Genomic DNA, 72,089 nt, shown 5'->3' on the forward strand with positions numbered 1-72,089 from the left:
AAAAACTCGGCGACCGTGCTCGGAGGGCTCCGTACAAGGCCAGCGAAAAGCTGCTCCTTAACTCCCCGCATCAGGTGACGCAACTTCTTTTCTTCTGTCATATTTGGATCGGCCCGTCGGAACAGGCGCGTCATATCTTCCACATAGGTCGTGACAGTTTATTTGGGCATCTGGATGCGGGCCTGGAACGCTCGCTCCGCTCGTTCGTGGCGATCAGCACTTCTGTAAGTGTCCAACAGCCGGCGGCGGGATTCGGGCCACGATGTCATCTGTTCCTCGTGATTCATGTACCAGGTACGTGCTCCATCCTCCAAATAGAAGTACACACGCCGTAGTTTGGCCGCGTCGTTCCAGTCGTTCAAAGCAGCCACGCGTTCGAAGTCGACCAACCAGTCCTCGACGTCTTCGAGCTCGGTGCCATGAAATGGTGTCGGAACCTGTGGACTTTCGAGGGTGTACCGAGTCACCGGAGGGTTTCCCGTTCCTGTTGAAGTGGTTTGAACGGACGTGCTCATCATAATGCTGTGAACTGTAGGGTCAGCTTCGGGTGGCAATCCCCTGATCCTGCGGCTTGTCCGATGAACGGGAGTGTGGACTCGCACTGGGCTTGTGGTGCTGCTTCCAGGAGGGGTCTGAAACATCCGTGAGGGGCTACCCAACACCTCCACCAATTGTCACGCCGCTCCAGGGGGTGTCGACAAGGTCTATTGATGTCCGAGCAACAGTGCTCTAACCAAGCGCGTCGGTTGGGCTTGTTTTCTAGAGCGGGGGTTCACGCGCACTTCTTTCTTCTTCGTGGTGTGTGCCTTCACCTTGCTTGGCATACGACCCACTACTAAAAGTAGGTGGCAATATATATATATATATATATATATATATATATATATATATATATATATATATATATATATATATATATATATATATATATATATATATATATATATATATATATATTGCCACAAGGCAGTAGTGGGATTGGGGCATAAAGCGGTAGAGGGCCCCTGGCTAAAAGAAAAGACTACGAAGTGGATAGAGACTGGTTCCAGCCCGCCAGTGCGCCAGGCATTGTCATCGCGTGTAATCGTTGTAAATATCTGTAAATATACGTTTTCTTGTAAGATTATTGGTGGAGGTGCTGGGTACGCCTACCTGGCTTTTCCGGCAAACCAACACGGAACTTCGGAGTGGTCGCCACCTTCATTTTTCTGCAATGGCTCAACAGGCCCACCCACAAGAGCAACAGCAGCCGCAGCTGCAGCAGCAGCAGCACCAGCACCAGCAGCACCAGCACCAGCAGCACCAGCACCAGCAGCACCAGCAGCACCAACACCAGCAGCAGCAGCTGCCTCCTCTGATTCTCCTGCCTCCACGAGACCCCGGAACCTTCTCGGGCACAGGCAAGGACAAGATGAATGTTGAAGATTGGGTCGCTTTGTACGAGCGCGTGAGCGAATACTATAGGTGGGACCCTACGTTGATGCTGGCCAACGTTGTATTTTACTTGCGGGATACGGCGCTCACCTGGTATGAGACGCATGAGTCGGAGTTGACCAGCTGGGACGTTTGCAAACTGAAGCTTCTCGAGTTATTCAGCAGGCCATTTGGGCGACAGCAGGCCGCGAGGAAAGACCTGGAATGTCGCGTGCAGACATCGACAGAATCGTATGTATCTTACATACAGGACGTATTGGGCCTCTGTCGAAAGGTGGACGAGAACATGAGCGAAACTGACAAAATCGCTCACATATTGAAAGGAATTGCCGATGACGCCTTCAATCTGTTGATCGTTAAAGATTGCGCCACCGTCGACGCGGTTGTGAAGGAGTGTCAGCGCTTCGAGCACGCCAAGAACCGTCGCATAACCCGCCAGTTTGCGCGTCTGCCTAATACTGCAGCCACTTCGACCTGTGAAGACAGCCCCAAGTTCACGCAAGCTACATCGTCCGAAAATGTCACCCGAATCGTTCGTCGCGAACTCGAAGCAATGGCTCCTGCAGCCATCGCCTCTGACGGTCCTCAAGACAACGCATCAACCGTCTCCCTCATCCAAGCCGTCGTTCGCCAAGAAATAGCAAATCTCGGCATCACACCTGTTTGCGCTGTTCGCACCACCGAGAGCTCGGCTTCTGTTAACCAGATTCCGGTGTACCCTTCACGCTACCCTTCCCGCTACCGGAACCCTGCTGAATGGAGAACGTCGGATGATAGACCAATCTGCTTTCACTGCTCTCGCGCCGGCCACATTGCACGCTACTGGCGCAATCGTTGGTCATCCAATTCATCTTGGAACACTGGGACATGGCGTCGCTTTGAAGGCAGTTCTCGCCGCTTTTCTACTCCTTACGATCCACAGCCTGCTCCTACTAACGTTCAGGGCCGAAGGTTCAGCCGGTCGCCATCACCCCAAGGCCGCCGATCTCTCTCGCCGATGATTTCTCGATCCAGGTCCCCTGCACGATCTGGGCCCTCAACCTCGGGAAACTAGACCATGCAGCTCCCGGAGGTGACGCTGCATTAACGACCCATTCTGCAAATCCTCTGTTGACGATTCCTACACGCCGCAATATTTTGGACCTTTTGGTGGATGACGTTACCGTTACAGCCCTGATAGACACTGGTGCACAAATTTCAGTCATGAGCGCTGCTCTCTGTACTAAACTGCGAAAAGTGATCACGCCTCCTATTAAGTGTGCAGTAATGCTTGCCGATGGGAGCACATCTGCCGTTCTCGGTATGTGTACCTCTCGCGTATGTATTGCTGGGCGCCAGACCGTCGTATTGTTCACCGTGCTTGAGCAGTGCCCACATGACGTGATTCTTGGCCTCGACTTTCTCTCTGCGCACTCCGCCCTTATCGACTGCTCGACGGGTCTTCTTCAGTTGGAACTGCCTTTTGACGCCGCTGTTACCCATGACGCTCAAAGTCGCCTTTGTGCCACCGAGTTCCTGCATCTTCCGCCGCAAGCCGCGACTTACGTGCAGCTCGTGTGTGATCCGCCTGTGCGCGATGGTGAATATGTCGTTTCACCTATTACCGACGTTGTGCTAAAGCACTCCATTGCTGTCCCGCACACCGTGGTGAGAGTATGCCACAATCAGACCCATCTGTCTCTTTTGAACTTTGGTTTCTCCACGCATGTGCTGCCTGCTGGTATTAAACTAGGCGTCATGTCGTCGCTGCAAGAGTGTGATATTTCTGAACTGTCGGCTCAGCAACCTACTCCGCATGTCAACTTGCTCACTGCGCCCAACCTGTCAAGCATTGACATTGCCAAAATGATAGCGCCAGATCCTTCGCCCTCCGAAGCACAAGACCTCCACCGTCTGTTGACATCCTATGCGGACATATTCGATCTTGACAACCGCCCTTTAGGCCAGACATCAGTTGTGACCCATCACATCAACACCGGCGATGCCAACCCAATTCATCGCCGCCCTTACCGCGTCTCCGCCGCCGAACGCTCTGTCATCCAGAAAGAGGTCGAGAAAATGCTCGCCAAAGGCGTCGTCGAACACTCATCTAGTCCGTGGGCATCCCCGGTAGTGCTTGTCAAGAAGAAGGACAACACATGGCGGTTTTGCGTCGACTATAGACATCTCAACAAGGTCACTAAGAAGGACGTTTACCCTTTACCAAGAATAGATGACGCCCTTGACTGCCTTCATGGCGCAAAGTTTTTCTCGTCCATTGACCTTCGATCTGGTTATTGGCAGATCGCTGTTGACCCACGGGAGCGAGAAAAAACAGCATTTGTAACCCCCGATGGGTTATATCAATTTAAAGTAATGCCGTTTGGGCTTTGTAATGCGCCGGCCACCTTTGAGCGCATGATGGACTCCCTTCTGCGCGGCTTCAAATGGTCCACTTGTTTATGCTACTTGGATGATATAATTGTTTTTTCACCGACGTTCGCAAGCCATCTAGAGCGACTGTCCAGTATTCTCCAAGTATTTCGCAACGCTGGTCTCCAGCTGAACTCTTCCAAATGCCGTTTCGGCCGTCGCGAAATAACTGTACTTGGTCACCTCGTTAACGCATCTGGGGTACAGCCCGATCCGGACAAAATTCGCGCATTGACTCAATTTCCCGTGCCCTCTTCTCATAAGGATGTCCGGAGCTTCCTTGGTTTGTGCTCCTATTTTCGCCGCTTCATCCGAAATTTCGCCGATATTGCGCGGCCTCTCACCGAGCTTCTTAAAAAAGACGTCCCATTTACTTGGAATTCGCCTCAGAGGGCTGCATTTTCGGCGCTCATTGCAGCCCTCACGACTACGCCAATATTAGCCCACTTCGATCAGACTGCCCCGACAGAAGTTCGTACGGACGCGAGTGGCCACGGAATTGGTGCTGTTTTAGCTCAGCGTCAGCATGGACGTGACTGTGTCATCGCCTACGCCAGCCGCCTTTTATCCCCTGCCGAGAGGAACTATTCCATTACCGAAAGAGAGTGTCTTGCTCTTGTTTGGGCTGTCGCTAAATTTCGCCCGTACCTCTTCGGCCGCAGTTTTACTGTTGTAACTGATCATCATGCACTCTGCTGGCTTTCCTCGCTAAAGGATCCCACGGGACGTCTCGGTCGTTGGTCTCTACGCCTCCAAGAATACACCTTCTCGGTCGTGTATAAATCTGGTCACCTCCATCAAGACGCCGACTGCCTGTCACGGTATCCAGTGGATCCACCAGACGCCACAGAGAGAGCTACGGAGGCTTGCGTCTTATCAATATCAGACTTTCTTGATATCGCTTCTGAGCAACGCCGCGACCCGGATTTACTTCCCATCATAGAAAGCCTGAGTTCCGCTACTCCACCCACTTCTCTGAACTTGTATTTCCTTCATGAAGGAGTTCTCTACCGCCACAACATGCGCCCTAACGGCCCTGACCGCCTTCTCGTCGTGCCTTCACATTTGCGTGTAGATGTTCTCCGACAGCTTCACGATGAACCTGCCGCTGGTCACCTGGGAGTCACTCGCACTTATGATCGCGTCCGGCGCCGTTTTTTCTGGCCACGCCTATATCGCTCTGTGCAAAAGTATGTTACCAGCTGCGACCTTTGTCAACGTCGAAAACGACCAACATCGCTTCCAGCTGGCCTTCTTAACCCTATTGAGATCCCTGCTGAACCATTCTACCGCGTAGGGCTCGACCTTCTCGGGCCATTTCCCACTTCTGCATCCGGGAACAAATGGGTTGCCGTGGCGACCGACTACGCGACACGTTATGCGATCACCCGCGCTCTTCCAACCAGCTGCGCTACCGATGTCGCCGACTTTCTGCTACATGACATCATATTGCATCACGGCGCTCCTCGACAACTCGTTACTGACCAAGGCCGATACTTTTTATCTCGCGTCGTCCAGGATATCGTACGTTCCTGTTCCACGAACCACAAGTTCACAACGGCATACCATCCACAAACTAATGGACTTACAGAGCGCCTGAATCGCACTATCATGGACATGTTGTCAATGTATGTTTCTCCAAACCACCGTCATGGGACGCAACATTACCCTACGTCACCTTCGCTTACAACTCCTCCAGACATGACACCGCAGGCTATTCCCCGTTCTACCTTCTTTATGGACGGGAACCCTCTCTGCCTCTTGATACACTCCTTCCCGCTGGTTCAAGCTCCCCTGTCACATACGTCCGCGATGCCATAGAGCGAGCCGACGCAGCACGACAGATTGCCCGAGAAAGACTCATGCTTTCTCAAGCCTCTCAAAAAGATCGATACGATCGTCACCACCGCGAAGTTTCGTATGCACCATGTTCTCTCGTACTCTTGTGGACCCCATGTCGTCACATCGGCCTCTCAGAAAAACTTTTATTTCGCTATGACGGACCATACAAAGTCCTTCGCAAGATCACCAACCTCACCTACGAGATACAGCGAGTCGTCGACGAAGCGCACTCAATGCCACCACCATCCACTGTTGTGCACGTCGTAAGACTGAAGCCTTATGTGTCACCCAACACTCCCCTTTCGTGACAAGCGCCGGGTCGGCGCTTTAACGCCGCAGGGTAGTGCCACAAGGCAGTAGTGGGATTGGGGCATAAAGCGGTAGAGGGCCCCTGGCTAAAAGAAAAGACTACGAAGTGGATAGAGACTGGTTCCAGCCCGCCAGTGCGCCAGGCATTGTCATCGCGTGTAATCGTTGTAAATATCTGTAAATATACGTTTTCTTGTAAGAATATATATATATATATATATATATATATATATATATATATATATATATATATATATATATATATATATATATATATATATATATATATATATATATATATATATATGTGTGTGTGTGTGTGTGTGTGTGTGTGTGTGTGTGTGTGTGTGTGTGTGTGTGTGTGTGTGTGTGTGTGTGTGTGTGTGTGTGTGCACGTTGCTTCATGAATTAGTGTACATTTTCAGCAATCATTTTTTAACGCACCTGCACATATAGAGCTTGCACAACCCTTCATAAATATACACACAATAAATAGGCAAGTGAGAACACATAATGGAGCAGTGTTTTCAAGATTTGGAAAATAACAAGCAAAGAGGAAGGCAACAGAACCACTGAACATGTTATAGGCCTACAATCACGTGGAAAAGCAGGAGTGCATTGCATCGCTGGAAGAGTATACTGAGGGGTATGAAAAACACGTAAAGAAATGCAAGACTTTCAAAAAGACAGTTCTTTCTACTAACTAGCATGCGTCATTCAAATGCTGAATGTACTGGTAATTTATGTATACAGTGGAATGTGCAACTTCCAAATATAATCCCATTATGATCCCAAGATGTCCTAAGTGCAGGATGTCCTAAGGATCTCGTTTTTCGTCTCATATTTTGGAGCCTTCATGGAGCTTTCCGAAAAATATTTGGGACATCCTTAGAAGTTCCCACACATCTTAAGCAGCGCATCCTAGGGGAATCCAAAGGATGGCTCTATGTTGTCTTGGCAGGAATCTCGGCGTAACGAAAAACATGCTCGATCCTGACCAAGCTATAGGCGTCAACAACCGAAGCGACATTCGAATTAGTGTACACGCTGTGTACCAAGCATGCATATGATTCAAAATGAAACTTATACGCCGCAGCAAACACGCATGGTCGAATGTGAGCATGAAATACTTTTTTTGGGTGTGCGCGCATCATTATGCGCTTTCAAAGAAGCCGTGAAAACCTCAATACGACGTTAACATCCGGTGAAAACCTCAGCAAAAGTGAAACGTCTTACTTATGAAATAACACTAGCTATACGCATTGCAATGATGCCAGCGACTCAATGGGGCAGATGTAAGTTTAGGCTCTTCACACGTTTCCCAATAAATTTAAAGCGGCAGGATGAACATGGCATCCATGAGTGAAAAAATGCACGCGAAAGCGTGGTGGTGGTGGTTTGCTGACAGCTTCGAGAAGACGTGACTGCCGCAACAAATGCGTGTTTTACCAGTGACGCACACATAATTCACCGTCACATCACTTTCAATGTCATAGAAATGCGGCTGTTCACTATCGAGACGCGCAGAGCACTCGCTCAGAAACATATTGTGTTTGACTTGCTTGGTCCCACAAAGCGATCGGTTCTGAAGAGACTCATTCACACCGTGAAAACGTTTTACAGCGAAAGCTGTTATGAGATCAAAACTCGGGTCTGGCGCGGCGCCATAGTTGCCCGCCGCCACCGGTGTCCCTAACCACTATCACGAAATAATAATAAAAACCGATGCGTGCCAGTTCATCACCTAGGCATGCTGGTGCTTGGGACTTGTTCGCTAACCTGGCTTAGGCAGGCTTGATGTCTGGAAAGGAATCGCGTTAATGGAAGTAATAAAGCGTTTTAGAACAGCAAATGAACAATTACGAGGCGTCACACAATGCGAATTGCGTAACAAGTGGGACGTTCAATGCTGCAACCCATTACAAAAACTTGTTTTTGATCCCCTATTCTTTGCAAGTGTTTAGCGCCGGATACAATGGTTCTCAAAAGAATAACGAATAATAGCATGACGAATCGTCATCTACTACCCAGAAATTATTATTATTAATGCCGTAGTGGGTACCAAGCAAGTGTGCTTGCAGCAGTTACTTAAAGAGTGTTTAGAAAAGGTCGGTCTAGGTGTTCTGTGGGCCGCTCTTCTAGCTTTCGCTGTAACTGTGCTACGCCTTCCACGCAGGCCTGGCGTTTTTCAGTCTTTTTAAACCTTCGGAGCAAGTCACAGGTGACACTTCACGTGCAGGACTACCAGACAACAGCACAACAGCGGTAGTATACAGGTGTCCTGTGACAACAGCGCGTGCAAAGCGCATGAACGTGTTGACACAGCCGCTGGTGTTGAGCATGAAGGGGAGGGAGCGGAGCACCGAACTAGCGCCACATGGATGTGCGAGTCCGTTGACGGTTAAATCAGAAATTACAAGTGCTGGCACCTTCTGAAGCACCTCTTGGACGAGCACAGCACTAGAGCCAACCAGAGACACACTTTAGCCCGTGCCCTTCACGAAGCCACCAAAGAATAGGGGGTTGATGAACTCGTTACCCGATTAGTTTCCAAGTACCTGCCGGTCGAACGAGAGGGCGAAGACGGCGTGTTCCCAGGGTATGGCGGCCCTCATCTACCTGAACTAGACGTAGACTTTTCAGAGGCTGAAATCAGGAGAGTGATACAAATGCTCAATCGCAAGTCGGCACCCGGGCCAGGCGGGATCACGAACAGAGCTCTCAGAAACCTCGAAGACGCATCCATAGAACGTCTAACTGGTTTCATCAATGAAGCATGAAAAACGGGAAAGGTTCCTGAGGAATGGAAGCTAGCTGACACCGCACTGATTCCCAAGCCAGAAAAGTCTCCTAGCGTTGAGAATCTTCGCCCCATCGCCCTCACGTCGTGCGTGGGTAAGGTGGCAGAGCACGCAATTCTCAAGAGACTTAACGACTACCTGGAGGGAAGTGAGATTTATACGCACAATATGATCGGGTTTGGTACCGGCCTTTCAACGCAGGATGCAATGCTGCTCTTTAAGCACCAAGTTCTTGATGGATACTCTAGAGATACAAAGGCTCTTCTTGGCCTAGACCTAGAGAAGGCCTTTGACAACATCAAGCACGAATTCATCTTGGAGACTGTGGCGAAACTCGAGCTTGGGCCCAGGCTGTACAACTACATCAAGTCCTTCTTGTCTGGAAGAAAAGCGAGGCTGCGCATCGGGAACTTCTTCTCTGAAGACGTACCACTCGGACATCGAGGCATGCCCCAGGGGTCTGTGATTTCTCCGGTGCTGTTCAATCTCTGCATGGTCGGACTGTCAAAAAAAGTGCCGCCACATCCACGAAGTGAATGATGATGAGTGGGCGAAGCTCCGGAGGTAAACCTGGTAAACCATGAATCCTCCGTACATTTTGCCCACTCGATTTTATTGCAACGCTCCCCCTAGCGTACGTCGCCGCACTATATCGAACGATGACACGCGCCATATGTGGCATCATTCCTATTTTATAACACCTCGCATCTTTCATAATCAACTACACGTACCGCCGTCTAGTTTATAACATCTTGCATCTTTTGGATGGATGGATGGACGGACGGACGGACGGACGGACGGACGGACGGACGGATGGATATGGCTGTACCCTTTAGATCGGGCGGTGGCTAGCGTAATACTTAATGCCGTCAGCTACAAGTACCGCCATCTAGTGAACACTGCAAGAACTGAACGAGAGGTGGCTACATACAGGGGACGCACAGCCCACGCCTTAAGGAGCTTCGCTCCTAAAAGACTGGCTAGCGTGGACGGCATCAACCATATCTAAGCCGACGACATCACAATCTGGTGCGTTGGCGGCAGCGAAGGCCGGGTGCAAGATGCCCTTCAAGAAGCAGTCGCCGAGGTGGAATCGTACTTGCGCCAAACGGGACTCTGATGCTCACCCGCCAAGTCGGAGCTCCTGCTCTATACAAAAGAACGAGGTGGCCGACCTAAGGGATGGAAACCCGTCGAAGAAAGCGATATACACATTTACACGAGTGACGGGGAGGAAATCCCGAGGGTAGACACCATCCGGATCCTCGGCGTGTTTATTGAAGCGAAGGGTGGCAACGGCACCGCTCTGCGGAAGATTGTCGCCAAGACTGACAACGCTTTTCGGCTCGTCAAAAGAGTCTCCGGGAGACATAAAGGCCTTAAGGAAGACAATTTGTTAAGGCTCATCAATGCGTTTGTGCTCTGCCACTTTACCTACACCATTGTCATGCACAACTGGCTTAGGTCGGAGTGGGACAAGTTCGACGTGATTATCAGAAAGATCGTCAAGAAAGCACTGGGGCTTCCCGTACGCACACACACCAAGAACTTGCTCGCGTACGGTGTGCACAACTCTGCTGCCGAGATAGCGGAAGCGCAGCAACGCTCGCGCTTGTTCACTACGACGGCTGGTCGGCGCATACTTGGCGAGCTAGGTTTTAACCCTATGGAGCTGGAAACAAATAGCGTGCGTATATCAAAACATATACAGGAAAACGTCATTGTTGCCCCAATACGCCGAAACACTCACCCTGTACACAACGAGGGATGTTCAACTTTTTGTGGTGATTCTACTGACATGGTGGTTCCACTGACATTTTTCTTGCCAAGATTGACACCATCCTCAATGAAAAACTCGTAGGTGTACAAACCGCCTTCAGATATGTGGACGACTATTTATTTTTTCTGCTGTCTTCCGTAACGAATAAGAAAAAACCCGGCTGAACTTGTATTGAGTGTTTTTAAAACACATGGAGGTGGGCTAGACTTCACTTGCGAAGTTCCCCAACAGGGATCATTGAGGTTCTTAGATATTAATTTTACATTGTTTCCAAATCACGTATGCTGGGAATCCATGTGCTCAGATTTGAGTGCACGTTAAAGAACCCCAGGTGGTCGAAATTTCCGGAGCCCTCCAATACGGCGTCTCTCATAATCATATGGTGGTTTTGGGACGTTAAACCCCACATATCAGTCAATCAATAATGCTGGGAATGCCAACAGCGAAGTGTTAAACCCTTGTTAAACCATGCTTCCTGCCACACAAAACTGGTCAAGAGAGCTATTGCTTCGTCGGCTGTAAGTGCTGGCCTACCTAAGTCCTACACAAGATGACTGATAGTGTAACAATGCAGATTAACAGACTTCTGTCAGCGAGATTTCCAAAATCTGTAATTTCTTCAGTGTGCGAAACTTTGTTGCAGAAAATCAAACAAAAACAAGAAAAGGCAGGAGGAAATAAAGTGCGAAAAAGAGTTGCAGTCATTCCATACTTCCACAATATATCTCATGGTTTGAAAAAGGTAGGCTCGAGATATGATGTGGATGTAGTTTTATCAGCCCCGTGCAAAGTACGCCAGATTTGCAGAATGACGGATGAGAGTCTCAGTGGAATCACCTCAAAAAGTTGGACATGCGCCGTAAAACACATAAATAAATTTATAGATTGCGCAGTTGGTGTTGTCTACATGCTTCCTTTAACGTGCGGTCGTTGTTATATAGGCCAAACTGGGCGGTGCATTAATAAAAGTTTAGGAGAGCATATGAATGATGTACGCAAAGGAATAAGTTCAAACCGCGTTTTGCACTGTAAAAGCTGCGGGTGCCAGCCTCGATTACCGGGCGTGAGTGTGCTGGTACGCCATATGGACAAATCAACCCGTGAAATAGCTGAGGCGTATTATATTAGAAAACATGGTGACGGATGCGTGAGCCAGCCTTCGGTGGCCTTGCATGACAAAGAGTTCGCGCTTTTAGATAAGGGTTAGCCATTTTATCATTGTACCTTCTTTTTATCAGACACTTCCCCAGAATATGTCACGTTGCTCACGTTTGCTTTTAAAAGGTCGCCTGTTGTATATATTATCATGTGTGCTGTGAAAAATAAAATTCAGTTGGTAAACAGCGCTCGTGTTGTCCTCTTTGCTTTCCTTGCCTCGCCTTTCTTTCACGTTTCTTCTAGCACCTTCGTGCTCGCGCAGCAGCCCTTATCACCATGGGTTCTAAGCCCAAATAGCCGTTCTTTTCAAAAGGGCCGCGGATATCAACACAGGCAGCCAGTATCTTGAACAGCTCCACCGGCGATACGATTGTCCCTCACACCATACATAGGTTCCCCGCGCATGGCGGCTCCGTAAACGGTGTTGCACTGAACCCGAACGAGTCGGCCCACACAGCAGCGCGCGCGCTCACTGACCGCGCTGCTCTCGACCTGGGCGACGGCTCCAGTGCCGACGACGTGGGATAAAGACACACCTACTACACACAACGATATTACCAAGTATTACTACATGGTGAGGAGGGCATTCCCAATGCCACATTCAAAACTCAATAGAGCACAGGCCATCTCGTTGCGCTTACTTCAAACCCATTCGTACCCGTGAGTGAGTGAGAAGGAAAGATTCTCACTCACTCACATGAATGGGTGGATGGATGTGGCTGTGCCCTTTAGATTGGGCGGCGGCTAACGCTAACTAGCTGTATACTTAGTGAACTAACCACTAGATTTATCTCTTTTTCCCCTTTAAATAGTGAAGTTGAGGACTGGTACTTTGCAGTGAAGGGTTTTCACTCGTGCCTTGACTTTAGCCACCAATCAGAGAACCTTCTTCTAGTTATTTATACCCGCTTAGTCTATTTTGCCCTCCCTGTCCCTAAATCCCAGTGCTTTGAAAAACTCTGCGTCATCATCCTGAACTATAGGGTGAAGCCCTTTACAGAACATTATCAAGTGTTCGGCAGTTTTCTCCTTGTCTTCACATGCACTGCATACCGTGTCTTACGCTTCGTGTTTGGCCCGATATGTCTTGGTTCGCAATACTCCCGTCTTGGCCTCAAACCACGTCTCAAACAGTACACACAGAACACCTATACACGCACCCTCTGGCCGAGGTTGGGAGGCCTATCATAGAGAAATAAAAAAAAAGGTGGGCCTATCGTCATCGACACCGTTGCAGGTGGCCTCTGCCGACCTGACTGTGACAGTCGTTGACAATCTTGTTATCAGCATTCCAAGATAGAAATGGATGATGATGAAATATGCCAAGACGTGGTAGAAGTCACTGATTACAGTTCTCAGTATGGCAGTTACAACAGCATATCGTACGTTGCGTTAAACGTAATCGGAGCGCCCGAGGTGTTTCCGGAGTACGGAGACTATTCGGAGACGTTTTCGGCGGTACGTTTCTCTTCTTGCTTGTTTGTGGATAATCCCCCTGGAGCGTGTTTTAGCTTGAATGAGATCGGTACTAAGCTTTAACCCGCATCTCTTAAAACCTCGCTGGGAAAGCGTAGGCAGCGGTCAGTTAGTGGAGAGCCCGTGACTGAAATGCGGCATTGATTTTTCACAGCGCACGTACGGGCCGTGGTGGCTGCAGCATTCAATATCTGACAGAAACTTCAATACCATTCTGCCGAAAGAAAGGCACGTCAAGAGCCAAGATTATGTCGGCAAGTACTGTCACCCGCACCTTCTTGTGTTGTGATTGTTGATCACGATCGCTTCGGATAGCGATCCGGCCCGATCCAGATCGAAGTTCTTGATCGCAATGGGCGGCCTCGTCCTATCTGCGGAAGGAGCCCAATAGAGATCGAGAAATTCAATGGCGAGTAAAAGTACACCGTGCGACACACGTAATCCCTAATAGTTTCTGATATCGGTTGTTGGTTTCTGTTATCTGGTTTTCAGAAATACAAACAAAATGAAATAGTGCCGACCAATGAAAAAGTTTTAAAACATTAAAAGCGATGGTTGGGCTCTATTTAATTTCGTTTGTATTTTTTGCTTCGTCTCGACCAGATGATTTTTCATCAAACCATTAATTTTTTCTCTAACAAACGCTACCGTTCTACAGTTGTGGCAATCGGTACTGCATGTGTTTTTCGTTTTTAGTATCCTGTTTCATGTTCATGCATGTGTCGGTGATGTTACTGTTGCCAAAAGCCTTCTAACGACGCACTTAAGCTACTGCGATGAGGGATGAAAAAAACATTTTTTTTTTGTAGACATTCAACCTAGTTCCAGACAAGTGGTGAGTGTTGTAGCTGCACAGTTAGTGTCAAGTTATTAAGCTGAAGAACTGTTCAACAAAACCTGCATAGAAGAATGCTGTGAATAGGGCAATAAAATTAAATTAGAATGTGCATTGCATGTCATGTACTATATATGCTCTCCATACTGTCATCATAAAATGGAGGCTTGTGTGGATGTTTATAAATAAAATTCTACAGCAAGGTCTGTGTGATTCAACTGCACTGCTCTGAACCAGTTCTCGTTGGGGCAAAATAAGTTAAGAATTTGGGATGCTCCACTTCTGTGGCGCAGCAGAAACAAATGGCAGTGTGCCAACACCAGGAAGGTGTTGCATTGTCTGACCAATCTGGACTATCCGCATAAGATAGAAAGGTGGTGAAATAGACACATGGTCGGCTGATGAAGCATTGATGTATCCTGTTATGCATGGACATGGCAGATGTGTAAGTGGGATGCAAACGATGCATGCCCCTTTGTGCTGTGTCATCTGCTCTGCTGCTGATTAACACCCACTTCCAGACTTGGGCTGAGAAGCCATGCAGTGTTTGCACATGTTTTGTGTTTACTTACGTACAGAAGTAAACTTAAAGCTTGAAACCCACGCGCTTGTCCCAAGATGTCGTCATACTGGGAAAGGTGCAGGAAGATTGGGGACAAGCGGTCCACCTCTCCTGCGTGTTTGGAAACAAACAGCATGGTTCAGAGGATGGTGTTGCTGTGCGGTTGAAGTGAATGACAGCGTGTGGCATCTCATGAATCGCTTCATGTGGTGCAGGTTAATCGAACCAACCTGCCCCTGGACTTAGTCAGGGCCAAAGGCTTTATGTTGCACACCTTATCCACCACCGCTTTTGAGAATTTAAGAACTGTTCGAAAATGTGTATGCATAATTTTTCAGTATAATGAAGCAAATCGTTTTATTGTACACTGTGACAGGTGGGTAAATAAGGCAAAACAACAAATAAGGCATGGCAGTTGGATTACGCTGTCCAGAAAGCCCACGATGTGGCGGGGAGGCCAGGCTTCCCCGTTCCCGTCTCCTGTTCCTTTGTCGGAGCGGCCCGCGACGTTGATTTAAAAGAGTAGCATTTCTCAGGACCCAATAAAGTTCTTTGTCTGTCTTTCTGTCTAGCATGAAGTTTTTGGAGCTTCATTCCCTCTCCTTTTTTTAAGATACTTGCAGCATAGGGCTGCCAACCAGATGCTTTTCTTGTTCCTGCCTTTTTTATTTCTTCTTTCCTTTCTGCTTCATTTTGACATGCTGGTGGATGATTCTATAAACAATTGAACATGCATGTTTGATCGATATTTCGCTGGGTCTTTTATATGCTATGTGGGCACATTCAAACTGCACAAAACCAAAAATTTTATTTCCAAAACATCCTCCTAGCACACCTAAAAAAAAAAATTGAAGTGGGAGGTTTGGGGGTTCTATTGTTGCTTACCACGACATTTTCGAACTTTACGGCTGAATTTAATGCAAATTATAAACTTTGCATAGAACACTTTTTCTGCTGGTTTTAATATGCAATGCTATAAATTACATTAGTGCTTTTTTTATGCGATCGTCAAATTGGAGAAAAAAAATGTGAAAAAATGGCAAACATGGCCGAAATAAAAGTTTGCTAAGTTCGATGTGCCTAAGCACGTTTCCCATTTCACAGAGGAACATGAGAACAGTGTCAGTTATAACAAACAGCCTTTGCAGCATTTTTTCGAAAGATCATTTTCTGACAAGCAGGGTAGAAAAAGAAAAGAAATAGTGAAAAAAGCGACTTCTTTTATAAAAGCTCATTTTCGAAACATAAAAGGAACGCCAGTCTCAGTTTTGACGACAATATTTCATTGAAGAGTGCTCATGTCAGTCGAAACAGGGTTTGAATATCATATATTCTCATTGACTTTATTCACAAGATATATGAGCCCAAAATATTACCCAGGCTGTGTGAGCTCACTTCAGTGCTATCAGTGGTGGTTATCAGCTTTCATTGTGCTTAAATATACTCTTTGTATTATTTTGCTGCCGCGACACTTTGCCCTAGTGGCTTGTCTTGAATAAAAATGTATTCTCATATTTGATTTGTCTCTAGTGTTTGTGATGTGTGCAAAAATGGGCAGCTGTCACCCATCTGGTCTCACTTGTTCCCTTTGTTAAAATGCATAAAAAGTGGCATAACATGGGACAAATATGTTGACGAGGGAACAAGTACAAGGGTTTGTACTATATGTCAAATGAAACTCGAACAGCGGCAAACCTTCGTGATGGTATAGTACGTGCCGTCTACTTATCACCATGGACAGGCGCGTATATATGCGCAGAGCTGCCCAACAGGGTGTGCGCACCTGTCAATCGTGATAACTAGACAGCCCACACTATGCCATTTCAAAGTTGTGCTGCTGTGGGGGTTTCATTTGACGATGATAGTACTTGTTTGCTGGTCGACGTTTTTGTTCCGTGTTGCGCCCTTTTCCTATATTTTAATTGTGCACCAACTAGCCCAGCAACAAGTTTTATTTCACTTCCTTTTGACGGGGCGCAGTAATGTGTAGTTACATGTGCATATTGTGTTTTAAAGAAATATTGGATGACTAACTCAGTAACATGATGTAGTGACAAGTTCCACTGGTAACTTATGTATGGCCGTCATTTATGTTGCTTTGATATGGAGTGTTTTCATTGTTGAGTTCTGTGCAGTGTGGTTTGGTGCAGTCACATCTGACGAAAGAGAGAAAGCGCTACTCGAAAGAGGGAAGAGGAGACAGTGTCACAATTAACTTATAACTCATATTGTAAGACTGCCTTTGTGCCGTGGTTTAGATAAACTCTGTAGGCCTAATTTTGCATCTTTTTTAGAGTACTCTATGGTAATGGGCTTTGTCATTGACGTGCCTCTCAGGCTTCACTATAGCTCCTACCCATTGGCTCAGTCATAGTGAGTGAGTGAGTGTAAGAATGCTGTGTTTGCACTTCTCTGGCAGAGCTTCAGTACGAACATCACGTGTACCCAGCCACAGTCACTGTTTTTGAGACTTACAACCCTGGGAGTGTTGTGAGGATTCTGGCCTATGATCGCCTCAAGAACAGGTTGGTGTGCAAGAAAGCTCATGGATCGGTCATTGTTAATTGGCATGTTTAAATCCTGTCTGCTAACCACAGCTCAAACAATACTACTTGCTGACACATTTTTCCGGCATTTAAAAGTACACCTGCCTAATGTCCTGTTCTTTGCAGCTGTACAGAGTGCATCACCGTGCGCATATGCAACTGCAAAAATGAGTGGTAGGGCCAACTAGGGGTGTAACAGGGCCCATCTAATTTTCTATTTGCTGCCTCTTATTTCTGTATTTCTGCTACCACTATTGCTGCCACAAATTTTTTGCTTCCTGCTTTTTATCTTGGAAAGACTGTTGTTGTCACACAATGAAAGAACACAAAATGACAGTTACGTCACCATGCATTCTCCTTGCCTTTTTGTGCACCTTCGTGTCTCCAGCTGTAATTATGTCTATTAGCATTCTACAAATAGATTGTCCTCTAGTACAAATAATGCAGTGATGAGAGAGCAGGGGGAGTGCGAACTACAGGAGGTCTTGGCAAAGACTGTTGCAACACTCCTTTTGTAGCTATGCATAGAGTTTCATACAATAGTACCTAGAGAGGAATCTGGCGCTAGTGTCTGCGCTGGCTCTATCAGCGGCGCTTGTACCCCCATGGGATTTATGGGAAGTACAGGCTTCAGATCCACTTCAAATGAATTACGTTGAGATTTGTGACGCTTCTTTTCAGAGTGCCAAACAAAGTGATATGAACTTAAATTTATTGGAAACTTGCTTCAGTTATTTGTATACAAACTTTATTGTAAAAAGTTTTTGTGACCAGGCGACGAAAGTGAAACCAGGGCAAATTCGACCATCAGGGTAAGCATCGCTCTGCCATCACGTTCCAGATTTTGCATCAAGATTTATTTAATTATTTTTTCAACACTTGAAAATAAACATGCTTGTATTTCTCTCAAAAGTATGGATTATCTATTTATGCAAATAACAGTACAGTATTAAGTGAGAAACACTTATCGTTTTGTCTTCTGCGACGCTAGGTGCATCTGTCCCAGTGGTCTGCCACCAACGCACCTCTGGTTTTGTTGTGAAGTGGAGTCAGCGGAGCGTGACGGTGCATCTACTTAGCTTCGTCATCACTTTGCAGTCGATTTAAAACGAGTATAGGAAAGACGCGCTCGTGAAAAACGAGAACGCGAGGCAACATCCTGCACTGCATGAGACGCTACATCTAGGTGCAGCGGTGAGTGGATCACGCTTCGTTTAAGCTCTCAAATATGACTCACAAAGCTCCAATGTCGCAGCAAATTAGGAGATTTAGTGGTCGTCAGTCTCTTCGAACAAAAGCACTGCTTCAGCCTCTTTCACCGCACCGCACTTACCCACGTTGTGCGAAGAACGAAACTGAAACTGTAGAAAAAGGTCTGTAGAAAGTTCACTAGTTAACCTGATCCAATCAGAAGCCTGTACTTCCCATAATTCCCATAGGGGTACACGATCGCAGCACCAGATTCCTCTCTAGGTATTATTGTATGAAACTCTATATAGCTATGTTAGTCTTGTGCAGGGTGGGCCAGCTTACTCTCGCCAGTGTTTAAAATTATGCCGACACAGTCTATGATGGTGTGACCCAATGCATGTTTCTGACTAATGCGTTGAATAAGTAACACTTTATTCTGTGTCTAGCCTGTTTGCTTTATTCTTCTCTTATCTACTCATTCACCAGATGGAAGGAGTTGTGGGTGGGAAAGCCCACAAAAGGTGCCGAGGCTTGTGCCTGGCCGAGACCACTGTCATTGGAAGACACGTTTGTTACCAGGTCAGTCGTCTCTCCTTTTACTCTATTTAATTCATGGTTTTGTTGCTGAATCTGTAGTCCGCATTTTTAAGGCTTCTTCCTCTTAGACCGTATTCATTTAAGATCATCGCTCATGCTAAGGGTGCAATGTAGCCAATAATTGTGTGTGGTATTATGTTGGATAAAGAGAATGCGATGTGGTAGCAGCCATTACAAAGTATGGTCGTTACAAGTTTTATGAGCTCTGTTTGAATATCTGCAGTGCACTACCTAAACGTTAGCCGACAGAAGCTGTTTACATGTCCTGTGTTCCTTCGTGTGTTTGTGTCTTTTCAGCTGTAATACAAGTGCAACTGTAGTATCAACGAGACTCTAGTTATGTTTGTGAATTGGCATTTCCATATCGGTTCAGGGTTCTGCGACTTGAGTTCCACCATGCCCACCTTGACTACCACGCTCAAATCGATGCGGTGCTGCTTGTGGGGACCTTTAAAAGGCCAGAGTCTGTGGATTCTGAAAGTGATGAACAGAGCATCACAGCGGTCACATCTCGGTCAAGTTGCAAGGAAGAAACATTCCTCCCATCACGGGCTGGATTTCATTCACTACCAGTTAGTATCGACTCTCTGCATCGCCTCTGTACATTGTCCCTGTACATGATGGCATGCTTCTAATGAAAGGTCATAGCACTGACTGTGCAACTTAAATTGAAGGCAGAGTTTTTTATTCAACATCCTAAAGATTTGAATGATATTGATTGATATGTGGGGTTTAACGTCCCAAAACCACTATATGATTATGAGAGACGCCGTAGTCGAGGGCTTCGGAAATTTGGACCACCTGGGGTTCCTTAACGTGCACCCAAATAACATTCTAAAGCAGCTCAGGTGTAAAGAGAAAATAAAGTTGGGTTGAGAGGGAACAGGGGCTTGATGTCAGTTAACGTGCTCTAGTTGCCATAATTTTTTTATCCACATTATCATTAATATGCAGTCTTTTGCTCGCATATCCACACTAACGTAATTGCACAATCTTTTGTTGTTATCTGCATTCATTACTGACAATGTCTAACATTGTTGGGCTGCTGTCCGTTTTGGTTGTCTCATACCTTTTATCTTTAAAGCGGTCTATGATCCTTTATTCATCTTTATTTATTTATTTTTCAGCACGAACTCCTGACCCAAATTTTTCGCTATCTCGATCTTTTGTCGATATGTAGGCTATCTGGCACCTGTAAGTAAGTATTTCATTCTTTCCATGCTCATCAAACCCAGACATATCAGTCTTAAAGGTATCAAAAAAGCAGTTCGATTCAAAATACTAAGTATGCATATCTGAAGCTTAATGAGATACTCCACACACCTGTTCAAATTGTAAACATTGGAATTAATTGATTAGTTGATTTAAGGCTGTGCTGAAGATATGTAGGTTTACTTGTATATTCTCATCTAAGCCTTCTCTGGGGCCCACATACTGGACTGGAAAGGTTGTCGCATTGTTTAAGTGGCATTTGTGGTCCTATTTACAGTAACAGATGGCCTCATGTAGTGCCCTTCACTAAGAAGTAGTCAGTTCTTGCTGCTGTTAGTATTCACTGTATGACATGGCTGTGTTGCAATGAAGGTTAAGCAGCATATTATAGTGCTCTACTTTTGTGTGTAATTTTCAAGGGGACAATACTACTGTTTGTAGGCTAGTACAAATATTTGAGCACTTCAAATTTTCTAATTGTTATTAACATATTTGCTTTTTTTAAATTTTTATTACTGGAAATTTTGAAGTATTTGAAATTATTGAATAGTTGTATAATAAATCGCATGTAATTCCCTCTCTGTAGAGGTGGTTTCACTGTGGTGTAGGGGTGTTGTACCAGAAACACACCTTTCCAGGGAAAATTCACACTGTCGTGAAGTTATAGTTTAAGGTTAAATGAACATATTACCCTAACATAGATTCTTCCTTTTTTAAGTTCAAAAGCTTGTTGTTATGCTGGCTTTTATTATCTTAGTAAATTTTAAAACGTAACATATTTTGCAGGTTAATACTTCCATTCTACCGAAAGTCAAATCTTACTACTATTCAAAGTTACTTCCACTTTCTTTGAACAAAAAAAAAAAAATAGACATTTGCACCTGCTTTGTGCCAATAAAAAAATTATATATATATATATATATATATATATATATATATATATATATATATATATATATATATAATATTATGCAGGTTAGTATGATCGCTTGCATATTTGTTAATAGACAGAGCAAATGTATGAATTTTTTGGACGTTGCAATGATTTATCGCATGTGCAAGTTCAGTTTAGTTTTATCGTCACCTCTTGGCTTAACATAGGGTATGTGTATATCTTTGTTCTTTTTTTCCTCTAGACTGTTTTGGAAAGTCTGCTACGATCATATATTTTACCGATGCCTGGACCTTCAACCATACTGGGAAAAGGTAGTAGCGAAACACATATACTTGTCTCTTATCTGTGCAGCACTAAGGATTTAAACTCTGTGGGTATAACAAGCTAATTATGAAAGATAAAGGAAAAAATTACTAATGTGTTAATAGAAATGTCAGTTTTATTCTAACTTAAATAACTTCTTCAACAGGTACTATCATATGATACCCAACTGCCTTGGAAGGGCTGATGACGATTACTTTCATAACAAATTTTCCGACAGAAAATTAATTTGCTGTCATAATTAAGTTGTAACGCGGTGAAGGTTGCTTGATCGAAAACTTGTCGTAAATTAAGTAAAGTACCACATTTGTCTCTCTGGCCATTCTTCCGTTTATGTGACTGCATACTGCTATCGATTGCATACTGCCTTGATGGCCATACATCTGTTAAAATAGTCACTGTCACATTGCTCCGTGTGTTGTTCAGCTCATGTCACATTTCTCTCAAGCTTACCAACTCTGTTTTTACGAAATGCTTAGAGGATCTCCTGTCGGTCACTTACTTTTGTGAATGCACAGTTGAACAACCCCTTGATGAGAGACACGCGCTAGGAAACAGTTATTGTCGTCTATATGAGGTGTCTCTTTTAATCAGGATACCACGTAAACATTTTCTCATTCGGCCCAATTTTTATCTACGTACGCTGCTGTCTCTTAGACCCATTTGTCTCTTACTTCAGTGTCTCTATTAAAAAGATTTAATTCTATACTACATTCTGGTGTGTATAGGAAAGAGGCGTAAATTCAAGAGCTCATTTTTTTTTTGTTAAGTGCAATACTTATGGGAACTAATAGACAATAAGGCCGAGGAAAGTATACGGGATGTTATTATTAGTATGTAACTGTGATGTAAGTGCGAACAAAGAAAAGTGGTCGAAAAGATTACTTTCCGCCGGCCGGGACCAAGCCTGCGACCTTCAAATAACACATCCTCTGCTTTAACGATTGAGCTATGGTGGCAGGGCGATTCATTTTGTTTCATTTTATTGTTTTTGCATATTCTTCAATGTCACTGTTTTGCAATATATCACTTAATGTACTTGTTGTTTTTTCATCTTTTCAAGCTTGTTTTGTGTTAATTATTTATGCCCCACAACTGCCTAAAGCCTTCATAGAAGGCTGGCAGTATGCAACAAAATAAATAAGTAAATAAATAAGTGAGTACTTCTTATCGTCACAAAACTGAGCCTTCATTCTATAGGTGGGCTTCACACACTGTTGGAAAATGCCACAAGTCTGCGCCACGGAGGCAATCGTCTGTGCCGTGCGCATATTAAAATGCTTGCGCAGTGCTAGAAAAGCTGCTGGATATGATGTGTTTAAGTTAGTGGAGACATTGTTTCACCACGAGGATGCCTAACACATGTTGTGTGCAGGAGTGCTGTTCCAGCTGTAAGGTAACCAAAAAGATGTCGTTCTCTTCATCGTTAGACAAGCAGCAGAAATGTAAGCGGGCCGTATTGTTGAGATGAGAGAAGCTTGCCAGGCCGTGGCGGTTGCATTTGGATGGGGGTGAAATGCAAAAACACCAGTGCACTGTGAATTAGGGGCATGTAAAAGGAGCCTTAGTGGCAAAAATCATTCAGATGTCCCCGGCTACGACATTTGAAATAATCATATCGTGGGATTCACTCATAAACCACCAAAACATATTTTTTTTGCTGATACAGTTGCGAGCTGCATCTTTTGAGCTGCTTCTTTTCCGCTCCAGGGTGCTCATTTTAAAACAGTAAACCTGTCCAGGCAGGTATTTATGCATGCCGAGTGCTAAAAGTGAATGTGGGAAAGCAAAGCGATTGTTGCAGATGCTTAGCAAGCTAAAACACTGAGGCTCTCCTGCACAGAGCCCCAGTGGTAGCAGTGGTCACATCATGTCTCAAGCAACTCTTCGGATCTGGCTATGACCACTGGCTACATATGAAACTGAGGCAGCAGTTTCGTGATCAGAAGCATTGAATGACTCTGGAGGCAGTCATCACTCCAACCACATGAGAGGGCACATACATATATACCCTATAAAGTGGGCAAAGGGATGACCACTGCCATAGCTCAGTTGGTAGAGCTCCAGGTGCATTATTCCAAGGTCGCGGTTTCAATCCCTGCCAATGGCAAGCTTTCTTTTCATCCATGCTTCTTTCTTCATATTTACGTTACAATTACTACCAATAATATCCATGACATTATTGTCAGTTCAGATTAATTTCAGTATACATAAAACATAACGATAGGTGTGCTGCCCTCTACCTGTTTAAGCTTTCTCTTTTCTGTGCTTTTTAATTCTCAAGGGCATTGGCAGGATGCTATCTGCCTCTTGGTATTGTCCATACTGTACATTACTTCCTGCAAGTGTGAGGTACATCTCTGGAGCAATTGATATGAAATTAAGCCCCATTACATTGCTTTGTGGGTGCTACTATAATCTATGTGTCTTGACTTGAGGGCGGACTTGGTGTCTCCAGGAGCAGTCGTTTGTGAAACGCACAGCTATGCGATGTGTGGATTGTAAGCTGCAATGAAAACTTTCTTTGACTCTCACCTGTACTCGTTGTTTCTTCCTTCAAAGATCGACGACAACGCACTCGAGGCCCTTCAGAAGCGATGTGTGACGCTGGAGAAACTCAACCTCTCATGGTGTGGCGCTGCTGGATATCTTTCTGCAGAAGCCTTTGTGAGGTCAGTGTCACCATTCTAATTGTCGTGTGTTTGACGCAGTTTAAGTACACTGCTAGCACTTTGGAACTATGGCCGTTTGTAATGGGTTGAATCAAGTCCCACTGTTTCTGGCGTTCTTTTACAGCACACTAACCGACACTTTGAGTGCCACTCGTGTCAGTCTTCTTGACTATCTATTTTACTTATTCTATAGATTCAGTTGCACTGCTGTCATTATTATAACAGAAAAGAATAATGAGAACTGGAAGGTTTAATTTTTTTTTTTTTTTTTTTTTGTGCGACGCATTTCAAGGGGAAGCATAAGTTTCGCGTACCTATGTATTTTGGGTTAGTGTTAAGAAAAGCACTTTGCAAGTTAAAGTTTGAAACAAAATTCTCTAGAAATAAAAAGGACATGAAATCAATAATATTAAACTACAATTTAGATGAACTACACACTAGAACATGTATTAATTTTAAAATATGTCTGTAGTGTGTGCACAGTGTAAGTATGTATTTGTATTCGCAGTACCTGCAGTGGCAAACATTGGTTGCCCAACCTGGTAACACTCTGATAAAATAATATGTTTGTGCTACTGCGTCTCTGCTTCACTCCATTAAAGTGTCGTGCCTTGCTTTTTTTTTTAATTTTCTGAATCGCCAACATTCTGCGTCACATTAAATTCAAGTTCTGTTCTGTGTTGGTTGCATTTTGTATTAGTTATAAAGTGTTTTGTATCATGCATACATACATTGTTTCCCCATCTGAAAACAAATAAACCGTGTGCATTTGTATATTTAATGCTTGTTGTTGAATGGCTGTACAGCTTTGAAGTATATTAAAATGATAATTATATCATGAGTTTAATAGAAACGGCATGAATTATCTCTCTTAGGACCTGTTTTTGTATGCCAAGTGAGAAAAGATTGCTTTGATGTTCAGTTTCTGTCTTTGATGGCAAACGGAATGAATGCATCGAACAAAATCACTTGGCGTCCCTTGTACAAAATCCTCTAATTGACCTTAAAGGGATGTACAGGGATAGCCAATTTTTGGAATTTCCCAATGAGCTTCATTTTTTTGGCATTCAGCTTTCTGGTCAAATGTAGAGGAAGATGCTGACCAAACATAAAGTAACTTTGAAATAAAATAAATTCTGGTTCTTGTACGGTGCCCTGTTCACAATTATGTACAAGGCCCTCAACATTGGACAAGGTATAGAATTGTGACTAAGACCCTCCCTTACTGGTTCTGAAATGTCTTTCATTTTTAAGGTCTTTTTGTATATTACCGGCACCTTCCTTCATCTTTGACCTTAGGCATTCCTGCTCAAAGGAGTTTTGTTTGAACTATTGTTAATTTCATTTAGCTTTCTCATTTTTTGATATGAGATAGAGACTGAAAATTCTTTGCAAGACAAATTCACAGTTCTTTTCATAAATACTTCCTTGAGATAAAACATTTATTTGATTAGTATAAGAAAAAAAGATGTGTTGAATCTGGCAAGTGGTTTTAAAAAGATTTCACTGATCATTTTATTCACGCGTAACGCGTATCAAATTTGTACTTGTGATATGGCATGGAGAAGATGTGCCATTCTTTAGGACTGTGTTTGTCTGTAGCAGTTTTCTTTTTTTTTCTTCCTATTCCTCTGTGTAGTTTCATGGAAGTGAGAGGAGAGCTTCTGCAGTGCCTCTGCCTGTCTTCTTGCCCATTCGTTGATAACGAATGTCTGAAGGTCATTGCAGATTACTGTCCAAACCTCACAGGTAAGCTATATTTTCTTCAGATGCAAATTATAATCCACCACTTTTATATGTGTGAAATTCACATGAGATAATTCTCATGAGACAAACTATTTCACTTCAATAAAAAAGTAAAAAAAATAATGAAATTAGTTGTGTTATGTGAGTTCCATAATTCATGTTAATTATGATGTAATTATTTATCTAAGTAATCTGCAATCAGTCAGCTTCAATTCTTACATAAAGGGAATAAAGTATTAGGCCCCATATGCATGCACAGTTTGTTTTTTGTTTGCATTCATTTTCAGAAAAGAAAAAAAAATGTTGTTGACATTGGTCCTCATTCATCATAGCAAAAAGAGGGACACGTGTGCTAGTTTACCTTTATTATCTCTATCACGTAAAGAAAAAAGTTTCTTGGATAGGCACATTAAATCCTTTCTGAGATTGTAATGCGCATGTGGTATTGCCACGTTTGTGCACATTGTAAGGTTATCAGTGTGATTTCTCCTTGTCTAAGTTTAATAATGTTGCACCTTTACGAAATAGACACAATTGGAAGTCTGTGCTTCATGTGTGATCGCTCTGTGTGTCGTTGTCTTTGCACAGTTTAAATATGCCACCAGTTGTTGTTTGCCTTTGGTGTCCCTTTAAGGGGGACGCGGGTCTTAGAATGGTCAAAAATGACCAAAAAATCGTTTTTGAGAAAACCGCATTTTTCGAATGTTTGCACCAATAAGCACCTGCCATGCGTGCGCTCGCAAGTCGAGCCCCCTGTCTCGCGCTTCCCATTGGCTAGCGCGGCCAAGGCCACCTGCCGTTTTTTTTTTTTTTCTTGCTCCGCCGGTCCGCCGCAGCGGTTGCTGTTCCGCGCGCGTGTGGTGTTCTGCCTTTCGTGTCAACGCTATGGCCGGTGTGAGCGGAGACCCTCGGCTAAAAAAGAAGACTCGTCAAGCGTACAGCAAGAAAAAACGGCGTGCGTGGAACGCGCAACGGAAGGAAGGCGACGATATCGTGCTGCCAAGAGCTCCTGATGCGACCGAGGGAGTTTTTTCCGACGACGGCACGCTGCCACAACTACCTGTTGTAGCCGAAGCGGTGCCAGCGGTGGTGCTCTCGCCTGGCCCTAGCTGCAGCATTTTCTTGGGTGATCGCATTATCGGGTCACCTGGTACTTCAAGCAATATTCAAGACCGTGTCGACACGATGTTTTTCAGTGCGGAGGAGACAGCCGAGCGCGCTAGAAATGCGGCGGATTTGAAGGAGACCTTGGCATCACAGTGCGCGACGGAACGAAAGTTCAAGCTACTCGACGTTGGACTGGAGGACAACGGCAAAGAAAACAGCACGGAATTCTCAATCGTCGACATAGCCGTGATAAACTCGTTGTTTGGGCTCGTCGTGTGCCCCGAGTGTGGCGCGAAAAGCATGACTTTTTCGAGGAGAAAAAAAGACTACGGCCTGTGCTCAAAGCTTGTGCTCTCGTGCAGTGACTGCGACTTCCGCGAGGACTGTTTTTCGTCCCCAAAAGTAGCCGGCGACAGTGAGGCCAAGATTAGGCCTTTTGAAGTCAATTTGCGTGCAATGAAGGCCATCAGCAGCATCGGTAAGGGGGCAACAGCTCTCTCGGACTTTTTTGCTGCCATGAATGTATCTCATCGAGGCCTGCACCACAAAACCTTCCAAAGCCACATGAAAACAATGCAGAAAGCCTGCAGTGCCACTGCCACCGAGTGTGAAGGTGCTAGTGTTGCTTGCATCAAGGACTTGTATGCGGAGTTGGGCAACGCACCCGGGAACATCGACGTGATTTATGATGGCACCTGGTTGACCCGTGGGCACACTTCACACATATGTGTCGGGTGCATCATCGAGATGTATACAGGTTTAGTGATAGACCATGTTGTCTTGTCAAACTTTTGTTTGGGGTGCACCTTGGGACCTAAAGGAAACGACGAAGGATACGCTGCCTGGCTTGTTGATCATGCACCTGTGTGCCAAAGAAATATCGATTGCAAGGCTGGTCAAATGGAAGTGGAAGCAGCCCTTCTATTATTCCAGCGGTCACTCGAAAAGCATAAGCTTCGATATACGACAATGCTTTCCGATGGGGACAGCAAAACCTACCACGCCTTCACAACAAATGAAGTCTACGGCTATATCAAGGTGGCAAAAAAAGACTGCATAAACCATGTGCATAAACGAATGTTTGCAGCCCTGCGTAACCTCAGCGACAAAAAAAAAAAAAGCTCAAGGTCAAGCACTTGGTGGTAAGGGCAGGCTGACTCAGGATAAAATCAAGAAGATCGCCTCCTACTATGGTTATGCCTTGCGCAGTCACAAGCATGATGTGCCAGGGATGCAGAAGGCTGTGCTGGCCACGCTGAAGCACATGTCATCCACTGACCAGACACCCAGGCATGAGCTTTGTCCTGAAGGCCCCGAGTCATGGTGCAAATTCAACAGGTCTGAGGCCAACAATGAGGAGCTGCCGCCGCACGACCATAGCTTGCCCGACTTTGTGTGCGAGGCACTGGAGCCCGTGTTCACGCGCCTTAGTGAGACAGCCCTTCCGGAAAGGTGCAGCGACGGCCTCACGCAGAACCCCAGTGAAAGCTTGCACTCTGTGATTTGGCAGCAGGTTTTGAAAACGCAGCACGCCTCGTTGCGCAGCGTCGAAAGGGCAGTGGCTGAAGCTGTCAGCCGCTTCAACCAAGGTGTCACGAGGAGCAATGCGGGAATCGCGGAAAAACTAGGGTACAGCCCTGGAGATCGCTCGGTGCTCCGCAGCCTCGAAAAGGACATCAGGCTGGAGAAGTCTAAGAAAAAGCACACTGACAGCTGTTCAACAAAGACCCGCCTTGCAAAGCGACACAAACCAGCGAGAGACTCGGCCTACAGTCCTGGTATGCTGTAGGGCAGTTTCAGTGGACAGCAGTGGCAATTTTCCGACAAAAATTGCATTTTGGACTGGAACATTGTGCGTAGATATGCTGTCTATGGAAGAGCCACTTGATTATACTATTCAAGTGTTTGCTACCATGCTGTTCAAGTGCTATTTTGCTTGCTGTGTACTTAAACAGACACACAGCGTTAAAAATACAGTTTCTCATGCCGTTTCGGTGGCCACTGAACTATTATTTTGAGTCTGCAGTCACACATTTAGTACTGCCATGTTCACAAAACACAGAGCTACAGAACAGTACCATTTGTATTGTGGTAAGTTAATTTCAAGAAAAGCTACTTTGGGTTGAAACTTCAAATGCGTTTTTCTCCGTTCGATATTTTTGCACACCGTACTCAGCCTTACGGGTGTTTTTTCTGTGTAATAATTGAGCAAAAATGGCAAATGTGGTATCATTTTATTCGTATTGAAATGATCTGGGGGGTGATGCTATTTTCATCACTCGTGCACTCCCATGAAATTTACAGTTAGGTGTAGCAGTGGCTGCTAATTAGAAAAAAATGTTCATAGTAATTTCATGATCCTTTTTTTTTTTTCATGTAAAATGCTTCTGAATGAATAAAAATAGCATCACCCCCTACAGTAGATCTTTAGCAACAGTGTCATGCATTCAGATTTTGGTTTAGCAAGACTAAATTTTCATAAAGCCCCGTAACGAGTATGAAACTAATTTGATTTCAGACATCAATATTTTATGAACCATTGCAGCTATAAAAAAACTAATTACAGATTTGAAATCAGCGTAAAAAACTGCTCAACACTGCCCATTTTCATCTAGCTGGCACTAAAAATAAGAAAAGTTGTCTAAAGACCCACCTCCCCCCTATAGGAGGCTCGTGAAAACCAACCAGTATACTCAGCTTGTGATACCATTTGTACATCTTATTTAAAATATACTCAGGGATTTTCGTTGTCATTTAAATGGAGATATATACCACACATGAGCTTCTGTGAGCTGTGTGCGAAACAATGAAAGGCACTAGGCCAAATCGCAATAAACGTTGTAAGACTAGTCTAATTGTTGGATTGAGGAATGATTCTTATTTAGTCATGTCTCACCACTTCCAGGCTCTGCTTCCCCTTGGAAGTTCTGTTTTGTTTGAATGAACCATATTTGGGTTACACATGACCTGTGCATGTATCATTGTGAGACGTAGAATTATGAGAGCCTAACTTGAACTAGGCATCTAGTCGACATTACTCGTAACTTTCACAAGGCTGCAGGAAGACACATTTAACAAACTAATTGGCTGCTTGTTGGGAGAAAATTTAAGATTGGGTGCCAGCCTTTCGAGCCTTTCTTCCTGTCCTCCCCCCCCCTTTTTTGTTGAAAAAAATTACCAGCAATATAACTGTATGCTGCTGGTATGCAAATTTCATCACAGGTGTTGACTGGTCGGAAATCACCCTCTGAAAAAAATTGGATCAGGCTCAAATAGGTACATTTCTCGGTAGCTACCAAAACTTGTGATTAATGACTATTCCCCTTTATTTTCACAAGAAAAGTTTTGATAAGCAAAACATATATTTTTAACTAGTTTTAATGTTGTTGCTTCTGTGAAAGAATGCATATATCTGTGTTGCTCATAAACTTATCTTTATGTGTCTAGTTCCATATTCACAGACAAGCATGACTGAGCCACAGTGCGATATTCAAAAGCAGATCACATTTTTTTTGGCTAGTACGACAGATTCTATAGGGCTAGATATAATGCTGGCGCACGTGGCTGCATGTGGTGTCACACCAGAAGGTTGACAAGCATCGACCTTCTGGTGTGACGTCACAGGCAGACACGTGCGCCAGCATTAGTGACAACAGCTTTGTGCATATGTACACTAAACAAACTGCAATAAAACATCATAGTGGTGGGAACACTGGCCTTCAGCACTGAAGTACTGAAGCCGAGTGCTCTAACCATTATGCCACAGGCGTGTGCTTCATCAGTTGAAATAGAATGTCTTCAAAATTGCCCTGCATCTTTTCTCGGGGCTGATGGTTTATTTAGGGATGCCCTTGATGCAGGCCAGCATGTCGCCGCGCTTGATGTGTTTTCACTGTGCCGACCGAAGTGTCGTCGAGTTGTCTTTATGCTATTCGCTTCGCAATGGATGATTGGCACCAGTGAGTTTAGTTCTGCTGCAAATGGTTTACTTTTTTTTCTCCTACCCTTTCTTTTATTCATTTCCACAGAACTGGAACTGAAAGGTTGTTGCAATCCCCTGCTGAACAGGCTCGGTTTTCTTCAAATATCTCACCTGTCCAAGCTAGTCTGGCTGGATCTGTGCAGGACTGAAATCGAGATGTTTTCTCTTATCTCAATTATCAGGTGAGCTGTTAACACTGAGTCATGCTGAAAGGCTTGTTACACATGTTTCATCGGAAAGCATTGATATTATCAGTGTTTATCGGCACAAACTAGCTGAAAATTACTTGTGGACATTTTTCAGCTACCAGCTATGGCTAAACATTAATGCATTAGTTACAGATTAAATAACATCAGCTACGGCCTAAACATTTCTGATCTGAATGTAGGGAGTTTACCAAAATCTCGGCACATCTGGAAGCTGGACTGAACATTTGCAGAACTTGAAAAAACCGCAGTATGTCTATTGAGCTGAGGTATCTTTACAGTGGACTTACCTTGTTTAAATTCCAACTAAGCAGCATTTCGTGTGTCAATGTATTGTACAATCAATACTTGAATCAGTCATACTTAAATCAGTGGCTTTTCCTGTTGGAGAAACTCGGAGCAATTTAAATAATGACTTGTGGTCATGTGCTTCGCAAGTTTTTTGCGAGCATAAAATAGGCAGCAAATTGAAATTGGTGTACACCTTACTGGTTATCGGTACCGCTGTATTTGCTTACACAGTACTGGGTGTCCGAAAGTAATGTTTGTTTTCTTCAAATATAATCTTAAAATTCCTATTACTGTGGAATCGACACAGCAGAACTGTTGAGGTTGCTTAGTTAGCTTTGCATGTACTAACTAAATATGACCAGGTGTTAAAAATAATCTGAAAGACACCACGACGTATTTTTGACATTTGAATGTGTCTTAAGTTGATTAAATGCTGTCAAATTTAATTATCACTCATTTTTCAATACGAACAGCAAGGCAGATTCTTTCAAGTATCTCTACTGCCATATGTCCGCTTTAGGTGCATCAAAATATTCACATGTTAGTTATCACCATATTGTGAACCACCTTGCTTACTGTATCAATTTTACTAAAAGAATGGGCTGTAAATTGATGTTTACTATGTTGTTGTTAGTTGTCTTGAATTTTTGAAACAATCATTAATAAGAGTAAAACTTGTGATGATTGTGCGGAGCCTGAGTGGGGACCTGGCGCAATGGATAAGAATGTATTTGCATTGCAGGAATTGCAACAAGCTCAGGCATCTGTCCCTAGGCAGCTGTCCCGTTGTCAACAACTATGACGACATTGCTCTGGAGATCAGCACCTACCTGGGGTCAGTGGCTTTATATTTGTGCAGCTATTTATTAGCTCATCTTTTTAAGGCTCTCATTTTAGCTACCCTAGTGATCTTGAGAGACGTTGGTGAAGAAAAAGTGTCTCTCTAATTGGTCTGCAACACCCTTTGATGGGCTTAGACTGCACAAAACGCCATAGAAACTTCAGCACAAATACAGATACTGTAGTCTGATACAAAGTGCTACACAACTACAGAAGAACACGAGTATATGTGCAGATGCAAACGCTTTCAGACATTGTACTGGTTACAACAAATGCTACTTAAGAAATTCACTGTGAACAGTCAAGTCCCGCGTACGTGTGCCTATTACATGTGAAAATGGAGTAAAAACTGTGCGTTGCTGTTACTTTCCGGAAGGTGGAAATGTGCAGTTCCTGAAGTGTTGGACTGATTAAAAAAGAAAAACTGAAAAAGATTGAGAGCCTTAATTTTTTTTTTACTGAGAAACATTACAGTTGCTAGAGGAAATACGTGCCCGAGTAAAGCACACGCTTAGGGTGCTAAGTAATGTTAGCATGAATACAGACATTCAGCATTTCACAGCGTGCCAATCTGTCGTTTTGAGGCATGCATAGTCAGTGTCAATAGAAAGTTAATGTTGGCCAGGGAGTGCCTAATTTTGAGAAGCAAGAGTGTGCACTGCTGGAGTTTCTGAATCCTGCTCTTTTTCCTCAGACACTCAAGCTGCCACGAGATGTTGCCTTTAGTGTGCTTGTGTACACAATAACTGCGTGCGTGCGCTTCAACTCTGAAGTAAAGTCTACTCTTGCACTTTTTCAGAAACCTGAGAAGCCTAGACCTTTACCGTGCTAGAACACTGTCATCTGTTGGTGCCAATTTGTTTGCCCGGTCCTGTCCACATCTAGTCAGCCTCGATTTAGGCTGGTGGTGAGTGCCTGTTTCAGTCTGTGTGTTAAGTTCACAGGGCTGGGCACTATCAAAGATACATGTATCTCAGATACTCTTAGATACTCCTTGGGTATCTTCTATCTGTATAGCGATACGTCCCGCAAAACGAGTACAGTTAAACCCTTTTGTAAGAGGCATGCTCCGGACAGCTGCTCTTGTTTTTTATATAAGATCTGTCTTATAAGCAAGGTACCTCATATGCATTTTCTTATCCATTGGTATCTTACAGTAGGCACACTGGTGTCTCCCGTGGTACCTATTTGTCTGCTGTATCAGTGTCTTTTATAAAGAGGTTTGACTGTATCTGCATTTCCAATACATTCAATAATGCATCATGTATCTTAAAAGAAGATGTGAGTCAAGAAACACATATTTTTCCAAAATTACACATCTTTCTCTTTTTTTTTGCTTTGAGAAGTTTGGTTTTTTTTACGTCCCCTACAAAAAACTGAACATTGTTATTAAACTTGCAGTAAGATAAAATCGCTTTTAAAGAGCACAAGGTGGCTTTTAAAAGCTAAAAAGAGCTCATTGCAGAGTTTCCTGGACATTGTCACCGGGCTGCTTGCCATTGTATTTCACATGGAGAGTTCATTAAAGCCACATGCTCGGAATAACCATAATTGCCAAGCTTTCATGATGGAAGAAATTATTTTTAAAAAATGTATCTTTGCCACATAGATGAGCTTTGACTTGTACATTTTAATATGCGTTTTTCTCAAGATCCATTTTCGGGAAACTTCTTCCGTTTAACTTCATGTTTTTGGTACTTCTGATAGCCAAATCAGAATGAGATTCTGCCCACATATTTCTTAACATGTGAAGTGTGCAAGTATCACCTTTAAAACTTTATATTGCCAGTATAATTATTATGGACCTTATAGGCCTTAAGCAAACAATTAGTAAGGGCTGGCATTTTTAAGAATTCTCACATTACAATTTTTTTCTCCGTCAAAATATTTTGTATGCACTTTCTTGATAGTTACAGTTAAACCCCTTTATAAGAGGCATCCTCCGGGCAGCAACTTTTGTCTTTTATATTTTTTTTGTCTTTCTTGTAGCCACGGTGTTTTGCTGCGTACTCCAATGCGTACAGCATCTTTCGCTTAAATTCAGATGCGGCTATACTGTCGTTATCGAAGTTCGTCTTGCGTGGTGCTTCATTGGAATGTCCCGAAAGTGCAAACATGGGGTTGCTTCGGGTCTCACTGCTGTCACAAAGAAATTTGAGAGATCCTGTCTATGTAAGCTTGACTTGCATGCTATGAGATTAACTAATATTCCAATTATATTGTCAACTATCGCTTGAAACGTGTTGATGCTATATGCAACAGAAAAAGCATTTACATAACAGATGATATTTTAGCCTACCATATTATTGTTCTTCGTGTTAAATTATGCAAGAAGTAATTTTTTTTAACCATAGCTTGATTGTTTGCACAAGTGCTGTCTTTGCTGTTCTCCGTTTGCATCCCACACATTACGTAAGCCTCTGTTAAGTTTTTCTGTTTTTACATTTGTAAACTAATAAGTCTTCTGTAACGTAATTCTCTATTCCTTCCCTTGTTTATTCTTATTCGCAATCGTCTGCGTCATTGCTACTATTTACATATCTACATTCCATTTGAGTAAAGGGGAGGAGTCGAAAAATGCAAGTTTTTTAAAAATTACGTATTTTTCATTTTTATTTGCTTTCACAAGTTTAGCTTTTCTACTTTCACTACAAAAAAACTGAGAATTCTTATTAAACTCGAAGTAGGTAAAAAACGCTTTTAAAGAGCACAATGCGACTACTGTAAACTAAAAAGAGCCTATTGTCTAGAGTCCCCTTGAAATCGTCACCTGGTTACTTGCCATTGCATTTTTCGTGAAAAGTTCACTAAAGCCATATGCTCAAAATAACTATGATTGCCAAGCTTTCATGATGGAAGAAATAATTTTTAAAAACGTACCTTTGCCGCATAGATGAGCTTTGACTTGTACATTTAGAATGCGTTTTTCTCAAGATCAATCTTTGGGTAACTTCTTCAGTTTAACTTCATGTTTTGGCACTTCTGATTGCCAGATCAAAATTAAATCTTGCCCACATATTTCTTAATATGTGAAGGGTGCACCACCTTTAAAACTTTATGTTGCCAGTATAGTTATTATTGACTTTAAGCAAACAATTAGTATGGGCTAACGTTCTTAAAAATTCTCATAATACAATTTTTTTTCCATTGAAATTTTTTATGCGCACTTTTTTCATCGTTACAGTTAAACCCCTTTATAAGAGACATGCTTCGGGCAGCAATCCTTGTCTTTTATATGAGATGTTTCTTATAAGCAGGGGACCTCGTATGCATTTTCCTTGTTGCATTGGATGGGTTATTTCAATGGTTTTGGGACGTTAAACCCCACATATCAATCATCAATGGGTTATTTCAATGTCACTTTAAACACAGATGTCTAACTTGCATTTAGATTGTTCTAGTTGGTGAATTGCCATAATCTGTCCATATATGAGTAAACTTCTTTGGTTGATTGTTAGACATTTGTGTAGCTTGACTGAATATTGAGACCCATATAGACTTCTTTACTTTTTCCTCCCAATTGGTCCACAGTTTACTTTAGTGACCTTGGTAAGGCAGAAAGCATGACTAACTTCAACAAACCCATAACAGGCATACTGAAATATAGTTTTTTCTCTCTCTCTCTCTGTAGCAAGTGCTCTCTCAGAATATTATGCATCGTGCAAACTTTTTGTCCATCATTTTTCTTTCCAGCACAAGCATTGAGTCGGGATCCATCCAGGAAATCGCAAGAGGTTGTCCACATTTGAAGAGGTTGCTACTACCTGCTGTTCGGTATGTGATGTTCATGCTGTTTTCAGTGCTGTAAAAACTATTAAAAGTACTGATTTGTATGTTTGGCAGTGATCTAGTGCTTGACCACATCTTTGTGCATTACGGTGACAGCACGGCAGCCCAGTAGCTGGACGGTGACGTTTTGAGGTAAAGGGCGCAGGTGCCATTAACTCTATTATATGTAATAAACTATTATCACAGACAAATGAGACCAAACCAAGTTAAGGCTATGATTCATGACATAAAGTGGCATGGCTCCTCTTGGGTGAAAAAAAAATTTTTGGCACTCGATGCTCGAAGCAATAAACTTCGATACTAAGTTCATTCGTCGATTACTTGAAAAAGTGTTGAAAAGACTCTTGCAGCTGAATGATTTACTTTGGAAACCTTTTTTTTGTGTTTGTAAACACAATGAACTTGATGTAAACTTTTTCAGAGACATGTAGTTTTCATTGGTTTCCAATATTATCCTAAAGTAACTCTGCCATGAATTTTTACTCAACTGTAGAAACACTTTTTTAAACTCGTGTACTAGACCTGGTGTTTTTATGACCACAGGAGTTGTACCTGTGTTCAGCTTTTCTTTACATGTGTTCATTTCCAATTTCCTCATCTTGTGCTGCTTACCTGTTCGAAGAGTTTTCAGAAGTAGAGATTTCTGATTACTTCAGATGCTAACGCCATCAACATTGAAAAGTCGACAGTGGTGATAGAATATTTACAATCTAAACTGGCAATGATTGTAGATGCTGTGAATGAGAGTTCGAAATCGACGTTTGGCTCATTTTCAGCGTCCTTTGCGACACGGACCTGTATGCTATTGCGAAATATTGTCACGACCTTGAACATCTGGACATCCTAGGATCTGCAGAGGCGAGCTCATCTGGAGTCATTCAGTGAGCGTTTTCTCGTTTTAGTTTCTTGGCGGTGTTAGTGTCTGTTTGTGCACAGTGCAACTACTGCCATAGAATCCAGACCTAACGATCTCCCCCCTCCCTCAGGGAGTCGAAATTAGCGGCAATGTGGAAGTGGGGCAATTTCTTCTTTCCAGAACAGCACACCGAAATGCAAAATGGCGGCAGCAAAGACTTTCCCCATTAGAAAACAACGGGAGTATACTATATGCAGACTTTCTCAAAAGTTCTCTCTCTCGTCTGTGATGTGATGGTTCATACAATGATGGCTCACAAACTCAAGAAACGCGTGTAACAGCATACAATATTGGAAATGATAACAGAGACAGTGTGTGAAGAGCACTAATTACAGCACTCTTTACACTCATTAAACAGCACCCTTTAGTCCCGGTCTGTGTCGTCCTGTCCAGTTTTACATGTGTTGAAAGAACCAACTAGCCTAGCAAGCAATCATCCAAGATAATCAAATAACAATAATAATTATAGTTACTGAACATTGTTACATTCATTAATAACACTTTCTCTGAAGGTCATGTGCAGTGTGTATTCAGGCTCAATGAATCAGCTTGACTGTGAATTTTTAAAAATTTTCTCATCTTTCTCCTTCGTTACGTTTTGTTTCGTTTTAATATTGTATAGCTGGTAACCTCTAGTGATTATTCATGTGCTTACTGTTCTTCATGTTTGTTTTGAGAATGGTATTTCTTTTCTGTATACTTTATAGGCTTTACATCAGTTGTAACGGCTCGCCCTCTGTCGTTGCTTGTTGCATACCAGGATCAACTTTCACGCGTAACCTGACATACACATTTTTGTAATGTTCTGCTCCACAATAATGCTCTTGGGGTAAATGTACAATCGATAAACGAACAAATGAAAAATACCGTATTTACTCGCGTAATCCTCGCACTCGCATAATTATTGCACCCCCGAATAATGTCGTCTGCTCGTTCCAGCCACTGATGATGATAGCACGCACCATCTGGCGCCATCTCTTAACCGTTAAGCGTACTATTGCACAAAAATTCAATCCAATTCAAGCCTAGCCGAAGTGGCCAGCTCGCGTTGCGACGTGTTTTGTATGTTGTGTCGGTAATCTTGTCACGTTATGAGGCGATACTGAAGCTACACGGCTGCTTTCAAGTTGCAAGTGATGGATCATGCACTAAACAACGGCAACAGGGCCGCCGGTAGGCTGTTCGGAGCCTACGAGTTATGCGTTCGCTACTGGTGACGGCAGCTGAAAGCCACCAAGACGTGTCGGGCCTGCCGTGTGCCTAAAGCTGGAATTTATGGTAAACTTTATTTCTTCAGAAAAAAACTAAATAGCCATCAGCCCAATACTGACATCCTACGCTTACCTTTTGAGGGCTCCTGTTGAGCGACGAACGCTACCGCTACGCCCGCAACGACCACAAGCTTTGCGTATGGTATTCTAGTTCTCGACTATTTGCTTCCACTTTTTGTGTCTCAAATAAATCTTGTCTTATGTTAAACCTCTGCTTTTATTGTTGAGGTAAGTTTTAATTAGTACTTCTTAAAGCTTGCTGTTAGTTGCTGGTGTGAGAATCCCGATTTGCGGCCACTTGGTTCTCTTTTTCCCTCTTACGTTTTCGTAGAAAGTTTTCCCCGCGTAATTCTCGCACCCCCCAACTTTGCATCGGTTTTCCGGCAAAAAAAGTGCGAGGATTATGTGAGCAAATACGGTAGATAAAAGTCTTACCTCGTCACTTTTCTCAGTTGGTTGAGAGGTGCTAGGAAGCTTATTGCCACCGCTTTTATACACACAGGGTGCTGAACGAATGCAAGCAACTGAAGATACTCGACGTGTCCTTCTGCTTCAGTATCAGCCTCGATGTTGTGCAAGAGTGGAAGAGGCTGTACCCCAAGGTGCAAATTAAGAGGAGTATCACGGACCCTTGTAGATGACATGCTGTTCCCTATAAGTGAATTTACTGTACCTGTTTCAGAAATTTCTCTCATACCCCGACTATCTAAAACTGGCTGAAACTTTGTGTATATATTGTTTGCTTCTGTAAAATGGACTGTCATGTAATAAATGTAAAGTTTTATTATGTGTGCCGGTGTTTACTCATTGTAGGAAAGTGTGACCATGCCTCAACAACTGTCCGAGCTTTGTTTTTTAAATGCGAAGCATTTCTTAACAAACTTCGGCGGCTTTGAGTGAATCTATCCATCTGTCTAGCCGCTTACGTTTGGGTGATCTCATGGTCACCCCTTTAACTTGGCGTGAACCAAAATTAGCATGGGAGGGTAAGATGGTTTGAAGAATATGACGTGCTGGCAAAGACATGAATAATATCACAATCCCGTCACAAAAAACACTTCCCGCCAGATAGTGGCACATACCCACAGGCGAGTATGTGCCGCTAGTATGCTGGTATGTGCCACAGGTGATTTACACTTAGTATCTACGCAGGAACGACGAGAACACACATGGGCAATTTTAACGCGCGAGCGTTTAGCGATAGCCGACATCGGTAGCGTAGACAGGAAGAATTTGAAGAATAAATGTCTGGGTCCCAGCTAAAATCAAACCTAAGCATTCTGCGTAAAAATGAAACATTTTAACACAAAGCTACGCCAGGTCCTGAAATTACTTTTTCAAATATACCCTAATCTTCGTGAAATGTCGATACTGGTTGCAGTGCTGCCCACCCAATTTTCTGAACATTACACATGTACTACTTTGATACAGCCGTCACATCGGGTTAGCATCAATTGTGGTTAGCTGCCATGTACTGAAGTTGATTCCTATAGCAGTGTACAGGGCCAGCATCCTTGTGAGCATCAGTGCTTCATATCAGCTTCTGTTGTTGATAATACGCACGTTCCAGTCGGTATCATTGCGCAAGTGCAAACAGCTGGTTATATAAACATCTGCAACTCTTTGACATTTGTCTGTGCGTGCAACATTTGTACATATATTTAGCATCATTTCATGAAGTGTCGCTCAATAAAAAAAATTGCAACATAGTCACCTTCCCTCCACATGCTTTGCATAACGTACATTCCCAGGAAAGTGGTATCTGCCGGATTTTTTCTACGAATGCATCCTTCAAATTATTTAATTATGTGGTTTTATACTTCAATACCACAAATGTAATTATGACGTATGCAAGGGTGGAAATGCTGCGCCAATGTGACCTGCTGCACCAAGCCGCGCCTAAACGGCAGTCTGCACGTGCCACGCTAAATTTAGTCGAGAGTTTTATCATCGACCGAGCAACATGCGCAGGCTACACAAAGGACGCAACTATGGTGGGCACCATAACGCAACCGCGTCCTTGTCAAAAGTCGTACATTTCGGATAATGCATGATACTTGCGCCACGTGAACACTACGCACGATTCTTGTTAAGGTGGCGTTTGTGTGCATACCTCATTATGCGACTCTATATATGTTTCAACAGCAAAGCTGTTAGGCAAACAGATAAAGACGGCAGTGGCGTTACAAAAAAACTCGCCGCACCGTTGCCGAGCAACCTTGGAGCGCTTGCTGTGCTCGGCGGTTGCTCGGCAACGGCGGGGCGAGATTTTCGCCGTATTAATTAAAAAAAAAAGAATCGGCGAAGGGATGAATGTAATAGCAACAATTTGTAATGTTGTAATGGTGATGCCGCACACGCTCCTTTCTATGTTTCTTACCGCACCATTAGGGCCAAACCTCATAGGCGCGAAAATGCACGCGACAGCGACGAACGATGCGACGTAGATCGTCTTCGCGCGATCAGTCGCTAGCGCAGGCAATCCTCATTCACACCCCGCCGCGGTGGTCTAGTGGCTAGGGTACTCGGCTGCTGACCCGCAGGTCGCGGGTTCGATTCCCGGCTGCGGCGGCTGCATTTCCGATGGAGGCGGAAATGTTGTAGGCCCTTGTGCTCAGATTTGGGTGCACGTTAAAGAACCCCAGGTGGTCGAAATTTCCGGAGCCCTCCACCACGGCGTCTCTCATAATCATATGGTGGTTTTGGGACGTTAAACCCCACAAATCAATCAATCAATCCTCATTCACGCGACGGCTTCGGCGAGCGAACTCCACTGTTGCTGGCATGAGGCCGTCTACTCGCACAAAAAACGCGTAGTGAGCGGTATGCAATTTAAAAATAAAATATACCGTAAAATGGGGTTACTTTGTGACTGCAGGGGTTACTTTGTGACACGCGCTCGGTTTTCTTTATTTTATATCTCGCGCCACAACCAGGCGCCGCCGAAAAGCTATGAGCCACTCACGGTGGGAATTTGTATATAATTGCACCACAAATGTCGCGACTTCGGACAGGTGCCATTCTTGCCAAACGCGTCGCCCTTCGGTCCCCACGTGGCAGCTGCCCGCAACACAGTTATCTGTGTTTTGGAGGACCATATAAAAGTTTATCCAATCCAATCTTTCGCTTTCAACGGCGCCTCCACCAAAAAAAAAAAACAAAAAAACAAACAGAAACTGGAATACTAGTTTTTAGTTAACATGGCAGATGGCAATAGTTGCCCATGGCGCGCCAGGTTTAAATTTTGCGGGATATTCAAAATCATCGGAACTCCATGTCCGATGGCCTATGGCGCCGTTTAATGCACGACTCAAGATAATCACAAACAGACTTCTGAACAGGCTCAACACGGCACTAACGCACACAGGAAGACAGAAAACTCGGAACAAACAATCCCCACAGATTGGCGGTCAATGGGACATACGTAGCGAAACAACGGCAGGAAAGCTAGCGCGAAACATAACAGCCATAGAGGAAGGAATCGTGTTCGGTATGTGTACAGTAACAACTTGCATGTGCGCGATAAAAAACCTTTTCTGTTCTGCTTGTTATACTTACCCCCCAGAATTGTAATCTTAACGTTAGAGCAACCGCGTTCAAATGTAACTTGCACCGTGCTCAAAGTCACCACGGTCGCAGAATGCCGACGCCGGCGAGTTTCACGCGGAACACGGACACAGTGGCCGGGCGCTGCGTCGGACTCGTGTCGGAAAGCAACCGTAAAGAAGACGCACGACCGATCGTGATGTCTGTACAGTTGCCGAATTAATGACGTGAAAACACTCGGCGTTGTCAGTGCACCTAGCGCGCGTTCTTTTGTACTTGCTTCGTTGGCGGCGAGCAGTTACTTGCTGTTAATACTCGGACGAAACGATTTCGCCGAAAGTGTCTAGCTGGCCCAGAGTGTTGAGCCCCGTTCCATTAGTTTCGGATCGTCAGGACACGCGCGCTGCGCAGCCCACGTGTTTTCCGAGCCGGAGCGAGTCGCGCCTTCTACTTTACATTTAGACGTAAACAAGAGAGGAAAATTTGCAAAGTCAATATGGCAGACTTCCGGCTTCACCACTGCTTCACATTTAGTGACGTCAGGGCCTCTCCACAGTTTTTTTTTCTCCCTCCATGGTGGTAGAGCACCGAACGCGTTATTCGAGGGTCGCAGGTTCGGTTCCTGCTCACGGCAAGTTATCTTTTCACCCACTTTTCTTTCTTCACGTTTACATTACCATTCGGTCTGATAGCTTCCCCTATACTTTCCTTGGCATTACTGTCTGTTGGATCTCGTTAATAATGCGTAAAAACACGGAAAACGAGCCCTTAAGTATACACTTCTTTCCCTTATCCATTAACGAAAACTGCAGCGCCTCGTGACTGCCACGCGACCCACTTCTCTGGCGGAGCGTTCAAACCAGTTTATCCATTTTCTAGTAACGTTGGGCGGCGGCGGCGGACAACTACGGCGCCGCGCGTGACCATAGTTTCAGCCTCATAACAGCTTTCGCTGTAAAAAAGTTTCTTAGTTTACCTTGAATAAGCGTTAAAAAGTAAGCGTAATTTTTTATCTCTGAAAGTTTCATTTCAAGTTTTCAAGTTACTGAAACTAATTGTGGATGTACGTTCCAAAATAAACTTATAACCTTTGGAAGTCTTGCGTTTCTTGATGTTGGTAGGTTTGATGTGGACCACAAACCGCAATGTATTGCGTGCAGCGGCACTACGCCACATCCTAAATTCGTCACAAGGTGGAAAGCAATAGAAAACAGACGAAAGACGATTCACAAAGATTTCTTTGAAATCTGCCTTTATTGTCGTCTAAGACTGCCTCTGAATAAATTAAACCAACCCCTGCCGCACTCCCACACTGCCCTTAGAGGGAGAGGGGGAAGGCGGCACCCTTGCCCGAGACTATTGTACACACTTGCATAATCAAACGCACCTCAGCCGGCCCAAAGTGTGGGAGCAAAGACTGGCTAGAGGTACTAGAGAATGAGAAAGGCAGAGAAGAGACTTGCATGGATGGCGTGGCCTACGTATGCGGCCACGACACGAAAAAAAAAGATGAGCTGGGAGGGTAGCGAGGCTCCTTAAAAACAAAGAAACGGTGCAGGTTGCGAAGAAGCGGTGGTGTGCTCGTTAATCCGCGTGCGTATGTGCACGGTTCGCAGCCCCACATCATGCCCTCACTACGTCATCAATGGCTACTCCTTGCGTCATAGCCGGCTCGCTCGCTTGTACAAAACCTGACTCCTCTTCTTTGCATTCAATGACCAAAAAATTTACACTTTACAAAAATATGAGAGAAGAAAGCAGCAATGGGGTCGCGCTTCACTGCCTCTTGTTCCTCTTCTCTGCTGCTGCCACTCCTCCCCCCGCGTCACTTGCGTGCAGCAAATGAGCGCTCACTCGCTGACCAAGACCAAATCGTTCTTTTTTTTTTTAAGGCGGCGTGTGGTACGTGGACCTGCTGGCTTTCTTTTTTTCTTCTTCTCGGCGGCGGGAGCGGGGCGCGGGGTTTCTGCCAACTTTCAACGCTTGCTCTGGTTAGTCTACGATTGAAAGTTGAGCAAAACCGATGAGCGCCTTGTCATCTGGGGTGTCCACAGCAGCCTCCTCGGGTGTCTGTTTCTGTGCAGCAAATACGGCCATGGTTAGAAACAGGAGAGAAACTTCAACGCAATTTTAGCTGGAAAGACCACTGATAATGTGATCCAGCTTCATTCATGACACAAAAATAGGGAGTTCGCTGTGTATCCAGGTTTGACAACTATAAACATACTACTGTAAAAACTGGAGCATAGGTCTAACTTTCTTTTTTTTTTTCAGAAAAATGCAATAAAATGTTGTCCCTCGTTTTGTATACTGGTCACTCGCAGAAAAAAATGCCGAATCTCGTAACAATTTATCTCAGCCTCAGTTATCTGCTGTCAGTCTGCTATTTTCTTTTTTCTATTTCCTTCAAAAATTAGTGGTAGTCGACGACAGCTTACGATAGACTTTAAAGGGGCCCTGAAACACTTTTTCAAGTAACCATGGAATGAATTCACTGGAAGAGCTTATTGCCTCACTAATTCAATGCCGCAAAAATTTTAAGAATCCGTCCAGTGCGAGTGGAGTTACAAAGGTTTGTCGCATGCTGCAATTGCATTCTCTCTTCTCTAGTCCTGACGAAAGCGCTGGAAGCTAAGCAGGGAGGGACGCAGGGCAACAGAAAAATGTCACGCGCGCTTCGCAACTTCGAGCACTTTCTTTCTTTCTTTTTTTTCTTCCTATGTGCCGCTTTTTCAGTGTGATTGCGCGTGCACATTCTTGGACAAGTAGCGGCCTCCCGCGGCGATCTATGTAACGAGCGAGCACGTCATGTTCAAATCAGCCAATGGCTGATAGGTGGGTCGTTGACATGCGATTTTTGGGCATATAACGTGATTTATCAAGAGAAGAGAAAGCAATTTTTAGCCGACTTTGACAATTTATTGTGAATGCCAGGCCGCGTGCTGCGCTATAATATTTGGCTCGCGTGTTGTTGGGAGCCTCTACTACGAATCGGCAGCATTTTCTGACCATGCTCAGAAAGTGTTGCAAGGCCCCTTAAAGAAAAAGTTATCGAGTATGCCGAAGTGCACGGCAACCTGGTGGCACAACGGGAATTCGGTGCATCAGAGAAAAGTGTCCGATACTGGAGGAGCCAAGAGCAGCGCATCAAATCCTAAAGCGACAACAACAACAACAACAACAAAAAAACAACATAGTTTCGTGGACGGACTGCAGTGCACCCCGAAATGAAAGCGCTACTCGCCGAATTCGTCCGGGAGCTGCGTGCAAGGTCGCTGCCCGTAACAGCGGAGTGCATCTGCGTGAAAGCTCTCGAGATAGCGCGCGACTCTGGGCTCACGAAGGTGAAATTCAAGGCATCGCCATCATGGGTGCACCAATTTATGAAGCCGAAGGGCTTTGCGCTGAGGATAGTTATAGCGCGAGAACAGAACGACGACACAGATACAAGAAGGACACGAAGTACACGAGCGCAAACTTCCAAACTTGCACTGAGGCGGCGTACTTCAGTCTGTCTGCAAATGCTGCAACAGTAACACATTGAACGGAATGGAGGATGATGCACTCTGGAACGTTACTAGTGAAAAACAGACTTCGTCAGACTCAAGTTTGGATGAGCGAGTGAGAGCACTTTGTGGCCTTCTGGCGCTCAACTACATAAAATCAGTGACCAAATAAAAATAAATGTCACCACAGTGCAACTGGTTGTGTCTCGTAATTACCAAGGTAGGGCTGCGCCGTGATACTGTGTGATTTTTAAAAATTTTTTCTTCAGAGATTCAAAGTTTGGGGGCCCGACCTATATTCCGGTTTTTACAGTATTCGTGGCCCAACTACACATCCAACTACATGACCTCAACAAGCAAAACCAGCCTATGTTTGTTCAGCGACACACTAAGTATTGTAGGCTCATACAAAATACTAGATGAAAAATATTTCCAGATAGGTGATTATGTCATGGCGCCACAATGTAAACTGCAATATATTTTCAAAAAGAAAAGCTATAGACATAAATTCTAATAATGCATGACATTATGCGCTTCTGTACCCAAGAGTGCAAACAACAAATGGCCGACCGTTATTGACCCCCTGGAACAGTACCATATAGAGTAGTAAGAATAAATAAATAAATATGACATTTAATCACATGCACTCTCATTTGCTTTTTAGAAGCATCTTACCAAGGCAAATGTGGTTGTCCTCATGATCTGGTTGTCAATCAGCTTCTGCAGGTTGGCAGCCACTGCACAAACAGTAGAGAAATCGTTTTGCAATTTTGCAGTTAAACAGCTGAACATGCTCAGTTGGCCACCTGTTTGTCCGAGTGCAAAGTTCACTCACCGACGACGACGTCCTTCCCGTCGACCAAGCCTGCACCAACAAGCTCGGAAGCAATGCCATCAGGAGTATCTGCAAAATTAAACCACACATTAGCTTACATTGCTTCTACCCGCAGCTGTAAGCCATGAAGACATGCAGCGAGCAGTGCACATAACGAGGCGTACCAATATAAATTAGCCCCAACAGCAAGAATTCAGCAGAATGTTTCATTCACACTAATTTGGTGAATCAATAATGAGAATGCTTCTGCACACTTCAGTTAAAGAAACTGCATTTGGCCCAAGGCAAAGCTCCATCTCGATGGGACAACCAATAGGAAAATCACTGTTCAGATATCAGTGAACAAGTGTTTTAAAAACAATACTAAGAGCACCACTCTTGCCCCGGAAAGATGCTTGACAAGCAGATTAACATCACAGACTCTAACAGCATCTGCTAGTGCAGATGTAATCCTTATTCAGTGAAAAAAAATTGGGCTGACGGAGCCATAGACTTGACAGAGCGAGTGTCAGGATACAGTTGCACCCCTTTATAAGAGACAACCACCAGCGGGCAATCCTTGTCTTTTACATGAGGCATCTCTTACAAGCAGGTTACCAGGTATGCATTTCTTTGTGGAGACCCATTGCAACGTAGGGACACCGGTGTCTGTTACACCCATTTCTCTTTTACATCAGTGCCTTTTATAAAGGGGTTTGATTGTACCGTATTCACTCGCGTAATGCCTCCCCCCCCGGTCATTGGAAAAAAAATCAACTTTTTCATGTACAGTTGAACCCCTTTATAAGAGGCATGCTCTGGGCAGCAATTCTTGTCTTTTATACGAGATGTCTCTTATAAGCAGGTATGCATTTTCATATCCCCAGTATTTTACTGTAGGCATACTGGTGTCTCGTATACCCATTTGTCTCTTGTATCAGTGTACCTTATAAAGTGGTTTGGCTGTATCTGTTCATTTTATTTCGGTGAGATAGCTTGTGCCGACGATCGAAACAACGTTAAATTACACCATTACATAGCAATATAATGACACAACAAAAGTAAAAACGTAGTTTTACAATCACGCTAAGCAGTTATGAGCAGCGCGAGCGCGCACGACGTCAAAATTTAATTTGGCAGAGTGCCATCTGTTGTGCGCACAAAAAACCTCTTTGCTTATAGTGCAACGCAAGCACAGCGACGTTAAAAAGAAAGAAAAAGAAAACAAAAACAATCCATCTTCATTTATCAACTTCAGTACCCACATCCCACACTTTATGCACTAATAAAAATACACTATACTGTCGAACCCTTTTACAAGAGAGATGGGTTATAAGAGACACCATTGCACCTGCACTGTTATCGTTGTTCATAAAAAAAATGCATGCGTGGTACCCTGCTTATATCATATAAGACACCTCACATGAAAGACAGGAATTGATTCCTGGTGCATGTCTCTCATAAAAGGTTCAACTGTATCACAATATTCGTTTATTCAAGGGTGGCTAATGCTTACCGTATTTACTCGCATAAATCCTGGCACTTTTTTTGCCGGAAAACCGATGAAAAGTTGGGGTGTGTGAGAATTACGCGGCGAAAACTTTTTATGAAAACGCACAGAGCGAAAAAGAAAACGAAGTGGCCACAAATCGGGATTTTCACACCAACAACTAACAGCAAGCTTTAAGAAGTACTAATTAAAACTTACCTCAACAATAAAAGCAGAGGTTCAACACAAGACAAGATTTAATTGAGACACAAAAAGTGGAAGCAAATAGTCGAGAACTAGAATACCATACGCAAAGCTTGCGGACGTTGCGGGCGTAGCGGTAGCGTTCGTCGCTCAACAGGAGCCTTCAAAAGGTAAGCGCGGGACGTCAGTATTGGGATGATGTCTATTTAGCAGAATTGTCCGCAGTTTCCTTCTTAAGAAATAAAGTTTACCATCAATCCCAAGGGCCTACCGGCGGCCCTGTTGCCGTTCTTTAGTGCATTATCTATCACTTGCAACTTGAAAGCAGCCGTACAGCTTCAGTATCGCCTCATAACTTGACAAGGTTACCGACGCAACAAACAAAACACGCCGCAACACGCACTGGCCACTTCGGCTTGGCTTGAGTTGGATTGAATCTCTGTGCAATGCTTAAGCTTGATGCTTAAGAGATGGCGTCAGATGAAGTGCACTATCATCATCAGTGGCTGAAAAGAGCAGACGACATTATTGCAGCAGTTTTCGGGGGTGCGATAATTACTCGAGGAAATCGTATTTTTGTTGGGCGATGTGGGGGGTGCGAGAATTGTGCGAGTGCGAGGATTACGCGAGTAAATACGGTAATCATTGAGTTGATGAAAGCACAGTCGTGTGTCCACAAGTATGCTAAAATGACTTTCAGCTTTCCTGATAATTCCCCGAGGTCTTACCAGCTACATAACAAGCGCGCACACCCAATTTATCATTGCAAGAAAAAAGTATATTTCTCATGCTACTAGTAACACGCAGCTGCTACACTCACCTTTGTCGCGGGTGAATTCAAATCGGATATCGTTAAGTTCTTTCCTTTGATTTCTGCAAGAGAGAAAGTTTCACAGTTACAAGTCGGAACACAACGAAAACTGTCCCTCTATATTGGCACTGAATGAATTATAAAGGGCTTTAAGAGCTTCAATACATGTTTGGTTGGACATGCAGCATGGCACAGACAAGGGACAAAGAACTGGGCAACATGAGCGGTGACTCCGAACTGAAATCTTATTGCATACATACCATAATATAAATTAAGCTTACATAGTTCACACCAGAAAACAACCCATTAAAAAAGTTTCATTTTGAAGCAATGTGATAGAAGACAATGAGCCATTATCTATGTGCATGTGATATGCCTTGACTATCTCCCAGCAATAAAGTCGAGAAATAGTGCCTTCATAAAAATTGTCACTAAAAAAATTTCACAACATATCCATGGACTGAATGATGATGACTGGAGCGAACCATCTGTCCGTCCGTCCGCTTGTGACGGAGCTATGTACAAACGCTTCGCCCCACTCATCACCATTCACTCCGTGGATATGCTGTGAATTTCTATACGAAAACCACTAAGGTCATCTGGTGATATTATTTCCAAGGACATATACACACAATGCCATCTAATGAGCAATTCTTAAAACTAAGTACAAGTGGCTACTACTACAACATACTACCACTACGAGAGAACAACCCCCACCCTAAGGAGTTTCACCCCTAAAACACAGAGGTGCTATGACCAACTAGCTTGTCCCAGCTCAAGGAGAGTTACAGTCGAACTTCAGTATAACGAACATGGATGTAACGAATTATTGGCTATGTCAAACTACCGATAGAAAGCACAAAGAATTACATGTATTTTGGCATTTTTATAGCGAACGAACTCGAGCGCGCAATGGATATACTGAATTTCCCGGACCACTTCGGGAGCACACGTTCGGCTTCTCCGCAGCACAGCGACAGTCAGGCAAACCTGCATTTACATCCGATGCGCCTGTAGCGCCTTACGCGATGTAGCGGCGTAAACGGCCAACGTCGATATTTTTTTCTATGGCTCCCGAGATCGGCAAGCTTCACTCTCTAAGGATACGGATACAGCCGTTTACTAAAATCGCATGCGCTTGACGCGCTGGTAGAATGGAGCGGCCTTGACGATTAATGGCGTGGACGCTGTAACAAATAACTGGTCCGCAGAGGTTAGGCGGAGACGACCCGTTTATTCGTCATGGAGCCCAAGCTGTCCTTTACTAGCGCGTGCCTGTCTCCACTTCGTCCTCTTCGATAGTCTGGCTCGCTCCAAGAGAACATTCTGCAACATCCTCCCAGGGGGGCCGAGATGACTCGCACGCTTCGATGAAGTCTGGGCCACTCCAGGTTGCTCCAATCCGGATTATTATTCAAGATCATTCCAGGGGGGCCAAGGAGAATCGTACCCACCAAGATTGCAGTTTGTGTTGAAATGCAGTTGCTTTGCTACCGGGAGTGCCTGTGCACTACGGCCGTTGATTCGTGGCTGTCGTACCCCTTGCTGTCTCCAGAACCGATGCTGATGAGACCGAGGGTGTTCTTGATGTGCGTTATGCTGACGTGCTTGGCCCGCAGAATTACGAAGACGCGATGCCTGTCGTGGTGGTTGCCCAAAAGGTGGCCGGTCTGAGACGAGTTGTTCAAGTACGGCGTCACCATGAACACGCTGGCGCTGACGACGTCGACGCACACGGCAGTGACGAGTATTGACATGCTTGTTCGGCGGCTCCGCGTCTGCCAAGTTCCTGCCGCCAGCAACCGCGTAGTCAGGCAGATGGCACTTCTTTCCTGAGGAGATACCTTGCTCCCATACAGATAGATCCTGGTGCTTACTTGAGGTTCGTAAAGACGCTTTATCGCTCCTGATGGCCCCAAAACGCCACATCGAAGACATATCTGTGTGCATTGTAGCAGGATTGCGGCTCAAGACGAACAGTGTGCTAGACGGGCGCTGGATACTGTCAGACGACAAGTGTCCCTGAACCATCCAGCCAAACATCTCTATCGCTGTTAGCGTTTCAGTTACGCAGTTGATTTTGCCGGTGGTGACCTTCCGATAGGCGCCGGATACTATGATGACACTGATCTCGTCCGGTTGCCACGTACTTGTTTGAAAGTGGTCAGCTACGGACCTCCTGCCGCAACCGGATATTGACGACTCTCAGATTAACAGTCACATGGATTACCTCAAAGACAAGGAGGTAGTACTATCGAAGCTCGACAACATAATCCTTGTGACTACAGATGAAGAAGTCCTGGACAACGAAGTAGGAATGGCGCAAGAATACAACGAGAAAATTCTCTACGCGGTGTCGCGCACCTAGTTCTGGCTTCAAGAACGTGAGAGGATGGCCAGAATGCAGGCTCAAGCAACTGATCCCGGGTTTCGGCACCAAATGTAACAAATAACCCGTCCGCAGACGTTAGGCGGAGACGACCCGTTTATTCGTCATGGAGCCCAAGCTGTCCTTTACTAGCGTGTGCCTGTCCCCACTTTGTCCTCTTCGATGGTCTGGCCCGCTCCAGAAGAATATTCTGCAACAGACGCGTCAGTTTGCACGCCGCCATTCCGAACTAGCGGTTGCTTTGTCGTTGGGTGCGTGTGGCGTTTTCTTCGTTTGCATGTTTTTGTGGTGCTAGGCGGTGTCGTACACCGTCGCCATGGCGCAAAATGAGAAGAAACGGACTGCCTTGACGTATGCGACGAAACTGGAAATTGTTTGGCGTGTCGAAAGAGGTGAAAAGAAGTCAGTCGTTGCTGATGCTCTCAAAATACTTTGCAGCACATTAAGCACGGTGCTGAAGCAGAAAAAGGAAATTGTTCAGCAAGACAGCGGAAAACATGCCAACGCACAGCGTATTCGACCCGCTGCCTTCGAACACGTCGAAGAATGTCTTCATAAATAGTTTGTCGACGTAAGGGCTAGGAATGTTCCTGTGTCGGGGCCAATGCTGCAGCAAAAGGCAAGAGACTTCACTTTCATAATCGATACCAAAAATTTTAGAGCCAGTGCGGGGTGGCTGCAACGATTTAAGAACTAATACGATATCGTCAGAAAAGCTGTCATAGGCGAAAGTGAGTCGGTGAATGCCGCAGCGATGGACAAGTGGATGAAAGAAAAGTGGCCTCAGTTTCGTGCCAGATATCATCCAAAAGATATTTTCAACCCGGACGAAACGGGCCTCTTCTGGCAGATGCTGCCACGCCAAACTCTGGACACCCGAGGGCAGTAATGTCATGTTGGCAAGCAAAACAAGGCCCGGATCACGGTCCTACTTGCCGCAAACATGGATGGTTCGACAAAACTTCGTCAATTCGTGATCGGCAAGTTCAAAACGCCGAACCATATGAGACGCTGCCGCGACCTACCAGTCACCTATGTTTCCAATTGAAAGTCATGAATGACACGAGAGTTGTTTGGGAAATGGTTGAGGGAGTGGGATACGCAGCTTCGGGATGAAGGCAGGAAAGTGTGTTTCCTCGTCGACAGCTGCTCGGCACACTCAGCAGAGCTTCCATTGAGCAATATTGAGCTCAAGCTTCTTCCGCCCAACACCACCTCCAAGCTCCAGCCTCTAGACCAAGGGATCATCCGCGCCTTCTAAGCGCTTTACAAGCGAAGGCTCATCGAGCGACTGCTCATTCGTCTTCAAATGAACGAAGACCTGGAAATTGACTTGTTGGGTGCCATACAGATGTTGAAGGCCGCTTGGGAGACCGTGAAGAAATAGACGATCGGGAACTGCTTTTGGTACGCTGGCTTCACCGTTGGCGCTGAGGCAGTTGAAGAGCCCACTGAAGATGTTGAAGGCTCTGAAGAGGTTGTCGAGCTTGACGAAATGTGGAGCGATTTTTCGCAGTTTGTGGGCGATGCGTCGGACACGCTCACATTGGACGACATCGTTGGCGACGACGCGCCAGAAGCGGTTGCCGAACTATCTGACGTGGAAATCGCTGCCGAGGTGACACTCCAGCAAACTGGGATTCAAGCAGCGGAAGTTGAAGATGCCGTCTCCAAAAGCCTTCCGCTGCCAACTTCTAGTGAGGCTTTGGCTGGTTTGGCTCTGGCGTAGCGCTATTGCAGCGCGATAGAAGGCACCGGGCTCAAGTTTGTGGAATGCCTCTACATGGCAGAGCAAGGCATTATACAGCCCGCCATCAATAAAAAAAAAGACAAGCCACGTTGCACAGGTTCTTTTAGCCTCAATAAATGTATTTTTGTTCAAGTAAGTGTCTTGTCGATTCCTGTCATGCTGCTGACTTAGTCAAACTAAGGTCTGGTGATTTTTTGGTGCAGTTTTGTATAGCGAATTTGGACTACAGCAAACTATTTTGAAAATTTTCCAAAGTTCGTTATAACGAGGTTTGACTGTACCACCCAGTCACACAAACTTGCACAATAATACATGCCGCGTGATACGCACCTCTGCCCATGTACTTTCACAAATTCGTACTGCATCAAAATTTCTGTAATAATCATATCTGGGGTTTTACATCCCAAACTCACAATGTGATTATGGGAGACGTCGTAGTGGAGGGCTCCGGAAGCTTCAACCATCTGGTTTTAACGTGCACTGATGTCACACCGCACACGGGCCCTCCTGGGATCAATTGCGCGACCTTCCCGCCAGCAGCCAAGTAGTAAAAATTTACATAAAGTGCAATCACACTTCCAAGAAAAAACCTGGGACATACGTGGCCATGCGGCTTTACAAGACCATTGTGTATTATGTTCCAGTATCCTAGCATCAAAGGACGAAATTTAAGGTAAAGTGAAGGATTGATTGATTGATGATTGATATGTGGGGTTTAACGTCCCGAAACCACTATATGATTATGAGAGACGCCGTAGTGGAGGGCTCCGGAAATTTAGACCACCTGGGGTTCTTTAACGTGCACCCAAATCTGGGTAAAGTGAAGGAAGAAAGCTTAAATTTGCGCAGCACATCAACAGACTGCATAAACCGCATCGCAGAAAAACCTCCATACGAATTGCCAGTATTGTGGCAACATGCACCACGTATCAAGCAGCACAACTGGCAAATGAAAAATTCTCCCACAGCATCAATCATGGCACAGCTTCATGCAGACCAAGCCACAACGAGTAAAAGTATGTTAATTAGCAATTCTCTCCAGCAGTGAAAATGAAAACTGTTGCTTTTTCACGAATATATCCAAGATCATTCAGACAATAAACTGATTTAAAAGAAAAAATGTTTTCTTTTGCAAATAAAGGAAGTTTTGTTTACTTTTAAGAGGGACGTGGCAATAGGAATAGTAAATTTGGTCAAAATGTTCACTTTTTCAATTGATCTTTTTTTTCTGTAATCCTGAGACCATGTTTTACATCATAGTGTGATTTTAGACCAAAATAAGTAGTAGAAGTTGAGAAACAAGCATTCTACTGGTGGGCTGTCATCAAAGGCTATGTGGAAATTGCGCATAGAAAAATGCAAATTTCGAACTTTCCCTAGGCACAATGCCACCATATTGGCATCATCATAAAGAGGACAGATTGGAGCTCAAGTTAAAATCAATACTGCATTTCTCCAATGCAAAATAAAGCCAGCTTCTTTCCGATTTCCATTATATCAGCTTCTAGCTCCAATTTCTTTGAGCTCCATTTTCTCAGCTTTAATTTTTTTGAGCACTTGTTGTCGGTCATCCCTGTGCCATTTCACAGCAAATTAAGCTACAGCCATTCCGTTTTCTGCAATTAGATTGTGAGACATTGGTGAGTGCCGTAAAGCTGTCTATATTTGTGTGCTGTTACGTTTGGCTCGACAATTCGTCTGGGCAGATGTCACGGTGCGTAAGCCGGTCTACTGGGGGGGGGCTCTCAACCCCTTCGGCGCCCAGTCTACGAGACGCTGTCGAAGATTTCGGCAATTGCCCAGACCATGCGGCAAGCAAAGGCGAGTTCCTGACTTTCAACTACGGACCCTTTCGTCGTCCCTTCGAGCAGCAGCGGTGCCTGATGACCTCGGCGACTCATCTGGCGAGGGGGAAGCTGTTGTGGCCGGCGCCAGAGCTGACGGGGGAGCAGCGCACCTTTAATCCTCAATCAAGTAGCCGACCGGCCGGCTGCCTATGCCCATCAGGCATTGTCCCTGCTAGCCGGAGGATGAGACGTCGTGTCGGCACGACGCCGTAAATCGTTCGAGAGAGGACAACAAAGACAGCATCTTCCTTGGAAGAAACCGTGGTGGCCGCCGCAAATCGCCCCGCTAATTTAGCGAACAGATTCGCGCACCCTTTCATGTATGCTGTCAGGATCTTGGGACCTCTCGACTAGCGGCACACACACGACGAGGAAGAGCCCCGCTGGCGCCACCTCACAGTGCAGCGGTCACGGCTCAATAATGGACGTTCACGTGGACCGTGCATGCTCGTCCCCCTCACCTGTTGTGTATGTGTGATTGGTGTTCCACTCAAAGAGCAGGAGCCCGACAGGGCTTAAAACGAGGCTGCAGAGTGCTGGACGTCGCTCTGAACCATGTAACGGTTCAACCACCACGCTCGTGGTTTGTAAAACTTCTAACCTTTCTTTGCTGTAAATATGTGTAAATAGTGCCATAAACCTGTTTGTTTTTCGTATCCTCTTCTTGTCAGCATTCATTTCCTCCATCCGGTTACACCACGCTACCACAAGAGACCGGGTAGACCCCCATTCGCAACAACTGGTGGCAGCGGTGGGACGACATCAGCAACCTTCCTTCCGACCCTTAAAAACTGGTTGGCAGCGGTGAGATGGACTTCACGACATGATGCTGTGCTGTGGTGAGTGCTTGGTCTTTGCTATAACTTTCCAGGCTTCATTTCTTGAGTGTGAGTTGATTCGAAGCTGGATTGTGTGTGAGTTAGGGAGATCACCAATTTGTGTTAGAGGGATCCCCTACATTTGTGTGATGCAGGACCAAAGTATAACAGCAATCATGGAGGTGAGGACACTGCTGAAAGATGGTCTTTTGTACATTTGTGATGACCTGGGTATTAAGGTTAAGGAAGGAATGGGCAGGTCAGAAATTTTAGAGCTAACTTTGGAAAGCTCCAGTGAGGAGGATATTGCATACGCGTTAAAAGCTTTGAAAAGGTTGGAGGAACGAAATCAGAAACGAGATAGAGAAGAAAAGGAAAGAAGGGATAGAAAAGAAAGAGGAGAAAAGGAAAGAAGGAATAGAAAAGAAAGAGAAGAAAAGGAAAGAAGAGATAGAAAAGAAAGAGAAGAAAAGGAAAGAAGGGATAGAAAAAGAGCGTGATGAAGCACGCTACTTGGAGATTAAACTTCTGGAACGTAAAATTGAAGCAATGCGGCGGAAGTTTCAGCCATCCGTAAGTGTAGCACACGAAAAATGCGAGAAAAACATTAGTGAGGTGCAGTTGATAGCCGTAGATAAGACTAGCACGTTTAAGGATAGCAGCAGGTTCGTTGAAGAACCAAATTTGAGTGCTGCTAAAGATGCTGCGCTGCGTAGAGAGGCCGACAAAGACCAGAGCGGGTGCGACGAGGTGCTGTGCCAGTTAAATGCTAGCGAAACAGCTAGAATAGCCGTAGAAAAGCTGGTACAGACCTCAACTGTGTTTGACGCGACGGTGGATCTTGCAAACAATGTGGAAGTAATCAAGAACACCGGAGAAAGCTCAGGAGAAGCAGCCAAAGTAGAGAGTGAGGGCAACAACGCGGTTGCAGACAGCTCCCAGGAATGTTAGCGAGATTGTTCAAAGAGCTGCATTGTTCCTTATTGTGTTAACCTGTCCGCCAGTGCAGTGTGTGAAAAGAAAGGTGATTCAGTCGAAAATCATTTACACTGTGAGGATGAGACTACAGCAGACAGAAGCAGTGAGAGTGTTAACGAGCTGGAGTTGTGATTGGGAAGCTCAGAAACGAACAACAAGAAGTGGCGCAGACGAAAGAGACGTCGCCAAGCCGTGAGGGAGACAAACAGTACTACGTGTGTAAAAGAAGGCGCAAAACCTTTGAGTGTAGTAAGTAGTACTAGGCACTTTGCATTGACGCCTAAGTCAGTTTGCATGCGTCCGAGCAACCGGACGAAAAGTAAAAGGAAAGCGGGTTTGCGAACGGAATTGCGTAGAGAGCGCCGGTCTTTCCGTTCTATCCACAGAATGTTTCAGGGCACACCTGAGTACAACTTTAGCACAGGTGAATCGGTCGGATAAGGCGACAAAGCTAAGAAATCGAAGTGCCAAAGTACTGTGGCAGGTGGTGCAGAAGCACCCTTGAGCTGTAAAACTACCGATGACGCAACCTGAGGCCAATTTCCTAACGGTGCAGGAAAATTCGGTCGCAGACGTCGCCGTAGAGAAGTAAAAGGTACGCGCGCGACAAAGAAGGAGGAAGCAAGCATCGGGGAGAAAGAAAAGAGGGTAGCTCATTGGCCAGTTCAGCGAAGAGGCCTTTGTGGCAGGAAGTAAGGCGCCAGCGGCGAAAGGGTAGGCCACAGCGCGCATCCTCGCGACGGAATGTACGCAGGAGATTTAAAGCTTTGCGGGGACAGGATTGTCGAAAGGGTCCTAGAAGAAAGGCCACAATAGCTAAACACCACACGGGAGCTAGCCCAAAGAAGGCATGGCCACTCTCTCCCACGCATCGCTCGGGTCCCCTCCGCCAGAATGACAGAGGCAGGCTGAAATCGCGAATGATGCATGACTGCGCCGTTCAGCTGGTAGCACATACGCGTCGTTGTCTCGGGCGTTCTCGAAATCCGCCAAGACCTCGACCACCGCGAGTACGACTGAAGAGTGAAGGACAGCTGTAAGCTGGAGAGAGTGACACAGGAATTTACTGGGAAGCATGTTTGCTTATTTTTGGTTTTGAAGTAATATTCCTTTGTCATCTCCCCGGCTAGTTTGTTTGGATAGAGTTTTTCACTTCTCGGTTTGTTTTATTATGCAGTGTTTAAGAGCTCTTAGTTACAACTGTTAAGCGTTATGCGGGAGCAGTTACCCGCATCAGTCAACCGACTGCGTGCAATGAGTTTTTCTTAGAGATAAGAGCACGTAAGTCGCAAATGAAGTTTTGGTACGCCCGCTAGTTTTGAAAGCGCGGTAGCATTGTCGAGCGGAGCCAAACTTTCTTTGCTTCGTGCTCTTTAGTGTAGCGCGACATCGCATGCCGTCTTAAATAGAGTAAATGAGCAATGTTCAGGAAGGTTGTAGAATAAAACAAGAAGCGATTTTCGAGATGCTCACGTTTAAGAAACATTTGGTACGGGGTTTCTAGCGCAAAATTTACGCAAGTTTTGTTAGGTGCTCTTGACGTGTACGGCATCTGGCGTTGTTTTCTTTGCGTGTTGTTCTTTGTGAATATTTACGTTCAGATGATAGTTTAGGGGTACATTGGTAAAAGGGATATCGCCTATGGTTAGGTGCGTGTTGGTATGCTAGCGCTCTTTGGATGAGAGTATGATGTCGTGCTAGAGCGCACAGCAAAATCCTGGGCGTCCTTTAAAAACATGAGCTGACATGAAACTACATTCAGCAAATGAGCGTGTTAGTACACGAGTTGCATTTCCCTTCGTTACTTTTGTAAGTGCTCAGAGTTCAAGGTGATCTCTTGAGAAAAGCGTTACGCTTCAGCGAACATTGAGACTAGATATACATTTCACGAATTCATAAAGACGCAGTTTGATCTGTTGTGAGTAAGTTTTCGTTGGCGGCGGGGTGTCCTACAAGTAGGTAGTCACGACTACGCCTTACAAGTATGTAATGAAAAAAAAAAAAAAAGGCGCCCAGATACCTTTTGTAGGTTCAGGCTGCATTTGTGTGGAATTTAGGTAGTTGCCTTTCATGAAATTAGTCATGAAGTTAGATGTTAGTTACAACATAGTATTGCGGATGGCAGGAAAAAGCTAGTTTTGAAGAATGGGATTACGGTTATGTGGGGCCAAATTGTATTTGCCTTTGTGTGCTTTTCTCACACGGCAATTTGATCCATCTTTGGTAAGCATCTCCACGTCCATGATTGTTGTAACTTTGGCGGCACAAAATTGTCTCAAAATTTTAGCGTACAGGTTTTTCTTTTGTTTGTCTTTTTTGCGAAATCTGGAGGGTTTTAAGCAGGTCCAATGTGCTTGACTGCAGCATGGTATTGTGTTGTGGGGTTAGCCTTGCTGTTGTCGATCATTGTGAGCTGGTTTGGGAGTTGGTTAGGAGTTCGCAGCTGGAGGGTCAAAGCTAGGCCATCGTCCTCGTCACCAGCCATTTTCTTCGTGCCCAGCGGTTGGGAGCGCTGGCCAGCCGAGATTTTCCGGGCGGCGGAGGAGCTGTTACGTTTGGCCCGGCGATTCGTCTGGGCAGACGCCGCGGTGCGTAAGCCGGTCTACTGGGGGGGCTCTCAACCCCTTCGGCGCCCACTCTGCGAGACGCTGTCGAAGATTTCGGCAATTACCCAGACCATGCGGCAAGCGAAGGCGAGTTCCTGACTTTCAACTACGGACCCTTTCGTCGTCCCTTCGAGCAGCAGCGGTGCCTGATGACCTCTGCGACTCACCTGGCGAGGGGGAAGCTGTTGTGGCCGGCGCCAGAGCTGACGGGGGAGCGGCGCTCTTTTAATCCTCAATCAAGTAGCCGACCGGCTGGCTGCCTATGCCCGTCAGGCATTGTCCCTGCTAGCCGGAGGATGAGACGTCGTGTCGCCATGACGTCGTAAATCGTTCGAGAGAGGACAACAAAGACAGCATCTTCCTTGGAAGAAACCGTGGTGGCCGCCGCAAATCGCCCCGCTAATTGAGCGAACAGATCGGCGGACCCTTTCATGTATGCTGTCAGGATCTTGGGACCTCTCGACTAGCGGCACACACACGACGAGGAAGAGCCCCACTGGCGCCACCTCACAGTGCAGCGGTCACGGCTCAATAATGGACGTTCACGTGGACCGTGCATGCTGTCCCCCTCACCTGTTGTGTAGGTGTGATTGGTGTTCCACTCAAAGAGGAGGAACCCGACAGGGCTTAAAACGACGCCGCAGAGTGCTGGACGTCACTCTGAACCATGTAATGGTTCAACCACCATGCTCGTGGTTTGTAAAACTCCTAATCTTTGTTTGCTGTAAATATGTGTAAATAGTTCCATAAACCTGTTTGTTTTTCGTATCCTCTTCTGGTCAGCATTCGTTTCCTCCACCCGGTTACACCACGCTACCACAAGAGACCGGGTAGACCCCCATTCGCAACAACTGGTGGCAGTGGTGGGACGACATCAGCGACCTTCCTTTTAACCCTTAACAGTGCACATCATTCATCCTGGATATTTTATCTTATTTTTTTCTCTCGTTACTTTGTGCGGTGGTGGGTACAGGCAGCAGCGGAGGTGGCGGACAACTATGATGCCAAAAGCTGCTTTTGTTGTGATCTCTCTCTCTCTCTCTCTCACCACACACACACACACACACACACACACACACACACACACACACACACACACACACACACACACACACACAAGAAAAAAAAGGAATTCATGGGAGCAGTTCAATTCCCATCATTCCTGCAACTGGGATCTCCCAAACGCTTGACAACAACAACTTTGGCCACCAATTTGCATTGACTGGCACGAAACCAAGAATAGAGATGCAATAAATGGGATCACTGTGTTTTTCTACTGACCTTATCCTGAGGACAAGGTTGATGGTCCCAGGAGTTGAGATTACGGCCGCAGAAGGCTGCGGAGGAGGTTGCTGCTGAGGTGCCTCACTGTGCGCATTGGATTCAGGCACTGATGGTGGCTGTAATAAGAACATGTTTCGTCGCAGATGTTCCTACATAAAGGAGGCGTTAAAGTTAGACTATAACAGAATAAAGCTGTTTATATACTTGCAGGGCATTCTCCTAAAAGCCTATTAGCATACTTTATGGCCTGCTTGTGAGGCACAATCAGCCAGTCAACTGCAAGCGCTGGTGAATGATTGGGGGGACTACAGAACAAGCTACTGGTGCCTTGCAGGAAACAAGAAACGACTGAGCAACGTGGTGAAGGTAGATCACTAGCGAACAGAGTAAAGCACTCAAGTTTCACATGCACCCGAACACTGGTCAGGTGCACCGTAGAGGCACAAACATTCGGACTTTCTGTCACATGGCAGTTGCTATAGTAATTAGAAATAACCTTTTCTGTCCTAAAGTGTCCTAAAGAAGCTCCATTTTTGCTATGGATCTCGAATTCATTATTACGGAGTACAGTTGACTCTCATTAAACAGAACTTCAAGGGACAAGTAAAATATGTTCCACTTAACAGGAGTTCCGTTTACTGAGAGATGAAAAGGGACACACAATGCAAGAACGAAACCAATCCTGTCAGAAGCATTTGTTCCATTTAAGCAGCAGTTCCGTTAAACAGATCTCCTCTTACTGAGAGTCTACTGTACTGATGTTTTAATCTGGCTAGACTTCACATTTTTCTTTATGATAGATCTAAGAGGTTTAAGCATTTTTTAGCCTCATGACACTCGAATAAAAATGACTAGTCTAACAGTGACAGGTTGACTAGTTGGTGCATGTAATACAGAATAAAAAATACGGAACAGGCAAACATTTTTTTTAGCATCATTTCACACTAGGCATGCACAGTTCATTCTACTTAATGCTCATTAATGCTTTTGCTAACTACATTATTGCTCAGACTCTGCTCTTCGTATAGGTAACCCCTTAAGCTATTTCGACCATAGCTTACAAATACATTGAGTAAGCAGTGTAGGTCCTTCATATCATTAAAAAAATGATGTATGCACTCAGCATAATAGCATAGCTCATTAATGATAGCTTAACATAAGAAGTTTCAAATGTGTCCACTGAAACAGATTGCTGTACACCACTGCATTCAACTACTTAGCCACACCCCTTTCTAGTCATTACTCGTGCTCTTCCTGTAGTGGGATTACGTTAGGTTAGGTTGGTTTGGGTTAGGTTAGGTTACTGGGAGAGCAAATGTGAGCTACTGCATTTGTAGTAGCATCTGACTGCACAGAAATTAACCGAACGTATGCAGGGTGCTGCCTCTGGATTGTATAGCACACATATGAAAGATTGCTGAACACACATTGCTCCCTCGATAAAAAGTGCTGTGCTTACGTTTTGGCGCAAACAATTTCTTCTAATTGTGGCCTAACCGCTTACATATCCTCCAGAGGCCCAGCAATGGGAAATTTGTTCGATATGTCAAAAAATGAAACACAGTGCACAACTTTCAAAGTGCTTTCCTCCTCCTTTGAAGCACTTTTGCTTCCACAAAAGCACAAGCTTGTGGAAGCACAAGCATGTTGAGCACAGGCAACTCTTACGGCTGCCACCTAGAAAGTAGGTCAAATTTTATATAAAGAATTGCATGTGTTAATGCGTACTTACATATTATTTTTTGTGTGCATCAGAACTAAAAAAACATAGAAAAAGGCCCCTCAAATTAGTGTGTGTGCTGTACCCGCTGTTCATGAGGAAGCCGTCTAGAGCTTAAATTTCCTATATATTGGAAAACGTGCTGTGGCCAAGCAACTGAGATACAGAAAAACTATGCGACACTTTTCCTCTTTGCACTGAAAAAAAAAAAATACATTTCCGAAAATTCATGACCCTAAATTTACAATGGGCCTTGGGAGTGTGCTGTGCTGTGTTCAAGACGGAACCAAGCAATGCATACCGGTTGTGTGGGAATGAGATTGCTTGGTGCAGGTACTCCCGACGTTGATCCAGAGGAGGTACCGGATGTGGTCGTCTCGTGGTCGACAGGCAAGGCATTGTCAATGGCACTGTCCGAAGAACTCGTCGACTGGTTCGCCTTCAGGATGGCCTCGTCTCGCGCTGCCAGGTCCTGTGACGGTGGCGGTGGACAGCCCCAATTTACGACAATGCAAACGCACTGCAGCGACATAAAGTCGCTCACTGCAGTGGATTGGACCCTTCACAATGCGACAAATGTCAAAACAGTTCCTACAGGCGTCTCTAGTCACGATCTTTATTTTAACAACAATGAAAAAAAAAACACTCAAAAGGGGCAATGACCCACTCCAGCCATATCTTATGTTTCGTAATGTACATTTTAAGGGAAGTGTTTTTGCATTCCACACCAGCTGGAATAATGTCATGGCAAGAGCAAGAACTTTAAGTTCAGTTAATGCTCGATTTGCAAGTGCATTGAAACACAAATTTCGGAGAGACCACCATACTCAAACTTATTCTGAGAAGCGTGATTCAGGAGGACATGAGCTCGACATCCTGCTAGAAATTTAAGTGCAGCTTCGGGGAAAAAAAAATGACATTAGCTTTGAAATAGTGCACAACCCTTCCCTATGTTTTTTCGTGATTTTTTTAAAATGCCAACTCATTAACGTCTTATCCAGGGATCATTTAAAAGTCATAATGTTCTAATAGCTTGTAACAGTTTATAGCGCATACAGTTATGCCAGCCTTTTTATTTTATTTGCATATCGTGCAGAAGCAAAGGAGCAGGCAGGGAGTGGCAGTAGCATTGACAAGTATTGTCAACGTTCTAGTAACATGAGGCACAAAATGAATGGGAATATGGTGCCTCTATAGTTGGCCACACACTGCAAAATGATAGTAAAGGCATTAATAAGGATAAACCCAGAAGGCTACAATTGAAGTTGCACATTTAGTGTATGGGCAATGGCTGCAGCTAACCTAGTAAACTAGTGTTTTGGGCTTGTAGGAATCTCATACTTAATCTTAGTCATGCCTTTTTTTTGTTTTTTTTTTTAAGTGCTATAAGCCTCAGTGTAGCTATAGCCACTACTTTTCCATGGTGCTGAGACTCCTGCTTCATAATCAGAATCCACTTTCTAAGAAGACGCACCCTCTCGTCCGGAGAGTCTTCGTCGTCTTCTCCATCTGACCAGACCCAGTCACCCGTATCTGTCCGGTGCAGCCGGCCGCTTGTGCCAGGAACTCGTTTACTGTTCTTAAGCTGCAAAGTGCATTCGACAAATGAAATGTGCAAGACCGCCTTACATGCCAAGCCTTCTGTGCACAAAAGAAGCCACAGCAAACCAGTCAAAAGTCTAACAGTAGCGATCTGCTCGTCTGGGATGGGACGATGCATTAGCCAGCAACGACTCCTCAAACTAGTGTAGCTGCTTGTACCCCTACAATTGTAGACGAAAGAGCAATTGCAATTAAAGAAGTGCAAAACAAAGCAAAACAAAAGAAAATATATGTATGGGACGTGAACAAAACAAAGCGCGACGTGCCAATTTTCTTGAAATGGCTGTCACAACCTGGCACGTAACTGGGTTGACATGTAGTGCAAATCCTATACACCAACTTCCGATATCCTTTATTGAATTTTCATAAAGAACATGCACCCACCCGCCAACTCACCATTCTTGCTACGAGCAATGCAACTCGCGCAACAATCCGTGCTATGTTAAAGGTGCAAAACAATATTTTTGTCACGAAACATTAGGTGCATCAAAACAACTTAGACAATGTTAGACTTTCTTTGTAATTCTGTTAAAATCCCTGTACACTTTATAGAAATACTTCAGCTGTATCTTCATGGAAATAGCACACAGTTTCATTTCAAGACCAAGCCCTGCACTACTAAAGGCTGTTTTCACGCAATGCAAACAACTAATGAACTGAAAATCCTTGCGAAACATTATTTTTCCATCATTCGTCGATGAACTTGTCGTTGGAAAGTCCTCGGGCTTTGACTCACCTTCTGCGCTCGAGCCTCTATTGTGGGAGCACAAGTCAATAATGTCTGCATCAGGTACTTCTTGTCCTAAAAAATAAAAACAGTGCAACAGAGACATTGAGACTTGATGATAACGGTATATGCCATAACACTGGTGCTTTACATACTAGATGATTTTTAATCCACAGTGTGACCAGCATGATGTCATTGACACATTGGCAATGCCAACAGCAAATGTTTATTAAAATACGTCATTAGTTTGGTTATGGCGATGTGTATACGGGTGCAAAGTGAATGAAGCCTATTAATGATGTTGAGACAAACAACCCCAGTCGATCCACCTCAGTCATTTGTCCTATCGAACTCCCAATTTCAAGTCAATAGTTCTCGTACATATTTCTTTCTTCCAAGCTAAAGCATGTGCACTAGTTATTACAAAGATGCAAAGGTTCTTTCAAAAGCTTTTCAAAATGTGGAGGTACTAGTACACTCGCTTTATAATCTATATATTTGTTTAACTTCGATACCAGTTGTCACAGACTGATTGTAAAAGCCATAGCCTAAAAGTACAATGTGGCATTTTATTGTGCAAACTGAGTGCTAGTAATGTACTTAGTATGCGTAGTGACTTTCACCTCCAACAGAAGCAAAACAGGTGTATAGGCACCAGTTGAATTTTTACATTTCGTAAAAAAGACTTGCTACTAGCACTGTAGCACATATGAGAAAATTACAAAATTGATTGCAGCTGGAAATTTTTTTGCCCACGTACCTTTGCCTTCTTGAAAAACTGGTGCTTCAGCAACTCTGTAGCAGTAGGCCTGCAATGACAAAACATTGCAGCCATCAATGTTTGCATTTACCGCTCCTATAAAAATGTGTAATCCGTAGATCACGGTGTTGTTGTCCAGCATACATTATTTAGAGCCACTTAGTGGCCTTATCCAGTCAACCATTTGATCATGTGGCCCTACTGCTCCAAAATTAATTTTTTTACTTAAAGGCTGTGCCCCAGCACAGCCATTCAAAATAACTGCTTTTTTTTTTCTTTCACCCCCTTTCTTAACAGTCGTTTGATCAATATATCAACATAATGAAAGTGAAGTTGGACTTCAATTCGCGATCATGTTAAGCGTATTGTAAGCAGGTGTTTGTTCAGCACATGTTTAATAATGTTGCTTTGACTGGGCACTTGTGTAGAATTGGAATGCATTTCACAGCATCAACTGAGTGAGACTATGTATTTTAAGTTTGAGAAAGTTCCGAAATAAAGGCCGAAAGTCCATAAAATAAGATGTAGTTTAAAAAGATCTAAGGCCAATATGAACGTTTTAAGGGCTATTCTTTCATTTTTGTTTTGGCTGACACGCTAGATGTCGGAGCTATTTTGTCTTGCATACTCAACGCAGAGTGGGGGCAAAGGAATCTTTTGAGACCATGTAATTACTCATGCAAGTTTGTGCTCTGAAGTTATCACTTGCAGGAGCTACTACAAAGTGTAATTTCTAGTTAACACTTAATCTGTCCATGACTCTAGAGTTAACAGATGCAACAAATATTTATCCTCTCACTATTATGTTGCCGGCACACCTGCTAACACTGTGTCATTTACAGCGTTTACCCGCCTAATAGGCACATATTTTTTCCAGAAAATATGGCTCCAAGTTCGGGGCGCGCCTATTACGCGGGGTGAAATTTCCGAAAATTTTATTTACAACTACAGCATAAGCCGAAACAGCCTTTCTCATAGGCTACACAAGTGCAAAACATGTTGAGAATGCAGTATTGCGTGTCCAAGAATTGAGGTAGGCGATGCATTCAAATTTCTAAATTTACATAGAAAGACCCGCGTTGCCAATGAAAAAAGACTTGCGTTGACAGAAAATCAACAGCGACAAAAGTAGGTCGAGCTCGTGCAAGTACGTGTAGTGGCAGGAAAGGCAAAAATTCGTGTCGGAAAGCCGAAAGCGTTTAAACTTGCGAACAAGGTATCAAACACGATAGACGTTTTTCTTCCGACAGGAAACTCAAGGTGCACTTGACGAGAACGTGGTCGGACGTTTCATACAGAGTGTGCGCGGCTGGCTACAGCGGCTGGAGCTACGTCCGTGCATTGGTGCAAAGGTTACTCCGACGCCCAGGCAACCGCCCTTCTTCCTCACTCAGCAAGCCCGCGAACTGGCACAGCGCTGCCGTTGTCATTTTTAAAGACGATTGTCTTTTTGAATTTTATTCATCAAGCGCGAACATGAAAAAGTGCATGGGTACAGATTCACTGGGAGGTCCCAAGGTAAAAACCGCAGGCGGGACCTCCCTTGGGATACTTCAACGCAAAAATTTTGGTCTGTCTCTGTGTCTGTCGGTCGACTTGTCCGTCTATCAACCGAAAATATTCAGCTACCGGACTAAAGTTCAACTACTTCCTAAATGCCCCACCAATCTTGATCTGGTTTCCAAGTTCTTACTTGTGCGTATAGCTGATTAAAAAGCGAATAGGCAGAATATCAACCTGTCAATATTCTGCAGTGTGTTTTTCATTATACTAGAAACGGCATACATAAGTAATTTTGAGGACTGTAGAGTTTATTACGCTGTGCTGACAGTGGGACACTATGCATGAAAAGGCGGGCGTTTTTTGCACTTCCAAGACGATACGATGCTGCCACCTACCAGCGGCATTGCATTCTACAAATTATGGCCTCCAAGGTGGTGCGCTCGCTTTATTGAAGAGCATCCCTTCGTTTTCCAAGATTACTGCTAGATGGTGCACATGTCTCATGCAGCACCTCCAGAACCCCATTAATTGATTTCCTCGCGCAGATCATCAAATAAACATTTTATTCACTCTCTCTAGACGAGACGATAGTCTTTCGATGACATTTGCAATGAAACATGCAGATACGGGATTATTTTTTTGTTTTCTTTTTCCTTGCTTCAGTTAACGTAAGAGGGCCTCAAATAGCAACCGTGCTGATATTACAGAACTACTGATCACAGCTAAGTTCGGGGTGCGCCTATTATGCAGGGAAATAAAAAAATCTGATTTCTCACAACCGCACTGGGGATGCTACCATTATGCGAGTGAATACGGTATATTTGGCCCTTTCTTGTTTGGGGGGCCCAAACCCGGTGTGCAATGACGGCACTAAACAAAAATCCCTTACTCTAACCATATTTTAATTGATCGCACCATATTTACTGATGAAATATGCAGGTATATTTTAAATTTTTTATTTAGCCGCATATCTTACATTTCGATCATTCTTGCATCCTGTCCTTGCAAAAGGAACCTTTCATTTGCCAGTTAAACTAGAGTCATTAACTTGATTTTTCAGTCAATAAGGTGCCATGTTGTCTTATCTAATCACAGAAACTTATGTAAAAAGGATGCAATATCTTTTCAGTCAGCTAAGCACTTGAGGCCTTCGGTCATTTATTTCATTGTCTCAACATGCCACGTTGTTCTCTATTGCAACGGCAGACACAACACCAATGAACGGGCATACCTCTTGGTGGGGTCTTTCTGCAGGCACTCGCTAATCATCTTGCGGATTGACTTGCCGTAGTTTTTGTACTGGTCCTTGTCTTCGCCGACCATTTCCAACGTGGGAGGGTCATTCTGAAGCGTCAGCATTAGCACCTACACAGGCAAGAAATGAAAATGGAAGTGCCGGTCAGGTGGTCCAATCATGTCTAGAATTGTGTTTTTGTTTTGTATCTTCAACACTGAAAACGACACTAATGCAATGCGCAACACAGTCATGGTTACTATAGGCAAACTTCATTGAGAATACAACTAATCAGTTGATTGATTGATTGATTTGTGGGGTTTAACGTCCCAAAACCACTATATGATTATGAGAGACGCCGTAGTGGAGGGCTCCGGAAATTTCGACCACCTGGGGTTCTTTAACGTGCGCCCAAATCTGAGTACACGGGCCTACAACATTTCCGCCTCCATCGGAAATGCAGCCGCCGCAGCCGGGAATCGGACCCGCGACCTGCGGGTCAGCAGCCGAGTACCTTAGACACTAGACCACCGCGGCGGGGCCACAACTAATCAGTAGATTGGCGATCAAACTAATCAGTAGATCAGTAGATTGACGAGGACTAAAGGCAACAACACTGGCTAAAACATTGGTGTCAATGTGCTTTGAATAAAATTAAGTAACAATCACTTCAAGGTGTCAAAGGCAACACCACTGGATAAAATGCTCAGGGCATCAAAAAATAATATAGTCTAACAGAAAATAGCACCAGGAGCAAATAGCAAAGTTGCAAAATACCTTCTCCAATAGAGCACACAATCGAGAGAAGCCTTACATAAAAAAAATAAACTTTTTGGGGTACACCAGCAGCATTTCAGGCAAGGTAAGAAGAAATTTATTTCTGGCGCCCTATGTGTCACACAACCAATGTAATTGGCGTATTTACTTGCATAATTCGTCCACTTTCTTTTCGCGATTTTAGGGCTCCGAGACGGGGGTGCGCAAATTATGCGGAGATTTCTTGAACGCATGCGAAATAATGTGCTATAGTTCTAACGGGTGCAGTATATACATTAAAATAAAATAAAATGGAGCACGAATGAAGGGTACTTGTTTCTTTAACAGAATCAGCACGTACTTTAACCAGTCAGCTTTGGTCACACATGGTCTAGTTGGAATCACTGATTGAGAGGTCTGATCGAGAGGTCCGATTGAGAATCATCGTCGCGGCCGCTGTCACCACACACGCAAAGCGCATTGCCCTCGGTTCTCTCTAATACCTTTAAATGTACCATTTTCTCTTCTTCAAGCTCTTCTCGACAATGCTGGGAGAAACTAGGTCTCATGACGCGGCTATACCGGAGGACCTAAGCATTCGCACATAATTCAAACGGCCTTCTTCGGCGGCAGGAAACTTGTATTAGCAAGCATGCACTCCTTCGCTATCTCCCATACTGATTGCGCCGATCATCACACATTGAACTTAACGCTGGGGTGCTTGATGGTGGCACGATTCTATCTTTCTTCGGTAAACTTACAAAAGAGAGCTTGAATTTTGCCGTATACATAACTACTGTAGCACATTGCAAGAGAACACTACAAAACGTGAGATGGATAACAAAACCTAAACTTCCGAAACCAACGAAGCATGCGTTGCTGCGCGTATGCTGAGAACGAGGGGAACAGTCGGCGCGACAGGCCGAAACAGGCCCTCGCACGCTTTCAGTGCCAAAAGTTGTCCATGCCGTGATGTAAGCAAGCATTCTCACGGTAGTAGAGATGGAGAGATAGAGGGGGACAAATGCTCGAGCAGTTCTGGCAAACTATCAACAAGTTTGAGTGTTCAAACAAGGTACTCAAGGGCACCTAGTTCGGGGGAAGTCCTTGGAAGGAGGGACTTTGCACTCGCAGGCCATTTGGCAGCGCTCGTCTGATCGGTGAAGGACGCGCCTGGTGCGCCCATCCGAAGAATCCAAAGGTCTAAAGTCTCTTTGTGCGTGCGCCGGCAAGCTGGCTAAATTTATGAGTATGAGTGCGCTAAATTTATGAGTAAATGCTTTTTTTCTCATAAAGCTGACAAAATATTAGGGGTGCGCAAATCATGCGAGGGTGCGGACCACGGACTGCCTTTTACCACCTTTAAGGGGAGATGCTACTCGAAAAAGGTTTTTTTTTTATTTCATAACCCAGCTCCTTGAAATTTTAGGTGTTAGTAAAGCTTGCAGTGCTGATTTCATAACTGCAATTATTTGTTTGATAGCTATAGTAGTTCCGGAGTTACTACAACTTTGATATCAAAATATAGTGTTTTTTGTGCACATAATAAAGCTTACTAAAAATTTTCACACAGAATTGCAAAATGGCTCATTCTGCTGCACTTGAGCAGTACAATACAGAAAAGTACCTCAAACAGAAAATTTATTTGCTACATTAAAAAAAAAAAATTAAAAGTACTAAATGCATATTTTACATCTCTCTATCAGTGTATCAAGTTGTGTAACAAAAAATCTGTGATGTATAATGCAACCTAAAGTAGATACTTGTATTCTAGAGTGGCTGATTAAGCTCTGTGCAAAATTTCATCAAGATAGGACTATTTTATGCCTAAAAAAGATTGTGCACAAGATGAGAGAATTACCTCAAAATGGAAATCGAGAAAAATGCATTTGAAAGTTGTAAATATGTTTACTCATGATTACACAGTGCGATTTGCACAAAACTTGGTGATATCATAGAAGGGACACAGCTAGAGCACCTAAAATTGTCCTGCTCCATATGTGGATCCTTCTCGCCGCTTGAGAAGGGAGTCATCAAGGCGCGCTTTCTTTGCCACGTTCCGCCGATGGGCCCTTGCCTCGGCTGTTTCACACGCAGACATTCTTTCGATTCTCCTCTGGTCGCGGGATTGGCCCAGGGTGATCAGTTGATCTGGTGGGACTACACCAAGCTCCTCTAGCACGTGTTCAAAGCTTGAATGTCCTTTATTGAACCACAACACGGCCATAGCAGCTGCAGTTTCCACTGTTGTCCGGGAGGCAAACTTAGTCTTCGGACACAACAACCAGATTTTGCTGTTCAAAGATTCTGCAGCGTTTTGGGTCTTCCCTTGGATACAACGCACCAGCAACTTTTCATCTGTGAGCCGCTTGTAAATGGGAAGCACAGCCAAGCCTTGGTCAAGATTGGTGTGTGGTCGGGTGGGGCCTCCCCAAGCGCTTCAGCTCGCCTATGCTTGCACCAGGAAGTCGCCCCTTCTGGACAGTATCGGTGGCTGCCTGCTGTGTTGCTCGATGATGAATGGAAATATGAGGCCCAGATGGCACGATGCATTTTCAGAATATCACCTCTGTTGTTTGTGATTGCAATACGGTAATAGTTCTGCAGCTTCTGAATTGTGCCATCTGTCAGCTTTTCCCCTCGTGGAAGTCTTGTTGGCAGTTTCCGAAGTGCAGTGCCTAGACGCTTGGCCACATGGTTTGTGCACTCCTCCTTGTCCACAACAGCTTCACCATATACCTTGGCCTCAGCGACAGCGGTATAAGCTTTGCTGTCCCCATCACTGAGGAACTTGGTGAAGCGCAATGGTGTTGTGTATGAGGATGTCCTGCCCCATATGCGCAAAGCTGCCTCAGTCTCCATGGCATGAGAGGAGCACTCTGTATTTTTTTCGCAGACAGGTGTGTGGAATGCTTGCCATATTTCTTCCTCATCACCCAAGTCCTGGTGCCGGCTACAGGCAAGGCAGTAATTCGATAGCACTTCAAAATCTAGGCACAAACCAGTGTCCACAGACACAGCAGTGCCGATGCCATTGTGGCTCTTGTGCCCTCTTTTTTGCCATGTGCCATCATACATGACAGCAACATCAGCCCCATCCACTTTCTCTTTAGTTATCATCCGCGCTTTTGCCAGGTTTTCTTGCACAGCTTTGGTAGCTGCAGCATGAACTTTTTTGCCAATTGCAATAAAAGTCTTATGATGCATAGGTATTGGCAGTCCAAGAATAGCGCAAAAACGCGACAGCTGTTCATGCCCAATGCCTATTGCACGCGCAGCCACAACTACCTTCACATTGACAGCGAAGCTGTCACGCGAGCTGCCGCTTCGGTAGCTCCAGTCATCACCGGCATCGGTGGGCTGTCTTTCCGGCAGAACACGCCGCGAACTATGCGCGGCAGAAACCACTGACTCAGGACACTCACTGTTATCACAGTGCAGCTCGAGGAACGAAGAGAGGCCCTTACGTTTACTTGCGGTGTCGCGAACGACGAGTCCAGCGGTGTGGCATGTTGGACAAACAGCACGGCTTACCATCGATGTCAGTGCGCCGA

At 44.6% G+C, this 72,089-nt stretch overlaps 2 protein-coding genes across 11 annotated transcripts in view; one reads left to right on the forward strand and one right to left on the reverse strand.

Annotated features, from left to right (window-relative positions):
• The first annotated feature begins 12,946 nt into the window (after window positions 1-12,946).
• Fbxl4 (F box and leucine-rich-repeat gene 4) lies at window positions 12,947-38,982 on the forward strand. 2 transcript variants are annotated; one of them, XM_037429537.2, is made up of 15 exons: window positions 12,947-13,194; window positions 13,367-13,466; window positions 17,029-17,134; window positions 18,833-18,925; window positions 19,317-19,515; window positions 20,071-20,141; window positions 21,292-21,361; window positions 23,934-24,043; window positions 25,683-25,792; window positions 30,925-31,060; window positions 32,118-32,210; window positions 33,015-33,122; window positions 35,909-35,989; window positions 36,781-36,885; window positions 38,694-38,982. In XM_037429537.2, exons 1-15 carry the CDS (start codon window positions 13,039-13,041, stop codon window positions 38,830-38,832), a joined length of 1,677 nt encoding a protein of 558 aa, XP_037285434.2. In that variant the 5' UTR covers window positions 12,947-13,038; the 3' UTR covers window positions 38,833-38,982. The 2 variants fall into 2 exon arrangements, with proteins under 2 accessions (XP_037285434.2, XP_075743641.1); XM_075887526.1 differs by lacking the exon at window positions 38,694-38,982 and having other exon boundaries at window positions 36,781-36,889.
• Window positions 38,983-42,972: 3,990 nt separating this feature from the next.
• The window catches only part of fray (oxidative stress responsive kinase frayed), a 293,102-nt gene continuing 263,985 nt past the window's right edge, over window positions 42,973-72,089 (reverse strand). For all 9 annotated transcript variants that reach the window (XM_075887521.1, XM_037429835.2, XM_037429832.2 and 6 more), the window contains exons 9-18: window positions 67,777-67,910; window positions 65,043-65,091; window positions 64,292-64,357; window positions 63,428-63,538; window positions 62,255-62,425; window positions 60,231-60,349; window positions 48,571-48,623; window positions 46,079-46,147; window positions 45,919-45,980; window positions 42,973-43,813 (exon numbers count right to left, since the gene is read on the reverse strand). In XM_075887521.1, coding sequence (XP_075743636.1) covers window positions 43,730-43,813; window positions 45,919-45,980; window positions 46,079-46,147; window positions 48,571-48,623; window positions 60,231-60,349; window positions 62,255-62,425; window positions 63,428-63,538; window positions 64,292-64,357; window positions 65,043-65,091; window positions 67,777-67,910 — 918 coding nt within the window. In that variant the 3' untranslated portion in view covers window positions 42,973-43,729. The remainder of the gene's footprint in view (window positions 43,814-45,918; window positions 45,981-46,078; window positions 46,148-48,570; window positions 48,624-60,230; window positions 60,350-62,254; window positions 62,426-63,427; window positions 63,539-64,291; window positions 64,358-65,042; window positions 65,092-67,776; window positions 67,911-72,089) is intronic.

Source organism: Rhipicephalus microplus, chromosome 1, assembly GCF_043290135.1.
Source record: "Rhipicephalus microplus isolate Deutch F79 chromosome 1, USDA_Rmic, whole genome shotgun sequence".
NCBI classification, from domain to species: domain Eukaryota; kingdom Metazoa; phylum Arthropoda; class Arachnida; order Ixodida; family Ixodidae; genus Rhipicephalus; species Rhipicephalus microplus.

Bases quoted from the DNA above. Each gene is read 5' to 3' on its own strand.
- Fbxl4 (XM_037429537.2), top strand. From the start codon at position 13,039: ATGGATGATGATGAAATATGCCAAGACGTGGTAGAAGTCACTGATTAC. The intron at 17,135-18,832 runs GTTGGTGTGCAA...CTCATTCACCAG, and splicing joins TATGATCGCCTCAAGAACAG to ATGGAAGGAGTTGTGGGTGG. The intron at 19,516-20,070 runs GTTAGTATCGAC...TTTATTTTTCAG, and splicing joins CTGGATTTCATTCACTACCA to CACGAACTCCTGACCCAAAT.